This window comes from Danio rerio, chromosome 4, assembly GCF_049306965.1.
Source record: "Danio rerio strain Tuebingen ecotype United States chromosome 4, GRCz12tu, whole genome shotgun sequence".
NCBI lineage: Eukaryota > Metazoa > Chordata > Actinopteri > Cypriniformes > Danionidae > Danio > Danio rerio.
In genome coordinates this window covers 35,102,974-35,174,636 of record NC_133179.1, presented here as the reverse complement: position 1 = coordinate 35,174,636, position 71,663 = coordinate 35,102,974, and the positions used below count along the sequence as shown (strand labels likewise).

Sequence of the window (71,663 nt, the reverse complement as noted above, 5' to 3'; positions counted from 1 at the left end):
AGAGTCCCTTGCTGTCTTCAAGAAACGACTAAAAACTCAACTATTTAGTCTCCACTTCCTAATCTGCAATTGTCTCTCTGGCTATACCACTAACTGTACTCAAAAAAAAAAAAAAAACTTACATTGCTAATACTCTCGTTCTTAGACCTTACACACCTGACACTTGCCTACAGCACTTATTCATTGTTGCTCTTATAGTTGTGTAAATTGCTTCATTTTCCTCATTTGTAAGTCGCTTTGGATAAAAGCGTCTGCTAAATGACTAAATGTAAATGTAATACTTAATAATTAGATACTAGTAACAAATTAATAGATACTAGCACTTAAGTATTAGGTACTAGTACTAAATCGCTAGATACTAGTATCTATTTAATGCACTAGTACTTATTTATTAGATACTAGTTCATCTGGTTGTTCCTGCTTGTTTCTCTGCCTTGTTATTTAGGAAGGACGACATTGGCTTACAGTAGCTTACTACATTATTTCTATTTTGGACCTGATGTTGGTTCCTCAACTACATTGGACGTTCATATAATGACAGAAAAAAACACTTGCCATATTGTCCTTTGTGGCAGTAGCCAGTTTTGTTGTTAACAAGTTTTACAAGTTTACATTAAGCTAATCTGATGTGTGTTGGTCTGCCTGACCTCTCTTTGTTTGGAATAATTTTAAGTTACTCTGCCTTATTTATACACTTTATTGACTCATTGACTTCTGTGATCGGAAGTGATCGGCAATTGGCAGATCATGATTTTGGCGATCGGTCCCAAAAATGCTGATCAGAGCAGATCTAATTTTGCTAAACACGACTGAATGTATAGTAACCTTATGTGTGTGTATTTTCTCCTCATATAGCGTCCTTAAAAAATCTGTAAAGCTGTTTCCCACTGGAACTTGGTAAATTGAGTTTAACGTTTGACATTCATTGGACATTCAGTTTCAAACCAATTAAATTTTTTGCTCCTGTTATAGTTTGATCCAAAACATATGTCAGATAAACATAAATATACCCTTTAAGTTGCACAAGGCTTAAATTCTCAATTTAAAAAATTATAAATAATCATACAAATTAATTTACTAATTTTACCATATGAAATTACACAATAAAACCAGGACCAAAATGTTCAGAGGATCCTGGTTATTACACAAGACTGTTTTTGGAATTAGAACTTTATTTATTTTTGTAATAATTTAAAAATAACTTTTAATGTAAAAATGGTAAAAGTCAAACTCCACTGGTACTATTTGTGATATATTATGCAATCAACTCTAAATTGTCTATTTATTATTCTCTATAATGCACAAGCTTTGTTTTTTACAGTTATGCCAGATTATATCAGATACACTGAAAACACTTAAACTAATTAAACTCTGACACCATTTCAGATAAAATATTCTAAAATTGTCTGAATATTATCCTCTATGATGCACAAGTTTTGTTTTTAAAGTTATGCCTTTGTTGATTTCAGGGGCATCGCAGACATTTTAAAAGTGGGAGGACAGCTAAATAAGTTCCAAAAGTTTACGTTCATATAATTATTAATCACTTGTTTCTTTATACTCTAAATGTGATGCCCCTGTTTGATTTTATATACAGTACTAAATAGGGTTGTGACAGTGAGGAAATTTCCCCACCGGTTAATCGACATTTGACAACACCGGTAATACCGGTATCACCATGGGAGTGGGCATTTCTTATTTTCCTCTTTTTTCTGCTTTTAAATAGCTTATAAATGCATGCGTATAATACTTTCACTTTCAGTTAAGCGGGAATCACCAATTTGGCGTCAATTGTTTGAATGGCTTTTGAAATTGTTTGAAAAGGAAACTAAAAAACATTCATAACTATATGATCTTGCTTTTTGGTTATATTGATAAAAGCTTTGATGTCTCTTACAAGTGGCAGTTACAGGCGCTGCATAAGGGCGTCTTACACTGTCAGTGGCGGAATACACACAGCACCGGCAAGACGTTTTATTTTTAGTTTTATTTGTTGCAGATTTGCGTGTTGTTCCTTTTTAAAAATACTTTTTATTTTTAAACTCTCTCAAGTTAATGTTGTCTATCGAGTAACATAATCTCCCTCAGATGGAGTTCGGTGCGCAGTAAGACTATTGACCAACACCGCCCTGTAAGTTTACACACTGTAACTGTAGGTCCACAGTTCTGGTGTGGTATGAATTGCATGTTTTAAATGACAGCTAGACATACTGCGTTTAGTTTTTATTGTAAAATATACATTATAACCCAGTACACAGTGAAATAATGTTTTGAATGGCTTGTCTATTAGCGTCGTATATAACCATTAAATTTAAATAGGCTAAGCATATTATCATTAATATTAAAACACATTAATACAAACTAGCCACACTTTGATTTTTTATTTGTTTACATATATTTTTATCAAATGAAAAATGCAAAGAATTGTTTATTTTGGTTTTCATTTTATTAGAATTAATATAATTAATAGCCTACACAACTCCTCCATAACATTGGCTCCAATTGCATTTTTACAGATATCCTACAAATAGACTTTTTTTTTTGGCTCAAAGACATTTATGCCTGTTAATTTCAGTGCTGTATTTTGACATTTCGCAAAGGCTTCAGCTATTCTACCTGTCAGCTGCACCTGCCTAAGTTTTGCAACTTGACTTGTGTGGCGTCTCGATGTATGAGAGAGAGAGAGAGAAAGAGAGAGAGATAAGATCAGACCTCAGATTCGATGTGTGGCCGCACGTCTCAGTTACTTTATTGCAATGTTTAATATTGGCTCATCTAAATGAACTTTTCATTCAATTAAAAGCCGAAATATTGCCAGACAGACGAAGCAACTTTCGGTTTTTGAAGAGAGCGGCCTCAGTAATAAAAGATGCGCGCACACACAGGATGCACTCTTGTCGGCCTATTCACTATTGATTTGTTTAACATTAAATGCAAAATCAAGTGTAAAAAAGAAGAGCTGAACTTCGGAAAAAGTGCTCACTGCGGTTGTTGTTTCTCTGCAGTTGGCTTATTAATGGCGCGGCATTGCTAAATCACTCGTTTGAATAAAAAAATAAGATATTTATTATTAAACACTGTTAGATGATGGTCACGTGATTTTTAAAGTGAGAGTATACGTTGCGTATTTATGGCCATTGATCTATCCGCGATGACCCATAGTTAAACATAAATGTGCGTTGAAGGTGCGTAAATAAATTTGTTACTTTTCCTCTAGATGCTGCCACCTTTGTCAGGCAAAGTTTGCAGTTTGCCTCATTAACATCTTCAAGTTCTCTTTTTGCATTTGGTTTGAACCCAAAACATTGCCAAACAGGTGCTTTTGCATTGCGTTTTGACACAAAATCGTCCGCCATCCTCTTTCTGTGAATTCTACTCCTCTTTTCTCCTCACATGATAAATGAAATATGACGCATTGTAGCTATGTTCAGATTTTAAGATCTTAAGTCAATTAATCTTAATCTTAATCTTGATCTTAAGTCAATTAAGTCAATTAATTACTATTATATTTTTAATTTAATTTAAATAAATGTTTCATAAAAATAATTTAAAAAAAAAAACCGAATACTTAAAAAAAAAAACATGTGTGGACGGTGTCACGGTGAAAAAAATGATGTCACCGGTGTTGCGTCTTAAAACCGGTATCACCATCAACACCATCTATCGTGGCAAGCCAAACACACGCTCTTTACAACATTAATCTTAGCTCCAGCCCCTTTACAATACCTCTTTAAAACCCCCACTGCCTTTGTTACACTTTGGATGTCTTCAACCAACAAAGTTGTGTCATCTGCATACTGGTAAATTGGCTCAAGTTCGGTTCTTTCTTCTATTTGTATTCCTTTTATTCCATTGACTGCTTTTATTGCTAGTCCCAATGGTTCAGCTACTAATGTGTACAGTAGTGCAGATAGTGAACATCCTTGTCCTATAGACCTTGTTGGTTGAAAACATTCCAATAAAAAAACATTGCACTTAATACGTCAAAATATTATAATAAAAAATGTTGATCCATTTCCTAAAACTCTCCTCAAATCCAAAGTTTTTAATCACTTCAAACAAATAGTCATGTTCCACTCTATAAGCTTTCTCTAAATCCAAACTAATTAAATATCCATTCATATTTTTCTCCTTCATATGCAATATTGTATCTCTTATACTTTGAACTGTGTCTATTATGTCCCTCCCCTCTACTCCATATGCCTGTGTAGTGCTTATAATTTTTTGTAATATTTTCCTTAGTCTGTTTGCTAAAACTTTAAAATCTGTATTTAACATTGTTAAAGGCCTATAATTCTTCAGATCTAAATGACTTCCTCTTCTTTTGTATATAATTTCAATCATTCCTGTCTTCATTCTTTCACTTAATTCTTCTTTGTTAAAAACCTCATCATATACTTCTTTTAAAACAGGTACTATAATTTCTCTAAAACTCTTATAAAACTCATTGGTTAAACCATCTATGCCTGGACTCCTCTCTGTAGTTACAGTTTTTCTCATTTGCTAAGATACACTCAGTGAAACTGTGATTCACTTGATCTTCATCATCAAGTTCTTAGCACAGGAGAAGTCTTCTCTTTCAAATGCCTAAACACTTTTTCATTTGTTTCACACATTTTTCACACCCTTTGTCAAAACAGTAACCACAGATCTTATTGAAAGATCCCAAACTCCATTGGATTCACTGTGTTGAACAAACGGAAAACATCTATTAACAGCTGATAGAAAGTACTTGCATAATTATGAATTTCCAATGCACCTGTGTTAAACTTGTTTGCACAACTCTTCAATAAGCAATCAATCCTCATCCTTCAACAAAAGATGCCACCTCTGTATTGCTATTTGCAAGCATGGATCAAAGAGGCCACAGGCATGGAAGGAGAGTAAGAGGCCATGGCAGAGGGGCCTGAGGAAGAGGAGTTTGTATACATGGTGGAGGATCTGCAGCAGCAAGAGGACAAAATCGAGCTCAAGTTCCAAATTAAATTCGGGCAACAATTATTGACTGTGGCATCTATTGTCAGGCTTTTTAGGAATGAGAACAGGAAATTCACTGTGTTACTGTAATGTATAACACTGTTTTTTTTTTTCAGCTTTACTGCATTGTCCTGTTAGCAGAACAAACTGTCTACAGTAATGCAGATATTTTATCCATCCCATTTATGTGACTAATGCTTTTTGCTTTTACTTTATAGAATCCACACATTACCACACACTGGTGGCAGAGGAAAGATATTTAGTATTGAACAGGAGTCTGCCCTTGTAGATATGGTAGTGGCAAACAATACAATCAGACTGTGTGAAATCCAGGCAGCAGTACTTGCAGATCAGGAAGTATTTAGAAATATAAACAGTGTTAGTTTGGCAACTATAGAACGAGTCCTTAAACGGAACCAGGTGAGAATGAAGCAGCTGTACAGAGTTCCATTTCAAAGAAACTGACATTGTAAAGGAGGCACGATTCCAATATGTGCGGGTAAATTTTTTTTATTGTAATGCCGACTGGAATAATTTGCTTCATGAATTTTGCTCCTTCCTTTATGTATATATATATATATATATATATATATATATATATATATATATATATATATATATATATATATATATATATATATATAATTTTTTTTAAGTATCCATTTGAGTTTGTAAAGTAATATTGCATCCTGATTGCTGTATTTTGCCATCCATTGTGTAATGATTGATTGAAGAATAAATTAATTTGACCAAGTTGTGGTGTTTGATGGAAATATTTGCTTATGTAGCATGTTTTTAATGTTTTGTGAGTGTTAGAGCATTTTGCTAACAAAATTATTAATTTTGGCCATTGAGCTTCAGTTTTATCCTGTGTGTTAACTGTTTTGAAAATGTGATGTCAGAGTGGGCAAATGTGTTTAAACAATCGAGAAAAACTGTAATATGTATTTATATGTGTTTGTGTGTGCGTGTTCCCATGTATATTTATAACAACATCAGTATTACACAAATTTTACGAGGAGATAGTGAATTATGTGGACATTATGTAAAAATTCAATCGCACTAAATATGTTTGTTATTTTCAGAAAAGTAAAACTACACATAATTTCCTGCAAGGGTTGGGTTTAGAGTTTGGATTTGGGGTTAGAGCAATCGATAGTATAGAGTATAAAAACAATTGTAGCCTATGTAATGTCCCCACAATTCACAAAAATGTGTGTGTGTGTGAGAGAGAAAGATAGAGAGAACTGTGTGTGTGTGAGTGTATGAATCAAGTGTGCCGCAAGCCTGCGTTTGAGTGAAGGTCTCAGCCGTTAGATCGCCCCCTGGGGGCTGGCTGCAGTACAAGTCATAAAGCCCGCCTCCTCCGTGTTAATGAAGGAGACTTGAGCCTAATTAAAAAAATTAATTACACTTGCATTAAAATGTCCCGAAAGATGGTTCTGGTCGATTAAGGCACTGGTTATTGTGCTGAAATAGGTGCAGATCTTCATTTTTGTAAAAAGTTTGTTTTTAGCAGTAATTTAATGCTGGGCGTGTCATCTTGATTGACAGCTGTGATTGACAGTTTCTCAAAGCTTCGGCAGGAGACTGAAGTGTTATTATTCGATTTCTGTGTTATTTTACCATGACAAAATGAGTTCAGCAGTAAACTATAGTTTCTGACATACATGATCCTGGTGAAACACTGTTTATTCGCTAAGGTCAGGGCTTTTTTCGGGCTTTATTAGTTTGCCGATACACACCTAGCCACCCAGATAGCAAAATACACTCGGGCCAGTTCCGGCTAGATTCTCGCCTGCCGGAGACTTACCCCTCAGACTGACTACCTCTGCTGGACATACTCCGGATGCCTGGACTCACTGCCCGATTCCAGCCCGAGTCAATCGAACCAGATGCAGCGGCCGAGCGAGCTGGCGCTGCCGCATGCGAGCCGGAATCACCCCGCGACACCGCGAGTAGGTTATGCACTGCGGCCCGGAGCTGGCGCGATTGAATCTTCATTATATAAAACCCTCACATTTGTTAACGTTATTACATCCATTTGTGTTGATATGACAGCAAACGCAGGCTATATGTAAACGCAAAGTGTAGCACTGAGTTTAACCTTTGAATAAAAATGCAAACAGCATACATCGCAAGTATTCAAATAAAGGACAAAGTAAATAACAATAAACCTGAATTGATTGCACAAGTATTAAATAATAATAAAATTTAATACATTTTGTAGTGCACAAGAATTAAGAAATATAAAAATCACAATAAAACTGCACAATAAAATAAACTAATTTAAGTATGGGGAAAATACAGGTGATCGTTAGCATTAATTTTATGTGTCTAAAATAATAATCTCCACGTTGATCTCCTGTAAGGTTATTTGAACTTGCTTTGCAGGACGTCTCTGCATTTTAAGTTTCGGCATGTTATTAAGTAATCTACTGAATTTGCTGTTATAAAACATTATTGAAACCGAATCTTATATAACCTAATAGAGCTGTAAATGTTAGATATTATTTATTTACATCATTTACTGTTGGCGTTTTATTTGAAAACTCAAACTAAACATTAAAATGAAAGTAAATTTCTCGTTGCCAGATAAAATGAAGGCATCGAATAAACCAAATGAAAACGGAGACAAAAAAATTTAAATAAATAAACAATTCAAGCGAAAATCAATAAACAATATATTAGCGATGTTGCAGCAGATGGACATTGTATTAATACTGCACAGTTTTTTTTGCACAAATTGCAGGGTTGGAATGTGTTAATATCCTGTTGATATTTAGTAATCTTCTGTATTTATCTTCTAAACGCACGATTGTTCCCGCCTGGTAAATTGGTGTGTAGGCTATATTTTGGGTTGTTCATATTTTACAAGTGTTATTTCCACCCCTATGAAGATAACAAATACCAACAACCCTGTTATAAGAGAATATATTATTTGTGCTCATGTTCAAGCTAGTGTATAAAAGATCGTTTATTTCTGCAGTCCAGCATGTATTGCTTTTATTAAAGTTTAACAGCTTACATCACAGCGTTTTTAAACCGCATATTATTCTGTGTTTTTAAATGTAAGTGCTTCTATTTACATCAGCTAGCCTTTGTTATTGTGCAGTTACCGGCAGTCAAATGACTGTTATAGTGCAGTTACCGGCAGTCAAATGAGCAGTTCGGGGGGCGTGGTTGATTTTACATAAAGCGTTTGGTTGGAAGCTCGATTCCGCTCATTTTCGCGGCTCCTCCTCTGGCTCCATCATGCTGTGTTCACACCAGACAAGGAACGCGCGGATAAATCGCGCATAAATAGCCGCGTGAACATTTGAGGTTACTTGCTTCATTCGCGTGTCAAATTCACTTCAGAACAGACACAGATTCGTGTGAAGGGCAGGGCTTCTGTCTGCCCCGTGACTCTAGCTTCATATCTAAAGGGCTAACATGGATTTTATGAAGAAAATAACAGTGTTTATGTGCTTAATGAAGGATGATAAACAGCATCAATACGTTTAGTGCTGTGTCTGAGTCCACTACATCCTTTCAGAGGTGCATCTAGCTCTTTAAGCTCATAGACTCCTCCAGAAAATTAACCTGGCTGATGGAGGTTTTCAGCGGTGCTTCTGACTGAGCCCAGCCCAGTTTGATGAACTTCTTGTCGGTGTCTGCTGGGGGATTTCCCCTGGGACACCGACAACAGGTGATACGTTACAATCACGCCCCCACAAGAGCAAGCTCCTGATTGGTTAACGCGGCGCGAATGCCCGCTGAAGTTCAGATTTTCGAACTCGAGTGATTCACGTCAAACGCTCAAAACACTCAATTCGTGCCACGCCATTCGCGGCATGCAATTCTCATCATTCGCGCCGTGACATTCACGCGTATCGTGCCGCAGGATGTGTATTCGCGGGTATGCATTGACTTAACATGTAAATCACTCGCGTTTTACGCGTGTTCCGCGTCTGGTGTGAACGCAGCATCAGACAGTCCTTCTGTGCATGTCCACGCTCCTATTTCAGCAGTCTTTTGCGACAGTTTGTGCCCGTCAAACAGGCGTTTTGCCTTCAAGGCGTTCAATGGGAAAAGGGGCTGTCGCGTCGTCCATATTTTTTACAGTCATTGAATCATGGCCTCCCAATCATCCCCTTCCACCAAATTGGCTCTATCACTGTCTCTCCACTCCACCAATAGCTGGTGTGTGGTGAGCTCACTGGCGCCGTTGTCCTGTGGCTGCTGTCGCATCATCCAAGTGGATGCTGCACACTGGTGGTGGTGTGGAGAGACCCCCCCTCATGATTGTGAAGCGCTTTGGGTGTGTGGCCATACACAATAAATGCGCTATATAAATACACATTACATTACATTACATATTTAGTAACTAATTCTTTAAGTTGTATATTTAGATTATTCATGTAATTCAGTTTATTTTCCTTGATCCCCACATTATGTTTACCTCGCATAACAGCTTTAGCTGCGTCCTATAGGATACTAGGTGACCCCTCTCCATTATCATTGTTTTAAATATTCTAATAGCTCTTTTTTAACATATTCTACACATGTTAAATCATCCAAATGATAAGGGTTAAATCGCCAAAATGTCTTTTTGGCTTTATTGTCCAGGTACACTGTTAAATAAGCTCCTGCTTGGTCTGAGATGTCCTTTGTTCCTATTTTACAGTCTTTTATTTTATGTTGATCAGACCTAAAGTAAAAAGATAAATTCTAGAATGATACATGTGGGCGGTAGAAAAGAAAGTACATTATTTTTTAAGAGGGTAAATGTCTCTCCAAACATCTATTAAGCCTAATTCTTTCATCAGATATTTTATTTGTTTAGTTTTCTGACTAATTTGCTTATTAGAGGACGAGTCCAATTTAGGCTGAAGTTGTACATTCCAGTCTCCCCCACAGATCAACATACCTGACACCTCCTTAGCTATAATACTTTTTTTTTTCTTTTGAGAAATGCTTTGTCTTTTTCAGGAGGTCTAAATATATTAACTAACGCAACTTTTTGGTCGATAGTTCCTTCATCCTTTTTTATCAGTAATTTCAGAAATTAACTGAAATTAGATTTTATTTAAGATTAATGTCATTACTCCTTATTTACGACCATTATTATATGAGAAAGATAATAAAATAAAAAGAAAACCTTAAATCCCATTTTTTTCCAATTTCTTATGTTCTGTATCAGAAAGATGTTTCTCTTGCCAGAAGATTATCTGTTGCTTTTCTCTTTTTATTTTAGCCTTGAGTTTGCTTCTTTTAATCGGATTTACTAACCCATTAATATTGAAAGTAATTACTCTATATTTCTGTTTTTGCATATACTATAATCAGATGTTATTGCGAAGATCACTGTGACCGGAACATGAAAAACACAAACAAGAAAATCTTTAACACATACAAAAAATAACGAAAACGGTCTTCAACCCTTAAAGTCTTAAATAACTTCTTAACGTGAGGGGAAAGTCTTCCTTCTCTAAAGGGCCTCTCCTTGCTGTGCCTATTGCACAAAAAATGTTAACGAATATATTCAGCTCCCATGTCTGGGAATATTCTTGTATTTCTGGCTAGGTTTTCAAATTTAATATTTATACTAATTATAGCAAGGGATTTTAAGTGTATAAATTTGAATCCTTTTATGTCTTCCTACCAGTATGTTACTCAATGGCTTGAGTCTTGGTGTGCTTTAATTGTTCATCTTGTGTCGTTGGTCAGTCTGTTTAAATACCATTCTTCCTTTAAACTATTTAAATGTCCATTACAAGGTTATTATAGTTAACGAAAACGAAAAATTAAAACTAAAATGTAAAATAATTGTCGTTAACTGTAATAAAATTAAAAACTAGTTCTTTTAAAAACTAGAACTAACTGAAACTGTGTTGTGTAGATACAAAACTAACTGAAACAAACTAAAATGATAGCAAAAACCTCGTTTTCGTGTTTGTAAATGTATTTAATACATAATCTTACTGTAAGCCTTTTAGAAGTAAATATATTCCGCGCTGCAGGTGTTTGTGTTTGATCCTTCCGCACCTCAGTGTCTCCTGCTGCCATTGGCCGGATCGAGCCGGCTCTCCTCCAGTCATCCTCGCTGTTGCTCCCGCGACAAAAGCAATGAGTGGACATGACAGCATCACGGCGACAGCATTAAATAAAGATACTTAAAAGTATTACTTTAACACGTTTATGCCCAATAATGGGTTTTATTTCTGTATCGCGATCGCGAACAAATCTTTTTAACCGGATCTTCTAACTGAACCAGTTGAACTAGTTCACTAAATCGAACTAAATCATTTGAAACGATTCGCGTCTCCAGTAAGAACTTATCCACCAACTACTTACTTTATAACAAGTCTACTACCCCTCTGACTCTAAATAAGCCAATATATACTCTCATTCAGTTATTAGAACAGCAACTTTACATTGAGAAGCGGTGAACCGTTAATACTGCGCATGCGTGATTCAGTGAACCAAACAAAAACAGTACAGCCCTCAGCCTGCTGTGTGACTGATCTGAACCACTGAACTGAACTGGAAGAACTGAAGCACGGGTAAACTAAGGCTTAAATGAGAGGATCTGGTGAAAAAACGCAAGTTTATTTCATAGCAGACAATCATAATGGAATTTAAATGAGTGAATCATGATTCAGTTGGGTTGCAAAACTTTACTGAAAGACTTTTCTGATCATTTTAATTGACTTAAATTACTATTGCTGACTACATAATGTTGAGTCCTAACATCCACGTTAAAAATCTGAATTACCCATCAGCAGGCCCGGATTAATAATTCAGAGCCCATTGGGCACAATGTCTTGAAGGCTCACTATAGCCGCACCCTATAGTTGAATTAAAAAATAAGATTAATATAATATTTGATAAAAAAATTATCTATAATGTATTGCCCACATTTTTTAAATAATTGATATACAGTACATATATTTCTATTCTACAAAGATTTAACCTATTTTTAAAGCATTTAATTTGAAAGAAAAAAATACTAATACAACTAGGGGAAATTAATGGATTTTAATGTACTTGTTCAAGTTCACTGAAGCAGTATTAAAATGTATATTTAGGGTATTTTAATGTATAACTTCTACAAACTTATACTGCACATGATTTGGATAACACCTCTCCAATCCAGTTCTAGGAGTCGGAGTCCTCCATAATACACACACTTATCAATAATTCCCACTTGTCTTTCTGGTGATGAAAAGTAGGCAAAATCTAAGTGCGGACGGGCCCCTGGGCCTGTGCCCATAATGCCTATAGTTTTATCCGGCCCTGTCCATCACTACTGGGTGTCTAACTTGAGGATGGGTAGATGGTTGTGGTGGATGATAGTGTTCATATTCTTTGAATACATGTTTCAAAAAATGTGTGGTTGAGTTTTTATTATACAATATTTATATTGTTGATTTAGAATTTTGCATCTAACAAATATCCACATTTAAAAAAACTGAAACTAATACTGAAACTAATAAAAAGACATTTTTAAAATATAGAAACTAATAAAAACTAAGAAATCTGCCTCTAAAACTAATTAAAACTAACTGAATTTGAAAATAAAAAGTCAAAACGAAATAGAAACTAAAACTAATGAAAAATCCAAAACTATTATAACCTTGGTCCATTATCGGTGAATCAAGTCAAGAAGTTTTACCAGTCTCTCAGAGTTCTTTGTTAGGATCTGTCAGGTTTTACCCTTCTTCCAAACAAAGCTAGTGTTGTCCCTTTGAAATTCACATAGTTTTTCCCGGATCTTCGTTTGATGTTTTTCCTTACTTTTCTTCCATGTCACTCCAACCTTTTGCCAAGGTCTTTGTTTCTCTTTCCCAGGGATTCCTATAATAGTTTCTTCTTCGCTGTTTATCAGTCCTTTTTCTTTCAGACTTTCTCTTGATGCCTCCGTCATCAAATTGTACATGACTGCCCTGTTTTCCAGAAAGATTCGGTGTTTGGAACTTAATCCCCTTTTCATTCAGAATTTTTCTTATCGGAGCAAAAGCCCGTCTTTTCTGTTGGATCTCAGGTGGGTAGTCTTGGTCAAAGAAAATTCTTTTTTTATTTCAGTGTATTACTTTTTTTCTCCATGCAAAGCGGAGGACCAGGTCCTTTGTTTTCCAAAAAGATTTTAAGTCTTGCCGGCGGTGGTGTTTAGAACTTAATTCCCTTTTCATTCAGAATGCTTTCTTCCGGGATTCCAAAAATCTGATTATTATTTCTACGGGAGCGTTTTTCTATATCTCACAGTTTCTCTTTTAAATTTTCTTGTACTTGAATGGATTGATTGAGCATTTCTTTCATCTCTGCAATGTTCTCCTCCAAAATTCTCCAACTCGCTGCTCCACTTCGTTGACCTTTTCTGTCGTTGCATTTAGGTCCGTGATAAGGTCATCCAGTTGTTGATTGACTTCTTGTTTACAGTTACTTAATTCCATTTTCACATCTTTTGCGAGAGAATCTTGGAAGGCGGTTAAATCAGATTTAATATTCTTCTGGAAAGCTTTGATGTCTGTAAATATTGCTGAAATGATAGGTGACAGGCTATCAGCTATTCCGTCTGTCTTGGATTTTTCATCTGTTGATTTCTCATTTTTTTCAGGATTAACTGGTTGTTTTGTCCTAGCCTTTTTGTTTTTGTCCCTCCTCCATGTCATTTAAATATGGTTTAGGTTATTATATATGATGTAAAAAGGAGGATTAATACCAGTGTGTATGGAAGCGCTCTTTCTATGCTGCTACATGTGTCGGCGCCTTACCAGAAACCATCCCATGTGTTTCTTAAGCTGCCCTGATTAAGTGAAACTTTGTACACACTGATCACGTCTACAGTTTCTCTCCAGTGTGAATTCTCTCATGTGTTTTCAGGGTTCCTGAGCGAGCAAACCTCTTACTGCACTGTGAACACTTGTACGTTTTTTCTCCAGTGTGAACCCTCTGGTGGCGTTTCAATTCTGCAGCTGTAATAAAAGTCTTCTCACACTTCAAGCACATAAACTCTTTCTCTCCAGTGTGGATCATCATGTGTCGATTAAGGGATGTTGATTGGCTAAAACTCTTCTCACACTGAGTGCATGTGAATGGTTTCTCTCCACTGTGATTCCTCATGTGTATATTAAGGTTTGATGATTGGCTGAAACTCTTCCCACATTGAGTACATGTGAATGGTTTCTCTCCAGTGTGGATCCTCATGTGATGATTAAGGTATGGTGATTGGCTGAAACTCTTCCCACACTGAGGGCATGTGAATGGTTTCTCTCCAGTGTGGATCCTCATGTGTATATTAAGGTATGATGATTGGCTGAAACTCTTCCCACACTGACTGCATGTGAATGGTTTCTCTCCAGTGTGAATCCTCATGTGTTGATTAAGGTTTGCTGAGTTGCTGAAACTCTTCCCACACTGGGTGCATGTGAATAGTTTCTCCCCAGTGTGGATCCTCATGTGTTGATTAAGGGATGTTGATTGGCTAAAACTCTTCCCACACTGAAGGCATGTGAATGGTTTCTCTCCAGTGTGGTTCCTCATGTGTATATTAAGGATTGATGATTTGTTGAAACTCTTACCACACTGAGTACATGTGAATGGTTTCTCTCCAGTGTGTATCCTTATGTGTAGATTAAGGGATGATGATTGGCTGAAACTCTTCCCACACTGACTGCATGTGAATGGTTTCTCTCCAGTGTGGATCCTCATGTGCTGATTAAGGTATTGTGATTGGCTGAAACTCTTCCCACACTGAGGGCATGTGAATGGTTTCTCTCCAGTGTGGATCCTCATGTGTATATTAAGGTATGATGATTGGCTGAAACTCTTCCCACACTGAGTGCATGTGAATGGTTTCTCTCCAGTGTGAATCCTCATGTGTTGATTAAGGTTTGCTGAGTTGCTGAAACTCTTCCCACACTGGGTGCATGTGAATGGTTTCTCTCCAGTGTGAATCCTCATGTGTTGATTAAGGTGTGATGATTGGTTGAAATTCTTCCCACACTGAGTGCATGTGAATAGTTTCTCTCTATTGTGGATCCTCATGTGGATCTTTAGTTTGCTTTTGTTTGCCAAACTCTTCCCACACTGATTGCAGGTAAAACAACGCTTGTCTCTCATTTTTAAAATATCATCAGTCTCTAAATGAGTTTTGTCTTCAATTTTGACATGATGTTCCTCCTCTTTACTCCTCTCATACTCTTTAACTAGGTCTGAAATAATAAAAAAAAGTTCAGCTTTTAGTAAATCATTAAAACTCTCAGTGAAAAGGAAGTAAAAACTTTAATTTTGATGCACATTAAATGTAAAAACAGCAGATCATATTTAGATTGATCTTGTCATATTAACCTCCTAGTGTCCATTACACACAAACACATTTAAGCGAATACTTATATGATTAATCCCAGAGCATTTTGGTCATATTGATGAGACATAAATTTGAAAACTGTAAATGGCCAGTTTCTATTTGTATATATTCGTAATCACACAAAACAACATGTTTTTGAAAAACTTGTAAAGCAGATAGGGAATGCTTTTTCATTCTGTGCCTGACTGGTAAACCTGTCAGAAAAAAAAAGCAGCTGAATCTCTGAGAATATTTGCCCCACAGACATGAGACATATCTGCATAACATCTGCATAAAGCCTTAAACCTGCACCTTTAGATGACAAATGTTCTCTGGTTTAGTAATCTGCATGTAACGAATGCAATGCAGAATACTAACACTTAACGGTTTCAGATCATCAAACAAATGTAAATATTAGACAAAGATAACATAACTAAATGCATTGTGCAGTTTTTAAATGAAGAATTTTATTCTTAAAAGGAAGACAAAACACTGAACTACACAGACTTGTGTGAAAATGTTTTTCCCCATTAAACATAACTTTATTTATCACACCGGGTTCAAGTTCTCTAGCCACACCCAGACCTGATAACTACCACACGTTCTCAATCAAGAAATTACCTAAATAGGACCTGTCTGAAGTAGACCAAAAGAGCCTCAAAAGCTAGACATCATGCCAAAATCTAAAGACATGTAAACACAAATGAAAAAGAAAATTCTTGTGTCATAAGTAAAAAAAAAACAAAAAACAAAAAAAACTGAATCAAATGCAGAAAAACAACAAGGGTTTATTAAGGAGTGAGAACCGGAAAAAGCAAAAATCAAAGTAAACACCCAGTCGGGTGAGCGCTGATAAAGTTTCATGGGAAAAAACAACCAGACACTCACTCACTAGCGGTCCTGGACACAAATACAGGGTGAGTAACAAAATAATATGCACACAAATGATCGATAACATACTGACAAACATGAAGGGAATGATGTGGTATAAACAGGAAAAAAGGGAAACGAGAGCTTCTGTGACTGCAAATAAAAGCAGATGACATGAGATAATCTGTAACCCAGAACAGGAGAAGAGAGCAAAAGCGTGAGGTACGGTGACAGTACCCCCTCTCTCAAGAACGGCCCCTGGCATTCCCTTAAGACTCACTATGGAACTAATGAAACTGATCAATGAGAGAGCGGTCCAGAATATCCAGAGCAGGAATCCAACATCTTTCCTGTGGACCATAACCTTTCCAGTCTACCCGATACTGATAACCTCTCTACCTCTTCTCCTCACATGCAGGGGCCAGTGCACCGTGTATGTGAGTGCACCCTCAACCAGTCTGGGAGGCAGAGGAGCAGAGGTTATGGGGTGCAGTGGGGAGAAAAGCATGGGTTTGATCTTAGACACCTTAAAAAAAAGACTGGATGAATGTTTTTAAACTTAGACTTAATTTGAGTTGAACCAACACTAGACTGAGCACCTTGATAATGGGAAATGGTCCAATGAAGTTGGGTCCCAATTTATGTGAGGGAAGTCTGAGAGGAATGTCTTTAGAAGACATGGCTAAAGCCATAAAGAATCAGATTCCATGGACCGAAGAATTTGAGAAGGCTTTCATAGATACAGTACATGTCCCTGTCGAAGGTCTGTAATGTTAAGCTAATTATTCATTAAAGGCCAAGCCATTCGCATACGTGACGTACTGTTCTTTGTGAGACTGAAATGTTGGTAATAGCTGTGTTTCCATCCAAAAATGAGAACTTAATTTATTTGCAAAACTGGAATATTGTATGAAAAATACACAAATAAATCAGCGTTTCCATTCAATGAATCAAAAAGAACAAAATCGACACTTCCTGATTAACTGGTTCCAGGTATCAACAGTAAAAACAGAATTTATTACGGTAGAAATAGTTAAAAATCTTTTGCTTATTTAATAAATGACTTTCCCCTCAGAGGACAATGAACATGTGGTGGCGTTTGAAGCCATGAGATGCAGAGAACAGACACTCTTGACACACTCCAGACGCTCTGGAGATCATTAATAATATAATAACATGAATACTGAAATGGTTCAGGTGTTTTAGAATGACCAAAACAACATTTTAGACGTTCTGCAGTGTGCTCAGCCTGCTGGTTTGTGCATTCACACACATTTTCATCATCATAGAATCTCTTATAGCCAACCTTTTTTAATGCACAAACTGGAATTTGTTCAGTAAAGGTGCTGGCGTACTTTACGTAAGTTTATCTTTTAGTTCCTGCCTGACTGCTTGAGTCCATAAAGTGATTGTTTTCAATTTACACACCGGTTTCTCTTTTCTTTCAGATTTTACCTCATAACTAGGGCCAAACAGAATCTTGACCTTTTTTGCTATTTCTTCTGAGAATTTAGTATAAAAAATAAATAAATAAATAAAAACTGCGGATTTATGTGGTTTTATTTTGGGAGTATCTTAATTAAAAGCTTTTTACAAAGCAAATCTATCTAGATCCACTTGTTTGGTAAACAAAGCAAATCTCTTCTATAATATCTCTACTAAAAGACAGAAAATATTACTTTACACACTGTATTGTAGATAAATTAAATAAACATTTTCATATTAGTTAATAATATTACTGAAATTAATTAAAAAAACTGAAAAAATAAATAAATGTACACACATTTATACAAGTAAATAAATAGACTCAATGATGGGCTAAAATTCTGCGGATTTCTGTGCACACAGATTTTATGTGGGCTTACTCATAACCTTCTGGCGTTTTTAAAACAAAAATGAAAAAACGGCTCATTTTTCTTTTTCGTGGTGAAAAACGAAAAACCAAAATTCAAAAATGATTAGATTTTTTATTTTGAATAGCAAAAAATAAAATCACCAGAAAACAAAAACGGTCAGTGTATGGTCCTCGTACGTTTTGTTCATTTGTTTTCCATTTTCAAACGGAATAAAGGAAATGGAGAAAACGGCCGTTTTCCCATTTTCTTTTGCTCACGAGAAAACGAAATTATGGCTGGATTTTCGTTTTTTTGGTTTAGGGTAGGAAAACGGATAAACGACTTTAAAATTCATTTTACACATGTAGACGGTGCTGAAACGCCCATTTTCACGTTCGCCCTCAAAATAAAAGCCTTACACGCAGGCTTTTATTTATTATTAATTAGCCTATATATAAACTAAGTTTACATATTCTATCATTTGAACCACACACAGTTGGCAGGCTTACATTCATTGCGTATGTATAAACTAAATAAAAACATAAATTAGCAGTATTCTTAGACGTTTGTCATTAAAATAAGGTCATAGTTCACTGCCAAGCTTCTTGCTGCTGTGGACCTGTTGCTGAGCAAAGATAGCCATTTCCGAGCAGCAACTGGTTTACATGATTGTTTCAGGGCTTTTGTAGGCCTAAATAATACTCTGTATAAAATAATAGTTTATTATTATTATTTTTATTATTATTATAATATTATCATTATTAATATTTTTATTTACTTAGTTATTTACTTAAATGATTTAACTTAAACTTTAAACTTCAAATTTACAGAATATGGCAAATTAGTATTTATTAAATGGAGGTCAGGTGTTTATCTTAAATATAATTACTAAATTATTAAATATTATGACATTATAATTCAGTGGTGTATTGAAGAGTATGCAGGCAACCCGTGAAAACGCTCTTTAAGATTTTAATGCAACACCAAAGTAGGTCTGTCTTATTTTTTTGGTATTTGTTGCTGTTATTATAGTGGCATTATTTATATATATATATATATATATATATATATATATATATATATATATATATATACACACACACAAACACACACACACATACACACACATATACATATATATACAGGCTGCGGAATATTTTAAATAAGTGGTTTATCTTAAATAAAATACAATAGGATCGGTGGATGTGCAATGAATAGTTTGAAAAGCCCTGGTTCAGACTAACAGACGAGCTAGCTGTCTGTGTGCTGCGCTAATAACTTGACATTTGTTCTTTTCGGTGCTGCCAGATGCATTTACTGCATAAAATAATAAAAAAGGTAATTCGGTAAAGCGCGCAGAAATAAGCACACTATATGCCTATGCCGAATTAAGTTCTCTTTATTTCTTTCATCAAGACTTTTCCATGCGAGGAATTACAGTTATTAATAGCCTAGTCCTTATAAACGATCAGTTTATAAAATACACAATTTACGGATCAAGCCTAATGAAGAATAAGAAGAATATGCAACGCATTATGATCCTTGAATGATCAAAGCGCATTTATATAAACTATATATTTTATATAATCCATAAATATTAAAAACATTATACATTTAAACTAATGGAACATTATATGTTATAAAATCTAAACTATTATTTAGGCTACAAGCTAAATAGAAGCGCCTTTTCGGAGCTGTTCATATTAATATTTTATTAAACTAAAAAACAGTTTGTGTTTTGGCGCTGCATGCAGCGTATTGTGAATATTATTTTGAAGCACTTCAAATGTTATTCTTCCATTTTATTTTTATTGTATTTTTAATATTTTTAATTATACCAAACAAAATTGTTTCTAAACAGATACATTTTCCTATAGGCTACGATGAAGTGTATATTTTTGTTCACACTGGTCCTATACAAAACTGTGTGTATGGATGATTTGTTTCTCCGTGAAAATCACTCATTTAATAAGCAAAACAGGCCAAAATGTTGTTTAGCTTGCGTCAAACTGGATGGACAATTTACAAATATTAAATACAAAGGCTGATTATTTTATGCAATGAGGGACAATAGGCCTATTACAAATTAAAGAAAATTATTTGCATATTAAAACGAAAATATATAAGCTTTACAACCTGTGAGAAATGACTTTAGATAATGTAAACAAGCATCAAGTTTTGTTTGAGATTGTGTCCTCTAATTCATTAGTGTAGCCATAAAAGAGACTGTGCATCAGAAATACTGGGTGCCTTATTTATTGTCAAAATAATGTGCAAAAAAATAAATAAAAAAAATTACTTATCACCAACCTTATATGTGAAATAAGCAGGGCCCGCTGTAGCACTTTCTCAAGAAGAGCAATGTCAAATTATTAGCGCAACGCACATGCAGCGAGCTCATCTGTTTATCGGAATTACTAGGCACTATTTTTTATCAACTACAATGTGTTTAATTAGTTAATTTGAAATTTATTTCATTATTTCAGCAATAATTGTTGAGTGAAAGAATGTGCTAGAAATATGCATTGTGGCTCACTTTATTGTACAGGCTTTTTGCACTTAAACTTTTTTAGGTTCGGCTCTCGAATAAGTAAGGTTACAAGTAAATGTTATTTAAAATATTTCGCATAGCCTGCCATGTAGCCTACAATAACAATTACAGCAAATTACAAAAAATAATAAGACAAGCCTACTTTGGCTTTGCAATAAAATAGTATTAATTATCAAGTAAATAATTTCAATATATAATTAAAATATTAAGAGATAAAATAAAAACAAATGGTACCCTTTGTTTTTATAGCAGGGCCCAATGTGTTCTTATTCTGGTTCTGCTAACAACTATTAAAAAGAAAAACTAAACAATAAAAACACTAGTAAGTGATAATAATAATAATAATCATTATTATTATTATTGTTATTATTATTATTATTATTATAAAGTCCTTGCTCTGAAACAATCATACAAACCAGTTGCTGCTTGGAAATGGCTATCTTTGCTTAGCATCAGGTGCACAGCAGCAAGAAGCTTGGCAGTAAACTATGACCTTATTTTAATGACAAATGTCTAAGAATACTGCTAATTTACGTTTTTATTTAATTTATACATACGCAATGAATGTAAGCCTGCTAACTGTGTGTGGTTCAAATAATAGAATATGTAAACTTAGTTTATATATAATTAAATAATAATAAATAAAAGCCTGCGTGTAAGGCTTTTATTTTGATGGGGCGACGTCACAAGCTCAGATTTGGGTGACCAATTAGAGGAAAGTGGGCGTTTCAGCACCGCCTACATGTGTAAAAGGAATTTTAAAGTCGTTTATCCGTTTTCCTACCTTAAACCAAAAAACGAAAATCCAGCCAAAATCTCGTTTTTTCGTTTTCTCGTAAGCAAAAGAAAAACGGCCATTTTTTTCCTTTCCTTTATTCCGTTTAAAAATGGAAAACAAATGAACAAAACGTACACAGTCCATACCGCTGTGACGACCCCCAATTAATAAAGGGACTAAGCCAAAAAGAAAATGAATGAATGAATCAGCGTTTCCATTTAATGAATCAAAAAGAACAAAATTGTCACTTCTTGATTAACTGGCACCAAATCTCAACAGTAAAAACAGAATTTACTGCGGTAAGAAAAACTACATAAATCTTTTCTGTGTTTAATAAATGACTTTCACCTCAGAGGACAATGTCAGCACACAATGAACATGTGGTGAAGATTTAGCGCATGTTTTTTCATGCCTATATTTCAAAAGTTATGTGCATCATGATGTTTCCATCAACTGTTTTTTTTTTTACGCTCATAGCCTATCCAATATGCACATAAAAATAGGTGGCTGAATATGTAAGGCTAAGTGAGAAATACTGCTTCATTTTTTAAAAAAAGAAAAGGAGACCGACAGAAACTCAAAACAGAGTTAAGAGAATAAAACCTGCTGACCAGGTTAGGTTCACAGAGTATGTTACCAAGTTACCTCTCTTTCAGAAACAGGCTTGACTTACCCTGCTTTCTCGAATTTCACAAACTTGCCATTTTGATACGCAAATACCAGAGTTTCTCTCATTTCAGGGTTAAAATGCTCTGAGTTTTCACTCAACCTCCTTTCTGAAATGGGGCCCTGATCTCATATGCTATTGTTTTAAAGCTTCAGTTGCCTATTGGAGAAATGACTAGTGACTATTTGACTAATGACTAATAAACGGCTACTTTCTCCACAAACAAATGTGTTCATGTCTATACATACAAAGAAAAATAATTAAATTAGAAAATATGACTTTGCAACAGGGGCGAAGCAGAGGCACAGTAGATAGTGCTGTAGCCTCACCACAAGAAGGTCGCTGGTTTGAGCCTCGGCTCAGTTAGCGTTTCTGTGTGGAGTTTGCATGTTCTCCCTGCCTTCCCATGGGTTTCCTTCGGGTGCTCCGGTTTCCCCCACAGTCCAAAAACATGCGGTACAGGTGAATTGGGTAGGCTAAATTGTCCGTAGTATATGAGTGTGTGTATGATTGAGTGTGTGGATGTTTCCCAGGGATGGGTTGTGGCTGGAAGGGCATCCGCTGCATAAAAACTTGCTGGATAAGTTGGCAGTTCATTTCGCTGTGGCGACCCCCGATTAATAAAGGGACTAAGCTGACAAGAAAATGAATGAATGATTGACTTTGCAACATCAAGCAGCATTAAGCATGGACCATGTGATGGCCAGTGTGGTGTATGTTTTGTTAATTTAGTTTTGTTTTGAGTTTAAGGTACCGTGCTACAGTGTCGACGAGGAACGGAGTTTCTGGATGTAGTCCAACAAACTAAAGGGCAGACGTGCCGCCAAGTGGCATCTATTGGTTCCGCCAGCCGATACCATTGGCTTAATGGCTTGGAGGGAGAGCTGATCTTTAGTTTAATTTCATTAATGATTTGCAGTGTTTGTTCAGATTTATTTTTAGTTTTGCGTCATTTAGAATTTATTTAACTAATATTTAGATTTGTATTTAGATATTTGACTTTGTTTATTGTTGTTGTCTGTTTTTGTCTCCCCCTTCTTGTTTACTGTGGACTAGTCCCTCTGGTATAATTGTGGTCAGTCTTGTGATTTCAAGGAGTTCTGTTTTTGTTTTATTCATGATTAGTTTGGTTTGAACTCAGTTTTGTTTTCTTTGTTTAGTTTATTGATTTTTCAATTGATTTAATTGTTTCATTTATTTTTTTTTTGAGTTTTTGAGAAATTTTTTTACTTTATTAAAATATATATTTTTTTAAAAATCTACTTTTTGTATGCCCCTTACTATATGTGCTGGCTCAGTCCGTCACAGACCAGTATAAGATTCTGACGATGTGATAAACTTGACTAAAAATATCATGATTTCTCAGTACTGTGATTACCATTTATAAATATATTCTTTTTAAATGTCTGGTTAAAAAACCTAAACTTTTTTTTCCCCTTTGAACACAACATATTTTCACTTGAGAAACTTTGAAAGTATTTTGGAGCAGTAAACATGTCAGGCTAAATAATTCAAATTAATTTTTTTTACTATTTAAAACAGCATCTTTGGATATATTTTCTGCTGGAGACACTGTTGTCCTGAAAATCTTCAAACAAAATGTAAAAAAAAACGTATGGATGGTACAGCAGAAATAATGGTTTTAAAACTTTTTTTAAACCGCGGTATACCTTGAAAACTGTCATTGTCCCATGCCTAATACCGTCCTATGGCGGCGCCTGCTGGTACGTGAAGAATTTGGTCAATACTGACAAACTTTACACTAAAATGTTTGCATATCATCAGCATGCTGTAATCCATTTTCTTAAACAGCAAAAGTCATTTTAGACTAGTTTGTTGGCCAGTTGTAGTCAGTGCAATGCTAAATGTTATTGTTCCACTATAAATTGTTAGCTTTGCTTCATGTCGTCCCTCAACAACATCATATAGTTTAGAATACTGTACAATGTTTTATAACAGTTAATTATTTTAGTGTCCATTTCATTCAGCATATTTAATATTGGGCGCATCCAAGCTTTCTGACATAAAGAAATTTTTCAAATGGCCCAAATGGAAAAGATTTTAATTTGCCCTTTTAAAATATATATATTTTTATTTAATAATACAATAATAAATGAATAATGAAAAAAAACAATATTTTCGATATTTCTTAACAAAAGCTCTAGTTGTATTGTTTTGTAATTGTTTTTCAAAATAACCTTTAAAAAATTATTTAAAAAAAATTTACAAATATTTTGAAAAGTTTTAAAAACTATAATAAAATAAATCTATGCAAGTCGATATCCTCAGCAGGAAATACATGGAGCTTATTTAAACAAAAGTTATTGTGAGAAAAAATAATTAAACTATTATGATAAATAGAGTTTAAACTTTTTATTTAAAAAGGTAATTTTAAGTTTTATTGAGATGGATTGTTGGTGATTTTGGACAGGCTGAGTAGCAAAACATGAATAGAGGAAAATGTAGACTTGTTAAAAAAATTAAGACCCACAACACAATACTTTAGTAAATGTAAGACTTTTTAAGGCCTAAAATTTTTATTAGCCCTGGTAATTAGGTATTATAATAATGATGTAATTCTAACAGTTTAACCGCATAAAGAAGTTGATGAAAAAAGGGAATTGTGATCAACGTGACATATACCAATGGAAAGTACTATACCAACACTATCACTGTAATAGCAGATATCTTCTATGATATACTACTATACTGTAGGTCAAATATCGACAGCTCAGTTATAGTCATTCATTTTCTTGTCAGCTTAGTCCCTTTAATATTCCGGATGCCCTTCCAGCCGCAACCTATCTCTGGGAAACATCCACACACACATTCACACACACACACACTACGGACAATTTAGCCTACCCAGTTCACCTGTACCACATGTCTTTGGACTGTGGGGGAAAACGGAGCACCCGGAGGAAACCCGCGCGAAGGCAGGGAGAACATGCAAACTCCACACAGAAACGCCAGCTGAGCTGAGGTTCGAAACAGCGACCTTCTTGCTGTGAGGCGACAGCACTATCTACTGCGCCACTGCCTCGCCCTCATCTCAGTTAAACTTTTTAAATTTATTGTTTTTATTTATTTATTTTATATATTGCCAGTGCTCAAGGACGCTTTACTAACAGTAGAAGAACAAGGAAAGCAATAACCTTAAGAAGGTAGAGAAAATGGGAGACTAATAATACATAAAATAATGACAAAAAACATGAGAACAAGTAATGAATGAAACTCATTCCTGTTTATCAATGAGTGCTTATGTGCATTTAGGAGAACTAGGCAGCACACTCAGGGCTGCAAGATGGATTTAATTATAGAGGTAAAGTTGGCTTTATATTCGCACATTCAGACTTTCCCATTAATAATATAATTTCATAAAATAATTTTTGCAAACTCTAAATAGTGAAATCAAATTAGCAGTCAATGGCTATCAAAGTACAACATTGTTCACAGTCAAATGCTGTGATTTCAAGTTATACTTTCATGCTATAAACAATATAGAGACTCCTAAATGAACGAATGTGTAAAACCAACTTTACCTCTATATGACTGAGTTGGTCTTTGAGAATGAAAACTAACCTGTTTGTTCCTGCAGATCTTCCTGTTTGACTGAGAATGTCTCTTCGATCTTCACATCTTCACTCTCCTCTTTAATAAACGCCATCTTTATAACAGTGTGGAGATCAGTCGCTTCAGCAGGAGTTTTTCTCTGTTTGGACACTTTATCCTGTTTAAAACGAATAAAACAATAAAAAATGCCCTGTTTAAAAATAGAGGTAAAGTTGGTTTTATATTTACACATTCAGACTTCCCCCTTAATAATATAATTTCAGAAAAGTATTATTTGCAAAATCTAAATAGTGAAATAATATAAGCAGCCAATGACTATCAAAGTACAGCATTGTTCACAGTCAAATAAACAGTGTTAATGTTGTTTTCAAGTCATACTGGCATGCTAATTCCACTCGAATATTCAAAGTAACATGGTAAACAATATAGAGACTTCTAAATGAACGAATGTGTGAATATAAAACCAACTTTACCTCTATTGTTTAAAATAGATAAAACAATGAACAGAAACAAAATAACTTCTCTTCAACACTTGCTTCAACGGTTTCTTTATATGAGAGTTATAAACAAAACGTTTCTTTAGAACACTTATTACACACTTTTCTGTTACTTTATTCAAACAATAGCCCTCGGTTACTGAGAATAAAATAATACTACGTTGAATAAAGGATTAAAATATTTCCAACAGCAGGAACATAATTTAGCATCGTATAACAAACTAAAACCTTCGAACTTTAACTTTAAATCTATTTATATATGTGTAAACATTTTAAAACAAACCTTTCTCCAGTTGAATCACAGCGCTGAAGCGGCGCCGCCTGATGACGTCACACGCCAAAATAAAAGTCTTTTCTTGTTTAGCTTTCTTGCCACTTACTTTTGCAGTCATGACTTTTTGATATATTTCTCCCATGGTTTTTACTTTACACTATATCTGCTTTCTCTCACTCAAACCTTAAATCTAAACATTTTCTTAACTTTTTTAATCCACTTATGATGACTTGTATGTCTGCAACACATTACTTCCTATTAATATCTGAGTTTTCCCAGAGATGGGTTACGGCTGGAAGGGCATCCGCTGTGTAAAAACTTGCTGGATAAGTTGGCGGTTCATTCCGCTGTGGCGACCCCAGAATAATAAAGGAACTAAGCTGACAAGAAAATGAATAAATAATATCTGAATCCAAATCTCATCCTTATAATTATAACCTCTTCTTTTCTATTTCTACAACATCATAGGTCTATATAGAGTTTCCTTTTTTCCACATGAATTGTCGTCTCTTGTTATCTGTGTTCCACGTTTCCTGCCATTCTTTAGCAATATCTTCAGTAATAATATTTAATTTACCTTTACTTACAGAAGCATTAAAGGGGCAGTTCACATAAAAATCACAATTATGTCATTTACTCATCCTTTACTTGAACCAAACCTGTTTGAGCCTCTTCTGCTGAATGCAAATGAAGAGAATACGGAGGCAAAAACAGACATGGTTCAGCTGTTCTCATTTTGGACCTGGCTGCTTCCCACCAAGCAAAGTTACGTCCAAAAGACGTCTTTTCTACGTCTCTGTCAGACGTTGAAATTACGTCCTCTGAAGAGCCAGAATGAAAGTTTTTATGACGTCTTTTATTGACGTCTTTTCAACGTCTTTTTTCGACGTCTTTTCGACGTCTTTTCAGCGTCTTTTTGACGTCCTTTTACAGTATTTTTGACGTCTTTTTTAAATATCATATTAGCCTTTACAATTGTATTCAATATAAATATGTCCAATAATGAAATCAAGTACAAAATACTTAATCATTATAACATTTATTTATAATACTGCATAACGAACATACATTAAACACTTAATGAAATGTTTCAAAAACACATACGTTAACAAATATAACAAAATAAATATAAAATACATATAAAATACATACAAATATAATATAACAAGATACATACAACAGTTACATTTTACAGTAGTTTTATAAGTAATGTTAATGGTTTAAATATGAACTAATATGAACAATACCTGTACAGCATAATTTATGTACAGCATTTACTAATGCATTAATAAAATCAGTCATGCTTGTTAACATTAGTTAATACATTGAGTTAACATGAATAAACAATTAACAACTTTTTACCATTTACCAACATTAGCAAAGATGAATAAATACTGTAATAAATGTATTGTTTATTATGTTAGTAAATACATTAACTAATACATACAACCTTATTGTAAAGTGGTAGCCATTCAACAATGAGTTTTCTATAATAAAGACAAACTTTGAGACTTCTCATTATAAAAATAAACTATTAAAAAAAATTGTATTGTTTATATTTTAACATTATTATAATTATTTATTATAATATTATATTAAATTATAACATTCTTATGACATTTAACATTATTATAAATAACATAAGAATAAATTACATTGCGAATAAATATTAACATATTACAATAAATCTAAACGTGCATTATTATTACAAAATCAAACTGTAAAACATCTGGAGGTTATTAATAACTACACTGGGGCAGCACAGTGGCTCAGACTGTCACCTCACAGCAAAAAGGTCGCTGGTATGAGTCCCGGCTGGGTCCACTGGCATTTCTGTGTGGAGTTTGCATGTTCTCCCTGTTTTGGTGTGGGTTTCCACCACAGTCCAAACACTTGTGCTATAGGTGAATTTGAACATAGTGTAGAAGTGTCTGTGAATACGAGAGTGTATGGGTGTTTCACAGTGCTGGGTTGCAGCTGGAAGGCTATGTAAAACATATGCCAAAGAAATATCCAGTTCCTTACGCTGTGGCGACCCCTGATATTAAGCTGAAGGAAAATGCAGGTTCTTTTGTCTGCCCCCTCATGATTAGCAGATCCTAATAAAAATGTCTTTGAGGCTCCCTTCCGCTGTCTCTCTTGTAGCAGGCTTCTTTCTTATCCTGAAATAACAGAATCATCAGTCATTATTTTTGTCCATCATCATTAACTAGGTCATTATGGACATTAATGTTTGTATTTTTTATTGTCTTTTTATTGGACATCAAGACTGCATTGATCGATAACATTAATTTACAGTTTAAAAGTAACACTGAAATATTTTTACAGTTTAAAATAATGATTTTTAATTTCAATACATTGTAAATGGTCCATTTGAGTATTAATAGACTGTCTGCTTAATATCTGTTGATTCTGCTCCTTCAACAGACATTAACTGACCCTAACCCTTAATTTACCAAGTACATGTCAACTTACACCAACCCTAACCGCAACCCTAACAGTCTACTTATAATCTAATGAGAATTAGATGGCATGTAGATGCAATGCAGCTTAAATTCAACAAACAGACCATCAAAATAAATGTGACCATATATTTTATTAATGTGAGGTCAAAGCTGATTTGTTAGCATCATTACTTTAGTGTCAGATGATCCTTCAGAAATCATTCTAATAGGCTAATTTGTTTGATGCAGTTGATATTAATATTAACATTAATAAAAGTAATCATTGGGAACCCTTTTAAGTGACACTATAATATTACTTACCTTGAATGAAGTCTGGCAAGGAAAAACAAAGTGGTAGAGTGAGTAGAGGACGATCCAAAATCTAGAAAGAAGTAATAAAAAATATATATATTACTAACACATTTTAAGAAATGGATACTTGTATTAAACAAGGGTGTATAAAACTGATCAGAGTTAAGATTTCTGATTCAAATACTTTTCAATTTAAACTTTCTATTCAACAATGAATCCTGAAATAACAAAACATGATAAAAATAAGAAATCTTGCTTGATCAGCAGCAAATTATGAATACAATATTACATTTTGGACTGGAGCACTGACGCTGTAAATTCAGCTTTGAGAAAAGCAATGTAAAAAATTGTTTAAAACCACTCACTTATGTTTGGATGTCAAAACTAAAATAACTGCAATCAAGACATGTATCGGATGCAAGATAATGTAGGGATTTCTTATAAAAATGCACATGAATCTATTTAACAGTTAATTATAGTCTTACCTGTGTTTCCTCCAGCTCTGTGATTAGCTCCCTTCATCTTGGCTCTTCTCTTCTGTTGTAGGGGTAATTTTGTCACTCCTGAAACCACACAGCACTTTTTAAAATTAATATTAGTTTACATTACTGTGAAATATCAAAGTAACACATTTGTACTAACTTTAACATTTTAATTCGCTCTTGTCGACAGTACAGTGCTTATTTTAGGCTAAATAAAGTAGACTACCTCCAATAAAACATTGTCAAACCTCTCATCTACACATAAAATGTAATTAAAAGCCAACACTTTTATAAACAATAGCTAGCCTAATGCTAACGTTACCTCTGCTAAAACTCTAACGGACTTTTTCCAAAGACACAACAGTCTCTATAAAAAACATGTTCAACAGAAATATGTCAATTACCAGTAAGAAAAGTGTCAGAAACAGTTATATGTAACATTTGCGTGATTTTAGCGACTAAACTTACCTGAAATTAGTGAAAACTGCCGCATGAGAGAAGTGCTGTTGACGGTCAGGTGTCGTGTCGTTGCTCCGTTTCCATGACAACGCTCTCTGCTGCAGTGCTTGAATGGGGCTCGGTAATGGACACTTAAAGTCACGCAGCATTTACATAAACATTTAAACAATTCATAAACATATTAAATAATGACATTTAATATTAAATCTTGATTTTTAAACTTAATTTTGTTTTGTTTAAAAAAAACCTGTTATATTTAAAACCTCTTGTAGTTTTATTTACTAAACTTTGCTTTTATTAATAACTATATTTTTATTTAGTGCCACATTTGTTTAAAATGTAAAAAGTGTTAAACAAAAGTACTTATATCAGGTACAGAACAGCCAACAACATTAAAAACATCACCGGGTGGGCCATCGGTTAGCCACTGGTGTCCAGACGGCGGTCCACCCACGGTAATCCGCTGGTGGCATGCCACCCAAAAAAACGCCGGTGGGCCGACATAACTTTTAGAATGGGCGGCTTGCCGCTGGTAAGCCGACGGCGGTCCGCCCATATCAAGCCGCTGAATTTGTGCCGACCAAAAAACGCAGACGGTCCGCCAACTCGATTGTTTGCTGGGTATGTATGTTTGTGATTCTTTTAAATGACAAACACCCATAGGACAAATAAACAGACAGTGCATATTAAATTGAAACATATTTATTTAACGAACAAACAAACAGTCCAATTCACAATAAGACCAGAAACATGCATTAAATGGACAGTTCAGCCAAAAATGAATATTTAATAAACACTCAAAACAAAAAAAAATCTTATATATATATATATATATATATATATATATATATATATATATATATATATATATATATATAAGATTTTTTTTTTCCTCAACAAAATGTATTCTGCGCTAGACCTTGTGCTATACGTCCAAAATAGGTCAGATTTGAACGTTGAATTCACGTCCAAAAGTGGTCATAGTCCGACGTCAATATGTCAACCAGATTTGCACGTTGAACTGACGTGCAGATATGGTCACGGACGGACCGACGCAAAATATACGTGATCTGCACGTCCGCACAACGTCTAGTGTTTGGTGGGTTTTTTCAACATTTTCTTGCACACAAAATGTTCTTGGAACTTGATTACAATTGAACCACTAAAGTCATATGTCACATGTTTTAAAAATGTTTTTGGTTCCTTTTCTGGACTTTTAGCATCTCGGCACTCTTGCTGTCTATGACAGATGAAGGAGCTCTCTGACTTCATCTAAAGTGTCTTCATTTGCGTTCTGAAGATGAGCAAAGTTCTCAGGGGATTAAACAACAGGTAGAGGGACAATCGTTCTTGAGTGCTTAGTGTACACTGTAAAACACGCCTCCCATCATTGCTGATATACAGCCTACAGCCACATTACACTGCTTCTTTTTAAAATGTATTTATTCATTTTTAATTGCAATAACAACTGGCCATTACAACAAATAGAAATACAAAAACTGATAGAAGGCTACATCGCACTGCTACTCAGGTGATATTACTCATGTATTCATCTATTTTTATTATTTTTATCAATCAGGAGTCAGAGCGAATGATCTTCAAGCTGCTACCCATTACTGGGAAACATGCATACACACTCATTCACACTGCATGCATACCGCATGTCTATGGACTTTGGGGAAACCAGAGCATCCGGAGGAAACTCACACGAACACGGGAAGAACATGCAAACTCCACACAGAAATGCCAACTGGCCCAGCTGAGGCTTGAATCAGCGACCTTCTTGCTGTGAGGCGATCGACCTACCCACTGCACCACTGCACTCACATGTGTAATTATTTGAGGTAAACTGGTATTAGTGAAGAACTTTGCTTACAAATGGTTGTTATTTGTAAAACAGGTCAAATTGCATCATTCAGATGTAGCGATCTGGAGAATCAAGCATGTATTGTTATAGACACTATGCTTATTTGTCTTAAGAGATGTAAGGCAGGTCCTGTTCATGTAATATGTTCATGTAATAGTCTATCAAGTTGTTATTGGCATGAACAGCTATACATGTTAACGGGTTTCTTATATGTAAAACGATCCTATTCAGTTAATGATCAGGCAACTATTACTAAAGATGATTGCACACAATGATGAGCCATTTATTTAAATGAATATGTGACACAGATATTTAAATTTCATTGTTACAAACAAGTTAAAGGAGTAAGTGCAGTTGTTGTTTTATGTCATGTTCACTACTGTAATAAACACCATGGGGAAAAAAAGAAGTCTGAGAAATGCTGTAGTTGGTGTAGGTGGAGCAGGTTAATCACATTAACAGTTCTGCATTTTGTAGTTATAAAAGTGAACTCTTGTCATTGAATTATTCTGTATAAACTGCCTATACAATAATTTAACTTGTGATGTAATTATTTTCTGATTATAAATATTTAGATGCATCACAGTATGTGATAGCTTTACTGTGTTAAAAGGAAAAGGTTTGTCACATGGTATCTTATATATGCTTTTGTGAATGTCTATGCATATTTGTTTGCACAAACACAAGTGATAAATAGAGGGATAAACATCTTTAATACATACCAGGTGAATAAGAGGCAAAAAAGAAAAAAAATTGGCACAGAAACAAGTTACATTTTAATAGTTAAAATCTATAGACATTTTTGTAAGTAAATAATTGATCTGTTAAGAGTGTGTTGACTATTACAAAAGTCAGTAATGAGCTGCATGTGCTTTAAGAGAAATAAAGGACTCTAAACTCAAATAAAGAACAAGTTCAGTGATAAATAAATAACTACAACATTGCTAATAGTTAGCTCATGTCAATATATTGACTGAACCTAACATGAATAAAACTTCACTGTAAAGTTTAGAAATTGTTTCTTTCAACGAATGATAATATATCACAGTTTAATAGTATACATCTTCTATCACTATTATATAAGTGAATGTAGTTGTGTGTATTGAGAAATCGGTATGAATTGAGTCTTCAATGCTCATTTGCATCTTTAAACAAAGACTTCAGCCAAGAGACTGAGAAGCTTCTGCAAAAAAAAAACACAACTCTTGCACTAACTTTTAACCAGGCTTGGGAAAAAATTAAATGAAATGTGTTACATATCATAAGTGTATCAACATTAACTACAAAATGCAGCAGCCAAAATAAAAAAAAAGCTTTCATCAATAGTACTATAAAACAACAGCAGCAAAACAAATAAAGATGGCTAAAGTCAACTTATTTTCCCAATACATCATTATTTCTCTGTAAAACTGATTTGTAAAGCTGCTGAACTTCCCATCCCCCACTGTATGTGTCTTGAGTCTTCACTGCTCCCCATTGCTCATTTGCATCTTTATACCAGCATTAATGGGGGCCAATTGAGTCTTATCCAATCACATTCCAGATCCAGTATCTCAGCAGGGTTGCATCTATATATTCTGGGTTCCTAAAAGAATCTTCATTGGCTTATTTTGCTATAAGAAAACAACTTTGGAGGACAAACTACGATTGTAGATTCCTACATTGGGATTATTACTAACAACAACATACAAAGAAAAACCCACTGATGCCTTTTCTCATCCCACTTCTTCATTGAAGACTGAAAAGGTAAGTTGCACATTCTGAATTTACACTCAAATAATATCTAAATGCTCACTTATAAATTGTAAAATCTAAACAACGTTGCACTGTTCAACGTTGTATTAAGTTCTTCAGTCATTTTAAAAAGCTTCTTTACAACTGTTTTGTTTTTTTGTTTGTTTATTTGGTCATAAATAAGTTTCAACCTATTACATATATAGGTTGGAACCTGGCAGGCAATTTTGGAGAATTTGATGTTTCCCCATTCAAACATACAAAGAGGTGGTAACATCAGTGAATGCAAGTAAATGTGGGTTAAAGCTATGGATGAAGAAATGCAATCGTTTAAAGAAAATGCAACCTCTTACCAACCTACCTGAAGGCAAAGATCTAGTGGGGGTAAATGGGTTTATTCAATTAACATAAATGATGGTCTTACAAGTACAAAACAGAAAGCAGATAAAGTATAAAGTGGAAAACGAGGGAGAAATGTATCAATAAGTCATGATAAAGAATAAATGGGGGGAAAAAAAGACTTTTATTGTGGCATGGTGGTGTGATGTCATAATGCTGCGCCGCTCCCACACTGTGATTCAACTGGAGAAAGGTTTGTTTTTAAAGCTTTTACACAGATGTAAACCGACTGATTAAAATTTCAGGTTGTTCGTTTAATGCTAGATGTACCTGCTGTTGACAATATTATTTTAACCGTTTATACAAAGAAGTATTATTTTACTCACAGTAAGGTCTATTGTTTGAATAAAATAGGATAAACTTTATTTGTTCCCAAGAGGAAATTCTTGTCTTGTGCAAAATAAGTTCTACAGCGTTGCTGTAAGCAGACAATAAAATAAATAAAACAAAGACAATAATTAACAACATTTGTTAAAGTTTGAATAAAGCAACAGTAAAACATGTAATAAGTGTTTTAGTGAAGGTTTAATTCATTAAATAGCATAATGACATTCTATTCGAAGTATACATCACTATATATAAGAAATGGAGTACTAGTCTTAATCGGCTCATTTGTGTCTATTGTTTCTTGCTCAGACTTACCTGATTTCTGTTTGTTAATGACTGTCATATAAGGAAACTGTTGAAGCAAGTGTTGAAGAGAAGTTATTTTGTTTCTGTTCATTGTTTTATTTTTTTTTTAAACAGGACATTTTTTTATTGTGTTGTTCATTTTAAACAGGATAAAGTGTCTAAACACAGAAAAACTCCTGCTGAAGCGACTGATCTCCACACTGTTATAAAGATGGCGTTTAATAAAGAGGAGAGTGAAGATGTGAAGATTGAAGAAACATTCACAGTCAAACAGGAAGATCTACAGGAACAAACAGGTTGATTTTCATTCTCAAACACCAACTCAGTCATTTGATCCTCATTCAGATATATTTTAATAATACTACTAAATTAAATCCATCTTGCAGTCCTGAGTGTGCTGCCTAGTTCTCCTAAATTCACATAAGCACTCATTGAAAAAAAGGAATGAGTTTAATTTGTTACTTGTTCTTGTGTCTTTTGTCATTATTTTATGTATTATTAGTCTCCCATTTTCTCAACCTTCTTAAGGTTATTGATTTTCTTGTTCTCCTACTGTTTGTAAAGTGTCCTTGAGCACTGGCACTATATAAAACAAATAAAAACAATAAATTAAAAAAGTTTAACTGAGCTGACAATATTTGACCTACAGTATTCCCATAGAAGAGATCATCTGCTTTTACAGTGATGGTGTTGGCTTAGTACTTTCCATTTGCATATGTCACGTTGATCACAATTCTCTTTTTTCATCAACTTCTTTATGGGTTTAAACTTGTTTGTAGTAGTTGTTACTAGTTCTCACAGACAGTATCTACAATTACATCATCATTATTATAATAACTAATTATCAGGGCTATTTCCTACTTAATAGCCGCAGGGTCTTAAAATGACTTAAATTCAAAAACCTAAAGGTTTCGGCCTTAAAAAGTCTTAAATTTACTGAAAGATTGTGTTGTAGGTCTTAAATCTTTTTAAATAAGTCTTCATTTTCCTTTTTTCATGTTTTGCTACCTAATCTGGCCGAAACCCATACAATCACCAACAATCCATCTCAATAAAACCTTTAACCTTTCATTCAAAAAGGTCATTTTAACTCTATTTATCATAATGCTTTAATTATTTTCGTGCTTCATTTGTTTAAACATGCTCTATGTTTTTTCTGCTGAGGACATCGACCTGGACAGATTGTCGTGCATAGATTTAGTTTATTATAGTTTAGTATAGTTAGTAAAACATTTGTGAATTTGTTTTTTATTTTAAAGAAAGTTTATTTTGGAAAAAAAAGTGTGGATCCAAGTAGAGCTCTCTTGTTTTTACACAATATTTAAGATCTTTTGCTAAGAAATATGTAAAATATTTTATTGTTATTATTATTATTATTATTATTGATTTATTATTGTATTATTAAATATTTTATATTATATTTTTTGATAGGACAAATAAAAATCTTTTTCATCTGGGGCATTTGAAAAATTCCTTAATCTAAAATTTCATTCATAATGGTCTTAAAAAATGTCTTAAGTCTTAAATTTAACTTGGTGACACCTGTAGAAACCCTGATTTAAAGTATGTCAGAAAATGTGGATGCCCCTAATTTGAAATATGCTGAATGAAATGGACACTGAATTAATTAATTATTATAAAATATTGTATTCTAAACTATATTTTGTTGTTGTGGGACGACGTGAGACAAAACAATAAAATCATAGTGGAACAATAACGTTTAGCATTGTACTGACTACAACTGGCCAACAAACTAGTCTAAAATGACTTTTGTTGCTTAAGAAATGGATTACAGCATGCTGATGATATGCAAACATCTGAGTGTAAAGTTCATCAGAATATTGACCATATTCTTCAAGTACCAGCAGACATTGAAATTGGAATCTTTTTGCTTGAGACTTTTTTTTTTAAAGAATACATTTTTAGATCCTAAAAACAGTGTTGTGCTGCTGAGGTGTAGGACAATAACTGTTTTCAAGGTATAACGCAGTTTGAAAAAAGTCAAGGTTTTAAAACCGCCAATATTTTCTGCTGTACCGTTCATCTGTATATGTAAGTTTTTTTTTTTTTTTTTACATTTTGTTTTAAGGACAACAGTATCTCCAGCAGAAAAGATATCCAAAGATGCTGTTTCAAACTGTAAAGAAATATGTGTTTTTGAAACCAAAGAAGACAGCAGAAGTCAAGGATTTATTTGTATGATTTAGCCATACATGTTTACTGCTCCAAATTATTTAAAAAGTTTCTCAAAAGAAAATGTTTTGTGTTCAAAGAGGAAAAAGTGTCTGTTTACCCAGACATTTAAAAAATATGAGAAATGCTGTTTTGGTCATTCTAAAACACCTCAACCGTTTAAGTATTAATGTTATTATATTATTAATGACCTCCAGAGTGTCTGGAGCGAGTCAAGAGCGTCTGTTCTCCACATCTCATTGCTTCAAACACCACCACATGTTCATTGTGTGTCGGCATTATCCTCTGATGTGAAAGTCTTTTATTAAATAAAGAAAAGATTCATGTAGCTTCTCCTACTGCAGTAAATTCTGTTTTTACTGTTGATATTTCATGCTAGTTAATCAGGAAGTGACGATTTTGTTTTCTTTGATTCATTGGATGGAAACGCTAATTTATTTGAATATTTTTTGTGATCTTCCAGTTTTGCAAATAAATTTAATTTGCATTTTTGGATGGAAACATAGCTATTGCCTACATTTCAGTCACTCAAAGAACAAAGTCACGTATGAGAATGGCTTGTCCTTCTTTAATGAATAAATAGTTTAAATTCACAGATCTTCAACAGGAACATGTACTATAACTAGATTAATGGGATTATTACTTGTTCAAAAAACTATTTAGTACTGCTTACATTCTTATTATGCAAATATTTTTATTGATTTTTCAAAAGTCTTTGATTTTTCCACAACAAACAAATTAAAGAACAAATTAACATGGTACATACCTACAGACATACTCATACCCCATAAAGAAAAAGGGAAAAAGAGAAAAATAAAAATAGGTAAAAACAAATCAGGAAATTAGGGATAAACTCTCACTTAGGATATAATAACCCCTGAGCGTTCAGTGTAGGATAGGAAAGGCTGCCAAACCTCATAAAACTTTTTTTGTAGAGCCTCGGATGTTGTACTTAAGGTGCTCGAGTTAAAGATGTGATAACACTTCTAATATCCAATGATTGTGGGATGGCAGGTTCGTCTTTTTCCACCTGAGAAGAATCAGGTGTCTGGTCAGTAAAGAAGAAAAGGCAATGATTTCGACGTGATTAGCTGACAGGTACATTTCTTCTGCCACTGTACCAAAAATTGAGATCAAAGGATTAGGATCCATATCTTTATTACATGTAGATGAAAATTATCTAAAAATATTGGTCAAAAATGATGTAATCTAGGGCATCCCCGGAACATATGACTTTGAACTACTGGCTCCAAACCACATCTGGGACAAGATGAATCTGACCCTGAATACATTTTTGCCAGCTTGCTCCTAGATAGGTGAAGCCTATGAAGCACCTTAAACTGAAGAAGACCATGTCTAATACATACAGAAGATGAGTGTACCAGTTCTATGGCATATTGCCAGGCTGTATCTGATATTTCTAGTCCCAGTTGGTCTTCCCAGTTTTGCTTTATACGATTTAGGGAAGTAGAGGCAGTTCTTTGGATCACTTCATATAACATGGACATTACACCATTTTGATATGGGTTCATGTTTACCAATTCATCTATACAGCATGCTTTTGGTTGGTTCAGTGAAGGAGAGAAGTTTTTTTAACGAAACCAAAGACCTGAAGGTACCTAAAAAAATAGAGTGTGGAATCTCAATGTCTGTTCTTAACTGTTGAAATGAGAAAAATATGGCATCTTTTAACAGGTTCTTATCACAGTTAACTCCCTTCCTAGACCATCATTGGAACGCTGAATCTATAAGAGAGGGGGGGAACAATGGATTTAACAAAATTGGAGCAGAAATTTGGCATTGGCAATCCACTCTCTTCCTTCTTTTTTCCAAGAGTTCCTTTCTTATGCAAGGAATTTTCTTATCCTAGAGAAATGTAAAAATACAATTACCATATTTTCTGGACTATAGAGCGCACCTGTATATAAGCCACATGCGCGCTATTTAAGAAAAAAAGAAAAAAGTTATACAAACCGCACCGGGCTATAAGCCGCAGATATCTATGTTGAAAAATTTTTAATTTACTGCATGTACAGAACGATTTTGTACTGAAACTGTACATGTATGTATGTACCTGAACAGATTCTTTCTGAACATTGCCTTTTAACACGGCAGCAACTTTGCTGATAAAAACAGAACATAAAAAAACGGTATTTATTCGCCTTTATTTCTCTTGTGTTTGAAACCACAAGTCACTTTAATCATCTTTGCTGAAACCCATGAATTCATCTTCTTCAGTGTCGGAGTTGAACAGCCTCAGAAGCGCTTCGTCACATTTGTCTCCATCAGTCTCGATCTCTGTGTTGCTTTCATCCTCTAGTAAATTTAGCTCTGAAAGTGCACCGCTCTCTTCGCGTAGCAGTCCAGCCTTTCGGATCCCAATGGTAATGGTGGATTCTTTGACAGCACTCCACGCTGTTTGGATCCACTGACAGACATCAGAAAAGGATGTTTTTAGCATGCGGCCAGTTTTTGTGAAAGACTTTTTACCACTTGTCATCCAAGTCTTCCACTCAACCTGGAGTGCACCTTTTAAATGCCCAATTCACACTGATGTCAAGTGGCTGTAAATACGTTGTTGTACCTCCAGGAATCACAGCTGGAATGGAGTTTGTTTCCTTGATTGCTGCTTTCACAGAATCTGTGATGTGGGCCCTCATGCTATCCAAAACAAGCAGCGGTTTTTTCTGGTGAAAAAATCGGCTTACCGTAGCACTTCGTTAACCATTCCTTCATTAGGCCTTCCACCATCCAACCTTTGGCGTTAACTTTGACCACTATACCTTTCGGGAGTTGTTCTTTGGGGCGTAGTTATGTGCTTAAAAATCACCATCGGTGGAATTTTTTGTCCGGATGCCGTGCATGTCAGAACGCAGGTAAAGTGCGTTCTCTCATGGCCAGTTGTTTTCAACAACACGGATGATGCACCTGTCTTGGTAACAGTCCTGGTCAGAGGCAGATCAAACATCAAAGGTACTTCATCCATATTATTGATGTTGTCTGGTCCGGAAATTCTCTTGTATCTTTGTTTCAACGAATTTATGGAAGTTTTCAACTTTTTCCTGATAGTCAGGAGGGAGTTGCTAACAGAGTGGTCCGTGCTCTATTGGACAGGTTTTTACGTCTCATAAATCTGAAACACCATGACGGCCCTGCTTTGAAACCTTCAATGTTCATTTTGAAGCCGATTGTTTTGGCTTTCAGTCTGATCTGTACAGTGAACACACCTCGGCCATATGCTCTCTGTGTGTTCACCAAGTCTTCCAGGACATTTTCAAGTTCAGGCCAACTGCTTTTATGTCTTCTGAAAGCTTTTCTTGACTTTTGGCATTGCATGAGCTCTTCCCGCTGCCGCCTCCAACGCCTCACCATAGATTCGTTGACGCTAAGCTTGCGTGCAGCAGCGCAGTTTCCTTCCTGGGTAGCAAGCCCGATGGCCTTCAACTTAACTTGCATTATATGAACTTCTTTGTGTGGTTTCCATGATGAAGGGGCAAGGATTTGAATATAATTTTCAGTTAGTAATTTGTCATGTGTGTTCTATCTGCTAAAGAAAAAGTAGCGCAGTCTATTTTTCTTTGCATTGATCTTATTTTTTATTCTACCAGTAATTCCGATCAGAGCGTCCCTAGCGGTGGAAGAAAAATCCACAGAATAGCTGCTTCTTTATATAAGCCTCATGGTCAAAACCTAGGGAAAAAATTTAATCTTATAGTCCAGAAAATATGTAAATCAACTTCTTAAAAAATGACTTGACAATAAAAAACAGGCAGTCTAAAAATAGAAACAGAAATTTTGGTAGTATTGCCACTTTAATGGAATTGATCTTCCCATCCAAAGATAAAGTGAGGATTGACCACCATGCCATGCCTCGTTTGGCTTTGTCTAAGGTTGTTTTAAAATAATTATTGAACAAATCCTTATATTTGCGTGTCACACTCACACCCAGATATACAAATTTATCAGGACTTGCTGAAAATGGAAAGGATTGGAAGGACATTTGCTGTGCTCTATCATTGATAGGGAAAAGGAGACACTTGGCTAGATTGACTATGTATCCAGAAACATTTGCCAGTTCTGAAATTATTGTAAGAGCTTTTGAAATACATGTATCTGGATTTGACATAAAAAGAAGATCATCAGCATATAGCAGGAACTTATGTTCTTGTCCCTCTCTGAAAACTCTTTGCAAGCTATCTGAGTTCTTTACGATTGCAAGAGGTTAAAGGGCAATGTCAAAAAGCAGAGGGGACAGAGGGTAGCCCTGTCTCGTTCCCCTAGAGCAGGCATGTCCAAACTCAGTCATGGAGGTCCGGTGTCCTGCAAAGTTTAGTTCCGACGCCAATCAGACACACCTTGGCTTGACAAACAAGCTCTTACTAGGTTTTCTAGAAACACCCCAGGATAGTATAATCACAGCAGATTAAGTTGATCGGACGATAAGATTCACATTTAAATAAATCATTTTACCTTTTAAGAAGTACTGTTATAGCAGCCGATGTCATAAAGAGGATGAGTGATTCTGAGACAAGAGCTTCAGCAAATACCTTGCACAACAGGGGTGTAAGCGTGACAGTAAACTTCTTATAAAACTCAGCTGGGAAGCCACCAGGGCCAGATTGAGTTTTCAATTTTCTGATGTTCATTTTTTGGATTGCATTTTCAATTTCAGAAGGTGTTATTTTCCTTCTGATGCCAACTGATCTGAATCACAGATGGTAATTCCAAATAATTAAAGAAAAAACCCTCATTACTTTCAATTTTGTTTACCTCAGATCTGCAAATATAAAACCAACTGCTGAGGATCATTTCAGTTGGTAACACAATAACCTGCCAGCTGGTTCATAACGCCTTTTCACTTGTCAAGGAGTCATATTCCACTTGCAGAAGAAGTCTTTTTTTTATGGAGCTATTCAGAAGGTGATGTTGAGTGTAGCTGATCCATTGTATTTTATTCATAATCTCTGTAAGCCGTTTTGACATTGTTTTATTTGCACTACGTTGATCTGAAATAATCTGTCCTCTTATAAATGCTTTCAGAGTATCCAATAGGATGCTTTAACTTATCTCTGGGGATTCGTTTGTCTCAAAGTAGAAATCTATTTGAGCATCAATAAATTTTACAAAATCGTCATCTGCCAATCGTCTTGAGTTAAACCGCCATGTACATTGGGGGATTACATTGCCTGGAAAACATAGTTTTATTGAGACTGGACAATGGTCCAAAATAACAATACCACCATACTCTACTTCTGACATTAAAGGGTCACGAAACAACAAAACACATTTTTTGAGTTGTTGACAGTCGTATATGTGTCCCACACTGCTAAAAACACTATTAGGACACACATATTTCACTAAAAAGTGAAAATTGGTTGTTTTTGCGTTATTTTGAGCAAATTCGTACTTCCGGTTTAAAATGAATTTTTAAGCTCCGTCACGGCCATGAGATCTTAGCATGTATTCCAGCGTGCAGACTGAACATCTACCTGGAAGTACCTTATGACGTCTCTGAGTGTGCTGCATTCATTCATGAGTAAGACTTGGTTGAAACCAATCAACGCGCTCTATTGTGTATGCGGTGCAACCTAATTAATGTGCATGATATCTTCGAAGACTGTTTGTACCTGTACAGTGTTCAGACGGCAGAGAGACGCCACGTTGTGTTGCCAAGTGGGAGAACAAGAAATATTTGGAGATTCGGGTCGTCAGTGTTGCGTTTTATACTTTGCTGCAGTGAAGGTTTTGTTTTTATTTTCCCTCTATGATAGCGTAGCTGGACTCGCGTGTGGATTATGCTGCACGTGACGCGTGACAGAAACGTGTGTCTAAGGAACATTTTTTACCCGAGAGCTTTTCTCATCTGAAAATGGTGAAATCCAGATTTGCTGCTCGTCTCCTTTAATAAAAGACAGAGCTCCAGTATGTGTTAAGTGAGCGACCAGTGGTTTTTGTTTGTTTATTCAGAGGCAATGTTAGTTCGTCAGCAGTACTCTTTCAGTGTTTAAAGACAGACCTTAGTCAAATGGTTTCTAAGTTAATAAAGTTTACCGTACGATAAATGATGCTGCTCTCCAAATGTAAACATGATAGCACCACAATTAAACTTACACCCACATTTTGTGACAGGAATAACATACATGGCTTTCTGACACTACCTACCAAGTGCATCTAAGTTACAGAGAAATGTGAAGGATTTTTTTTTTTGCAACAAACATTGCATGAAAGATACACGATTCCAGCAATTCCTCGAATCAAATATCTCGTTTGTCACCGGGCACGAATGAAATTCCTGAATGAAAGAGCCAAACTGCAATTAAAATCTACCATTTAATAATTTGGCAAATAATTCGATTACTGATGTCCATGTAAACACAGTCACTGACTTTCTCCTCTGCGTCTGTGTGTTTGTTTTGCCTCTGTGAAAATCAGCACGTGCCCAAAACTGACACTCCCTTTTTTATGCTAATTTTTACGGACCTTCCCCTCCTCTGACTCTCCCCCTACACGCACAGGCTATCCTGATTAGCTATGAGTTTTGATTGATTTATTTATGTGAAAAATTTATGTGTATTTATGTGAGAGTGAAGTCTGACAACAATAAATATTCTCATCAGGAATAAAACCACCTGTTTTTATACCTGTGCTGACTCTGCCGAGCTGTAGCTATAAAGTTAGGTCTGCTACTGTTATTTTATACTGGGAAGGCTACATCATTTATTTTATTATAACAATAATTTGCTAATAGTTCCTATGCAATGTTTTTATGGGTTGCTGAGAATACATTTCAGGTGGTCAATACATTGCATGTCAGTTTCGAAAATAAAAGTAGATGCTGGAAAAAGTGCCTAAAAGTCTTTGATTTTCATTAGGCTGTGTCTGTATGAACCCTGTATGAAATCAGTGTAAAATTTTCAATCTTGAGGTGATGGTAAATTTAGTGATGGTCAATTGTCAGCTCCCTTTGTCGTCAGGTTGTGTGATGTATGTTGCTGAACTGTATTCAAATGTTATAAATATTAAAAAAAACACATTTCGAAATATAACTGCAGTATGTCAATTTAGTTTATTTGTGTGTGCTGTGCTCATAGACTTTAGAAAGCGCTCATTTGTTTGATTTCTCTTCGAGAAGCTAAGCAAGCCTCAAAAATTTAAGGTCCTTGTACCCTCTCTGAGTCACTGGGGCCCTAGCTGCAATAAACCGGCTTTGGGGGGGCCCAGCTTGCAAAAGGTTGAGAACCCCTGCTTTTTGCAGATGCTGACAGGCATGTCTCATGTCTGCAAGGCAAAAATTCAGCTGTTTGTTCAGCTGTTACGCAATAACTTTTTTTTCTGGTGTGTTTACCAGTCAGGCACAGAATATACAAGTATTCCCTGTCTGCTTTACACATTTTAGAAAAACATTTTGTTGTAATTGTGAATATATAGGAATAAAAATAGGCCATTTACAGCTTTTAAATCTGTGTCTGATCAATATGACCAAAATGACTTTTATGATCAATTATTTAAGAAACTCTGAAAACTGGATTGACACAGTTTAAATTTACTTTAACTTCTATGTTAAGTGGCTTTGACACAATTTACATTGTAAAAGCACTAGATAAATAAGGATGACTTAAAGGGCACCTATGGTAAAAAATCTACTTTTCAAGCTGTTTGGACAGATCTGTGTGTTGGTATAGTGTATCGACCGTCATACTGGGGTGATATGAACACACCCAGTCCTTTTTTTTCAATTTAACCACCAAAAAATTGTCGGCCAAATGGAGCTGTTTTCAAATCGATCGCACCATTACGTAGGTGTGCGATTCCCCCCGCCCACCGAATTGATTGACAGCTGCGCGCATTAACATGTTCCGGTAGTCACGTGTACATTTCAACAAGACCAGACAGACATACGCAAAGCAACCGGGAATAAAAGGTCTGTTCTGTTCGCCAGGATCAGCAATCATCATCAAATGTGATTAAGAGTAAGTTTCACATGTTTAAAGTGTTTTAAAACAGAATATGTGTGTAATTAATTACAGCGTTTTACTTCAGCTTTACTTCATCAGCACAGCCGCGTGTCAGAACAATTATAAAAGAAGACGCTTCAATCCCGGTTTGTGGAAGTTAAATCAGGTTTATTTTGTACATTAGCATAACAGATATCCACACTTGAGGTTAGCCTTAACTAAGCTAAGTGCGCTCTGTCTGTCTGCCTGCCTGTCTGCGTGTGTATCTGTGTGTGTGTGTGCGCGCGCGCGTTAACTTTGTAACGATATTGTGTGTGACTCATCAAGGCAACTTCACAATACTGATTAGTAAAGGTTAGTTCTTACTGTAGTTTCTCACAAACGCTACGCGAGACCTTCTTCCTTTAAGTCTGTCTGTTGTCTGACGCAGCTGAGGGAGGAGTCATGTAGAAACAGTGGGGGGGCAGAACTTGGCTTAAAGGCACAGTACGACAAAACCACCCCCTGCTGGAAATCAGTATAAAACACCATCTTGTAAAAGGTATAATGGAAAATCTGATGGGTATTTTGATCTGAAACTTTATATACAAATTCTAGAGACGCAAAAGACTTATATTAAATCTGAAAAAAGGGGTAACCTTGGTGCCCTTTAAGATTTAATGAAAACTAATGTTTTATTTTTTTTACTATTTTAGAAATAATTGAAGAAAACAAGGGGAGTATAGAGGAGGAACATCATGTCAAAATTGAGGAAAAAACTTTTTTACAGACTGATGGTATTTTGAAAAGGAGAGACAAGAATTGTTTCACCTGCACTCAGTGTGGAAAGAGTTTTGGAAGAAAAGACATTCTTAAGATTCACATGATGATCCACACTGGAGAGAAACCATTCACATGCACCCAGTGTGGGAAGAGTTTCAGCTTATTGTGGTCCCGTAATCTACACATGAGGATCCACTCTGGAGAGAAACCATTCACATGCACCCAGTGTGGGAAGAGTTTCAGCTTATCGTGGTCCCGTAATCTACACATGAGGATCCACTCTGGAGAGAAACCATTCACATGCACTCAGTGTTGGAAGAGTTTCAGCAGCTCATCACACTTTAATTACCACATGAGGGTCCACACTGGAGAGAAACCATTCACATGCACTCAGTGTGGGAAGAGTTTCAGCTGCTCATCATCCCTTTATAAACACATGAGGATCCACACTGGAGAAAAACCATTCACATGCACTCAGTGTGGGAAGAGTTTCAGCCAATCATCACACCTTAATCACCACATGAGGATCCACACTGGAGAGAAACCATTCACATGCACTCAGTGTGGGAAGAGTTTCAGCCGCTCATCACACCTTAATCAACACATGAGGATCCACACTGGAAAGAAACCATTCACATGCACTTAAGCTGCAGTCATACTGGACTTTTCTACCCATACACTTCCTTGCGTGTATTCCAGCATGTAGACTGTCTGTCTGTATCTGGGAGTATTTCATGTTGTCTCTGAGTGTACTGCATTCATTCATGAGAAAGACTTTGTTCAAACCAATCAGTGAGCTCTATTGTGTATTTGGGGCAACTTCATTAATATGTATGATAGCTTTAAAGACTGTTTTACCTGATAGAGTGTTCAGACGGCAGAGAGACGACTAGTTGGGTTGCCAAAACAAGTGGGAGAAGAGGAATTGTTTAAAGTCAGTACGTTAATATCAATACAATATTATGGACTGAAGGATCTGCTGTAAATGCTGCTCTCTTGAGTGTAAACATGTAAACGCGTTTTTTGACAGGATAGTCTACACGCGCACATGGCTTTCTGACATACCGAGTGCATCTCAGTTATCGAGAAATGCAGTTTTTTTTCTCTTATACAATGTGCGATATCAAACATTCCACTGTCATTAAACAGTCAGTTACTGATGTCCATGTAAACAGTCACTGTCTTTCTCCCCTGCGTCTGTGTGTTTGTTGTGCCTCTGTGAAAATTTTGTAGAAATGTGTTGCGCTCCTTTACTGTAAACAATGATGGCAACTGAGAGAAGAACAGTTTCATAAACATCTGGCAAACAGCATCTCTGCTGCTTAAAATCTTTTTGCAAGCGATTGTACAGGTGTGGATACATCTGTACTCTACTCTTCAGTGTATTCATGTAGCTAGTGTTGTTTTCGATGATGTTCTTTGTCTGACTCCCTGAATGAGAAACAAATCATCTATTTATTAGTAAAGTTTCTTTACTTTTAGATTCAAAATTATTTCTAGTTTACTACATTTACTGTTTTGAGTAGAATACAAACTTGATGAATATTTGATGATTTTGGCAGAGCGACAAGTATTTAGTTTTACAATATTAATACACTGTGATAATCCCAAGACTCCAGATTGGAATATGTGGTAAATTTTGATTGGATGCCTGCATTACTCATCAATGGGTATATAAAAGTTGCTGTGCTAGCTACCCCTGGACGCTGTGGCTACTCGGGAGTGCTCATGTCAAGACCTGCCATCTCATTGACTCTTTAACTTTATGGTTTTGTTTTGCATTACTTATATCATGTAGTTAAAGTGTTGTTGTGATTTATATCCTAAGTTCTTTATCTTCATTATTATGCCTAGACATTTGTTGGTTGCTTTGATTGATTGTTCTGAGTTACATTTTATAATAAATCATTTGCATTCAGGCTATTTTGTTGTCTCATCTCACTTTTATGGTGCAACTCAAACAAGCAGGTCATAACATTTTGCAAAATGTGTCCGGTTGTTACCGAGATCTTGTCCTTTTAGTCATAACCATAGATGTGAGTAGGAACCTAGATTGAGTGGTAAATTTAGAACATTGCCTTTCATCTCAGCTACTTCACCACAACAGACAATCACATCAAATGCATTACTGCTGCTGCTGCACTGATCCATCTTTTAATCTCACATTCCATTTTTCATGAAAAAAAAAAAAACGCAGATACTTGTACTCCATTTGGGGTAAAGACTCTCCAAACTGGAGATGGCCACCTTTTTATCAGTCAAGCACCATGGTTTCTGACTCAGAGGTGCTGTTTATTTCCCTGCCATGTCACACTCAGCAGCAAACCGTCCCACTGCATGCTGAAAGTCCATGTCCTATGAAGCCAAAAAAACTACGTTATCTGCCAATGGCAGAGACAGTCCTAGCCTGCACCTAAAATTCTGGCAGTAAAATTATTATATTTTTATTAGGTCAGCCTCAAAAATAACACATTTACTAAACAAAATGAATAAATAGATGGATGGATAGACAATGTAAGTAAGTAAGGGAAGTAGGATGGCTTGTTCAACCATATAAGGAGAAGCACTTTAGCAACGAGACCAGCAGCGTGTAAGTACATTTAGACTTGTTTTCAGTTGTTTGTGTGTAGTGCTAGAAATATTACTCACTGTTTCATTGGTTACTGTAAGAGCTTGTGTGTGGATCACGGTCGGTTTTGCACCCCTCGCCTCAGTTTCTGTTGTTGTATTGTTGGAACTCTTGAGGCATGTCAAGCTGAATTCTATCAGCAAGCGCTCAGGGGTGTATATAAGCAGCTAGTCTCACTGCGTGTGAAGACCGACGAGTGTAAAGACCATTGACTCTACCTGTGCGACTCCACCGAGCAAAGACACTGACAAAGCACCTGAGTACTTTATTTATTTATTTTACTTAATCTTTGCACTTATTATTGTTTTCATTGCACTTTTATTATGTGTTAACTAATTCCTGTTGTTACTAACACTCGCAAAGCACGGGAGGTAAGCTGCAGGCATAATTATCACAACCTTCGTTCAATACATGCATCTGCTATTTCACAACTCTCTCCGTGGGCCTCTGAAATTGTCAATCTGCTGTTCACAAGGCAGATTTTATTACCTCCATAGCTACACATTCTGACTATAATCTCATGGCTCTAACTGAGACCTGGTTGAGACCGGAGGACACTGCTACACATGCTACTCTTTCTGCTAATTTCTCTTTCTCCCACACTCCTCGTCAGACAGGGTGGAACTGGACTACTGATTTCCAAAGAATGGAAATTTACTCAAAGATAGTCACTGGCAAAGATCAGCTCCTTTGAATTCCATGCAGCCACCATTATCCACTCCTTCTACATAAATGTGGTTGTCATCTACCGCCCACCAGGTACATTAGGTCACTTCTTAGATGAACTGGATGTTCTTCTCTCATCTTTTTCTGTTTATGACACTCCCTTGTTGGTGCTAGGTGACTTCAACATCCACATTGAAAAACCTCAAGCTACTGACTTCCAGACTCTGCTTGCCTCTTTTGACCTCAAAAGAGCACCTACTTCTGCTACTGATCTTATTTACACGCGACATTGCTTCACTGATTAAACACTAGTAACTCCACTACACACATCGGAATATTTCCTTTTGTCTCTCAACATCCACAGGACTCCTGAGCCACCATACACTCCAAAACAAGTTGCCTTTCGCAGAAACCTACGATCTCTCTCACCCAATAGACTATCCACCATTGTTTCAGACTCACTTCCTCCATCTTACAAATTCTCTGCACTTGATTTCTGACTATCTGCTGCTTCTGATGCCATGTGAAAACTTCAGATTTTAGTGGCTTGTTTTTCTAGGGGTATGATTCACGCTTTTGGTGCGAGAGGTCCTGGGTTCAAAATTATGGCTTTTATAAAAAAGATTCAAAGATTTCCAGTTTGTCAGCAGATAGTGTCACCACATAAAAAATTTCTTGCAAAGTGGCTTGCTGGTCTTGGAGTATGATTCTCGTTCATGCCATGACAAATCCCAGGTTCAAATTTCGGTTGAGCCCCTACAGTTGTCTGCTGTTTTGTAAGGGCGTTGTGGCTTTGCCAGTTTGTCGGCAGATAGTGTCACCATGTAAAGTTGCTGTTTTGCAGTGGCTCGGTGGTCTAGGGGTATGATTCTCGCTTAGGGTGCCCTTGATTTGTTAGAGAAAAATTTCTGACTATCTGATACTTCTGACGCCATGTAAAATGTGAACACTTTAGTGGCTCGTTGGTCTAGGGCAGGGGTGTCCAAACTCGGTCCTCGAGGGCCGGTGTCCGGCATATTTTAGTTTCAACACCAATTAAACACACCTAAACCAGCTAATCAAGCTCTTCTAAATATACTAGAAAGCTCCATGGAGTTGAAGTGTGTTGAAGGAAGGTGGAGCTAAACTATGCAGGACACCGGCCCTCCAGGACTGAGTTTGGACACCCCCGGGTATGATTCTTGTTTCTTGTGCAAGAGGTCCGGGGTTTTAAATCCCAGACAAGCCCTTGCAGGTGTCCTGCGTTTTACAGGGCATTATGTCTTTCATAAAAACGTCTTTCGAAGAATTCCAGTTTGTCAGCAGGGGTCCGTTCTTCGTAAGTGGATTACTCAGCTGTATTTAGATATTGACGATTTAACACGATCCAGGATCGTTTCGTTCTTCAAAGTTGATCTAAGAGTTGTTGTCATAGCAACAGTTCTGCTAGGTCAAACCTGATCGGAAGCAGGTTAAATTCATATAAATAGGATTAGATCGGCTCAGTTCAAGCAAAGATAATACAGAAAGTAAGTACCGAATTCTAATATTTTCTTACAGTAGTAGATATATACTTGGGAAAATGGTAAATATTTTTAATCCTTAAAGACCGAGACAACCGCCCGCGGCTAAAAATCACTATTGTTATTTAATGTTCAATAACTTTTGATCCGCACATGCAATCTTTACCATTTAAAAACTGGCGTGAAGCAGGGATTCTAAGCTTTACGGTGATGTAAAGCAAGTCCTTTGGACTTACGGAAGCTCCATGGTAAGTGTGGATACGTCATCAAATTTTGACAACACTGATTTGTCAAAAGGGTTTGACTCGGTTTGTGTCTCTTGGCAAATCGGACGTGGTTGCTAACGCGTTGTCCCTCCTCCATGCAAAGATTGGTTCAAACTGTTCTCTACTCAACCAATAAACATAGACTTTTGTCTTGCAAAGCACCAATCAACTATTTGAACAGTGACATTATAGGGTATATGCACGAACAAAAAACAAATAACAACAGAAAAAAAAACGATTTGCATAATATAATTTTCATATAAGAGAAATCAATGTTGATAGAACTGACAAAAACTGACAGAAATGACAGAACAAAGGTACAGCAAAGACGAGGTACTGGAGTTGCTGTTCTCAAATGACTCTCATGACAGTGATCCAGCAGTGTCAGATTCTGAATCTGGCGCAGACACCTGGTGCAGTGAGGAGAATTATTGCCAGGGGATCGATCCATTCGAGGACAACATGTGAGTAATATCGTTGTGTACAATGTGTGTGATATGTGTATATAGGTGTAATAGTATAGTATGCTTTTCTGTGGCTCAAATGGTAGTGCGATGCGCTATAAGTCACAGGTGTTTAGTTTCGAATCTCATGTAAAGCACTAATTCTGAAAATTATTATTTTTTTGTGTGTGTATGTTTTTTTGTTGTTGTTGATGACAAAAACATCTCCCAAAACGTGGAAATAAATATTATACATGAATATATACTACAGCAGAATTAGAATAGGCTTTATGTTGAAAACACATAACACACATTTGTCTAGTCATGATTTTCTGATACAAAAGACAGACATTTATATATTTTATAATGACAAAATATCTACTTTCCTAAAAATACTTGATCTCCTGCTATGTACCTGTGTGTTATACTCCCCTGTGGCGTTTTGTGTGTGTTGTATGTGTAGTGAGGGGGGAAAAACTATAACAATGAAATTAGTTCTTGTTTTATGTATTATTTATTATTCACATGTATATTCACAATCTTCATTTTTTTATTTTAGTCAGGAGGATGAGAGACAAAATGCACTACCCAGTGGCAGCAGGATTTCTGAGGCTGAAGGGGATGCCCAGATGGGCCAAAGTATCCAGGTGAGGCCCACACCATATTCGTCCTCCAGACCATCTCCTCTGAAAGAGACAGGACGAGAAGCAGAAAGGGAACCAGTATACGGTAGAGGGAGAGAACGAGACCGAGAAAGAGGAAGAATGAGAGGGAGAGGAAGAGAAGGAGAAAGAGGAAGAGAAAGATGGAGAGGAAGAGGGAGAGGAAGAGAAGGAGAAAGAGGAAGAGAAAGATGGAGAGGAAGAGGGAGAGGGAGAGGAAGAGAAGGAGAAAGAGGAATAGAAAGAGAAAGATGGAGAGGAAGAGGTAGAGGAAGAGGGGAAAGAAGAGAAAGTGGAGTTGAAAGGCAACTTGCAAACATGCATGTTTTAGGAGACCATGGGTCTGGATGGAATGGACCCGAGGTGGCAGACACTGCGCATCAGCTTCCACACTTTTTCCCGAAAAGAGCTCCTGGATTGCAAGGCTTTGTGGGTATTGCATACTCACCTGCTCAAATTTTCAGCCATTTTTTTAGTGATGCAGCAGTAAAAAAAAATTATGTTGTAACACCAATAAAAATGCTGAAAAGGAGCAGTCCAAAGGAAAAAAGTTCATCTGGGAGGAGCTGACATCAGATGAATTTCTGAAATATATAGGTCTTTTGATTTTCATGGCACTGCTGAAACTGCCAAAAGTATGAGATTATTGGAGGAGGGACTCACACCTTAGCATACACTTCCCTGCTTCTGTCATGACCAGAGACAGATTCATGGCAATAAGCAGAACTGTCCACATGAGCAACCCTGAGGACGACATCCAAAATGACAGAAAAAAAGGCACTCCAGAATATGACCCCCTCCATCGTCTCAAGCCTCTTTACATTACCATGAAAGAGGCCTGCAAGTCAATGTGGCAGCCAAAGAAGCATGTTTCCATCGATGAAAGAATGGTGGCCACGAAAGCCAAAATTGCACTTAGGCAATACATGAAGGCAAAGCCAATAAAGTGGGGTGTGAAGCTGTTTGTGCTTGCTGACTCCAGCAATGGGTACACCAGTGACTTCAACATCTACACTGGGAAAAGTCGCTTCATGTCAGGTCAAGGTCTCTCGTATGATGTAGTAAGCAGCCTCATGGATCCATCATACTTAGGGAGGGGCTATCACTTGTATGTGGACAACTTCTATACAAGCCCAAAACTTTTTAGGGACTTGTATGCTAGTGGTTTTGTTGCCTGTGGTACTTTCAGGGACTCCCGCAGAAATGTTCCCCAAACAAAGCAGAATGCACTCACCTCCCAGAGCCCCAGGGGTTCAATTCGATGGATCAGACAGCAAGAACTATTGTTTGTAAAATGGATGGACACAAGGGAGGTGTCAGTGTGTTCAACCATCCACAATGCCTTTGATGGTGACACTGTGAGCAGGAATGTGCTCAACAAAGACACTGGGAGATGGCAGGCAAAGAACATCGCGTCACCTCGCTGTGTGGTGGACTACAACAAATATATATGGGGGGGGGGGGGTGTATCTGTCTGACCAGCTCCTCCAGTATTATTCTGTGCACAAGAGGTCCAACAGGTGGTACAGGACACTACTGTACCACTTCATAGATATAGCAACTACCAACAGCTATATACTTCACAAGGAGATGTGCCTGTCATCTCAGAGTGTGCCAATGTCTCATGGGCAGTTCATGGAGGAGTTGTCCAGAGAGCTCTGTGGAGTCCCAAAACACAGTGATGTGGCGTTAAGAGGAGCACAGTTCCTACCTGTATCTTTGGCATTTCTGAATGAAGATGAAGACAGCCAGTGGGAGAGAAGCAGGACACCAGACTCTGCAACAAAGGGGCGGCAGTACTGCAAGCTGTGCAAGAAGCGCACAATCTGGAAGTGTGCACGGTGCGATGTAGCACTATGTCTTGTTGCCCACAGAAACTGTTTTGGTCAGTGGCATAGCAGCAGAGGGTCACAAGCCTGTACATAAAACCTCAGGAAGCTCCAATTTGGTTATATAAATATGTATATAGTTTTTACAGACAATTTGCTTGTTCTTTTTCTTTGAGTCTTATTTTTTATTTGTTTATTGTTGAAGACATTGTTGTTTATAATAACCTGAAAATAAATTTCTTATAAAGAGGTCAAACTAGGTATATACACAAACTATGTTTATGTATATGTCATTACTTGAACCTTTGAGCATCTACTTTGTCAGTAAATAGAATGAGAATAGAAATAGAATTTATCAATGAAAAACGACTTAGAATAACATTCAAATAAATTGATATAACTTGCTCAAGAAGTGTTGGATGTAGACAAAATCTATGTTGTAAGCTTAAAACATCCTAATATACCTTTCTAAAGAAAAAAAAAATCAAACTTCAAGAGGGTTTGTTTGCAATAACTAAACAATAAAAAAGTTTTTTTTTATTCCACAAAAATGTATTTATGTTTGTCTGTTTTTAAAAAAACAAAAAAGAAAATTATAAATGTAAAAGATATTGACTCAAACTTCATGTTCTCCTGTTTAAAATGATGTATGACACTTGATGCTGACTGCTAAAATAAGTAAGAAAAACACAAAAAAAACAGGTCATTTGGGCATCTACTTTGTCAATAAATAGAATGCACCAGTTTTTCAATGAAAAACGCCTTAGAATAACATTCAAATAAATTGCTATAACTTGCTCAGGAAGTGTTGTGTATAGAAAGAATTTATGTTGGAAGCTTAAAACATCCTAATATAACTTTCTAAAAAAAAAAAAAAAAACTTCAGGAGAGTTTGTTTGCAATAACTGATTTTTTAAATTAATATTATTTAGTTTTTCATAAATTTAAAAAAAAATCCATTATGTTTGTCTGTTTTTAGAAAAAAAAAAAACAAATAAGAAACTAAAATGATACAGATTGAAATTTCAGGTTCTCCTGTTTAAAATGATATATGACATTTGAGGCTGACTAGTAAAATTAGAATAAGGCAGCTAAAATAAAAAATAAAAATACAGGCCAGTGACATGCCCACAAAATACCTCTAGGTCTTTAAGGGTTAACTATGTATATATATATATATATATATATATATATATATATATATATATATATATATATATATATATATATATATATATATATATATATATATATATATAGTTTATAGTTACTAATACAATAAATGAAGTTATACATATTAATAAAACTTATGCAATCTACACCCTCGAAATAAAAGTACAAAGACTGCCACCTGGTGGTGCAAAGAGAAAATGTATTGACATGTACTTTTTTAATTACTTTAGTACAAATTGTGTATAATAGAAATGCACAATATGTGACTTTTTTAAAAGCAATAATACATTTATGCAGTCATGAACATGTTTTGACAGTTAATATGCCAGTGATTTGATGCTTCACAAAAGTTGCAGATGCCTTATCAATATTAAAATCCTTTTGTAAACAACCAGTTTTTCTTTACACTGATTAAAAAACCGGCTACTATAATAAAGAAAATCTTCTCTAAATGTAGAACTAAATACACTGATATGCATTAAAATACATGATGAATACTCTTGTCTTGACACATGAAAGTGTAAAGCCAGCAGCTCACAACAAATGTGGAAGGTTATTGCGTTTCAAATTTAACAAACCGTTTACTGCTAGTTTGATGTAATTTTGCTCACATGGATAATTGAATACTAATCAGATGATGTCAATACGCTGATGTGCCATCAGCCAATCATGGCATTGCTGATCATGATTTCGAGGATCGATAGATCTGTCCTTCACAACACATGCAGCGATCTCAGATCAGTTCATCCAGACATTCTAATCTGATTTGCGAACTTGTTTGAAGAACCAAATTAGCAAGAGATCAGTTATCGAGATAAAAAGATCCAGGATCTGCCAAATCATCTTAGATCATTTAAGCGAGGTACGAAGTACGGACCCCAGATAGTGTCACCACATATATCATTCCTTGCATAGTGGCTTGCTGGTCTAGGAGTATGATTCTCAATCATGCCGTGAGAAATCCCAGGTTCAAATTTTGGTTGAGCCCTTACAGTTGTCCGCTGTTTTGTAAAGGCTTTGTGGCTTACACAGAGGCCTTTTTCTGAGAATGCTGGTTTGTCAGCAGATAGTTTTGCCATGTACGGTGGCTATCTTGCAGTGGCTTGTTGGTCTAGGGATATGATTCTCGCTTAAGGTGCGAGAGCTCCTGGGTTCAAATCCTGGATGAACCCTTGCAGAAGTCCAGAGTCCAAATGAAGCAAAAGCCCTGCTTCAATGCTTCAGCTTTTTAAGGTATATTCTGACTCAATTGTTAAATGAGGATTTCTGACTTGTTACCTTGCATGGCAAATCCAGTCTCGAAAAACATCAACTGCTATAGCTTGGAGAAGGGGTATACGTGTGTGTGGATTTCGGTCATACACTTCACATCTCCAGGGAGAAAAAAAATCCTCAATAGGTTTGAGGAATGGAGAATATAGAGAGGGAGATGAACAACTAAAAAAAATGAGTTGGCAGAGAACCAGTTATGAACCAGATGAGCTCTGATTTCTGAATTGTAATTCTATGTGACAGGTGTTTACTCATGTGATGAGTTAGTATGCAAAGTAGGACAACTGACTTTAGAATTGTGAATGACAGTGTGTTCCTTGTGAAAACAATAGATTTTCTGCATGAAAACTGTGCAAAATGCAGAGAATTGTCTGTAGTGTTTTAAAAAAAGGGTGTTTTAAACCTGCAATTTGAATGTAAAGCAGGAATTGTGCTTGTAGTTTAGCAGAGTTGGTTCATGGGGTTTGTTGCATCAGTTATACGTTGTAGTTATTGTGTCTGAAGTACAAGTAATTGTGTGTAAACAATTGGAATAGACTGTACTACAGACAGTAGGCCTACAGAAGTGCTTTGTAAAATATTTCAGAATATTGTTTTTATACAAAACAAACAAATATATTTAACTGTATTTTCCCCATAAATATAGTGTACACAGTGTACATTACAACCAACACAAAGTTGCAGATAACATGGTCTACATCCTCTTTTCTGTTTTGGTCTGGTCTGGCCAGGCAGCGGGGGAAATGTCACTTTGCATGGCGAATCCAGTCACGAAAAGCATCATCTGCTATAGCTTGGAGAAGGGGTATACTTTTTAAGAAACAGACTGCTAAACAGCTCGCTACGTAAACACTTGTAACTCTTAAGAAGAAGCAATTCTGGCACCTGTACATTTGGCACTACATGAACCCAGGATGTCTTGTTTACTAAACAGGCACTTTGACCAACTAAGCGGCAGCGCTAACGCTGAAAAGGGAAAGATGATTTTGCACAAAGAAACTAAAAAAAGACAGCAAGTCTTAAAATGGCAACCAAAAGAGGTTGTTTAACTGTAAGAGACATTTGCCCGATAACAAAAATCGATGAAGAAAAAACAATAAAACACAAAAACCAGCATGTCAGGATGCAGAAAATGCTGACAAGATGGAAAGAAAATGGAAATCTGGACAAACATATGCTATCGGCCATTGAAAGATTTTCAGATCAGAAAGCCACTCTCCCATAATCTGAAGGAAAGGTGCATTTTGGATTTGAACCTAGCACCTGCTGTTCCCAAGACAGGTGCTCTGGCCAACTTAGTCTTAACACTAAAAGAAAAAACCAAAATGCAGTTTCATCTAAGACAGTGGGGGGAGCAAAATTTACTGTGCTTTCTACTCAGTTACTTTGCACATGCATAAAGAGGGTTTTGTACGACAAACCCAAAAGGCGTGATCTCAACAATAGGTGGCAGTCACTTTTCCCCAAAACCACAGGTTGCCTTCGAGCCTTTTTTTAAGCCAGCAATCTCTTATTTTGTTTTTTGATAACAGAGGTGTCACTGTAATGCCTAGTTCAGACTGCGTGATTTTAGCCCTGATTTTGGCTCGCCGACAGGTTTTGAGAAATCGCCGACAAATGCCTGAAATCACAGGCAAATCGCCGCTCGTGCACGTGAGTGACAATCACACAGTATGAACTATCAAAGACGCGATCTGAGAGAATCGCCGATGAGTCGCCGATGCCTGCGAGATATTTGGCATGCTAAATATCTGGAGCTGTCAGCGATTCAAATCATGCCGTTTGAATTGAGTTTTGACTGAAAATAACATCAGCGTTCGCCTACAGCCAATGAGAGAGCAGCTTTCACTTGTGTGTGCGTGTGTGTACCTGCTGCAGGCCAGCGGGAGGCTGGGGGAGAAGTTAAAAGCGCTCTTTTTCGGTTTATTTGGACCCACGAAATGGAGGAAAAACTAGTGGAGGTTTGACAGGACTCAGGAGCAACCTTGTCTGTTTGACATTTCATACAGAAAGAAATTAGTTTATTATCAACGTTAAGGAGAAATGGCTAATTCCCTTTAAACCCAGGTGAGCAAACACGTACATGCTCTACCCCATTAAAAGCTTCTTTCTCATTATGTAGTTAATAACAAAAGATATACTACGTGTTTTTGGCTGAGACGTAGTTTGGACGAAGTTGTCAGCGATTCTTCCTATAGTAAAGTCATGCAATGTGAATGTCCCAGTCGCCGATCAATCTTGCAGTGTAAACAAAGCAGCAACGAAACGCTAGCCCAGATAGTCATGCAGTGTGAAAACATCTGTGACACAATCACTTTGAAAATCATGCAGTCTGAACTCGGCATAAGAATGCACAGATCAATAGGCTAATGAAAGCATTCGATTAGTTTAGTAACTGTTTGTGCTCATTTAAGAAAAAAAAATGTTGTGTTTTTAAAAATAATACAAGCAGTACAAACATGTTTACATATTATTAAATGTATGTGTCTGTTTAAACACACATAAATCCCCAAAGTATGCTAAACTTTCGCTCATCTTTAAATTGCGTGTACAGAAGCGGATCTGGGAACAGTATATCATACAGAGCACGTCCAGTAGTCAGACTGCATGCATACACTGATTCAGGGGTTGCGTCGATCGACGCACAGCTTTAACGGGAAAAAAGTGAATGCAGACATTTTTATTAACATTCTTTCAAGCCAAAATAAAGCGAAAGTACAATTCTCTTGCACAGCTCTTGCAATGTATATCACATTTGAGATCGGCTCTGTTTTGACAGTACTTTCACTATTCATAGAAAGTTTAAACATACAGGGCAACTACGGGGAAATACTTAAACTTGATGATAGCTGGGAAAACCGGAGAGTTGACAAGTATGTGTCTAGCTAATTAATGGCGTCATCGATCACGGATACAGTAAAATAATCATCTTTGTTGTAACATTACCTCTGTCTTTGTTGCGTTATTCCTCCTCTTCTTGTGTTTTTTTTTTTTTGCCTCCCCTGCGCACTAGACTGTTTGAGAGGGTTTGGGACGTTTTGACATATTGAGCATGTTGACCCATCAAAAAAAAAAAATGAACACCGTAGCAGGTACAGTCTAATTATTCAGAGGGGGCGTCTTAGGCGAGTAGGTTTTATTATTATTATACTACTACTACTTAGTAGGCTATGCACTATGCAGTTATATTAATGTGGGCTTATTCTTTTCTGAATTCATACCAACTTGTTTTAGGCATAGTGGAAGTTACTTTTTTTTCTTCTCCCATTTCTGGCGCCCCCCTGGCCGTACTGCGCCCGTAGCAATTGCCTATACTGCCTATGCCACGGGTCGACCCTGCTGTGATTGATAATGTGACATTAGAATTTAACAACTCATTCTTAAAGCCAAATTGCTTAATTTGTGAACTTTTTGTACTTGGGGTTTAGTTGCACTGAAACATGATCTTATGTCTATTTTCTCTGTCATTTTATCCAATACATGAAACTGCCAGGCAAGTTTCTTTATACTGTAGCACATTTTATACACAATGGTAATTCAAAGTGCTTTACATAAAGAATGCAAAACTATTATTAAAATAATCACAAAAATAATCACAAAGAATTAAAAAATGTTTACATTTTTTCACATTTTAATTTTAAATTAATTGAGTCACTTAACAACAGAAAAGAAATTGATTATACAAAAATACAGTGGGGTTAGTTTGGACGTAGCACAGTGCTCATTAAGCAAATACACCGCTAGACAAAATGCTTATTGTGGTCCTTAATGTAAAGTTAACATTATGACAAGTCTTCACAAATGAAACAACACATGGGAAACGGCTTTAGCTTAAGTAGCTAATACTTAATTATACCTAATACTTAATAACTAAGTAACTAATGCAGCAGATTTACGCCTGTTCTTCTAATATGATTTTGCTATTTAGAGTTTGCAAATAACACTTTTTATGAAATTATGTTATTAAGGGGAAAGTCCGAATGTGCGAATATAAAACCAAATTTACTTCTATAAAAACATGGGAGAAATGTATCAATAATTCATGATGACTGCAACAGTAAGTGGAAAAAAATGTAAAGAAAAAAAACTTTTGCTAAATTATGTTCCTGCTTTTGGAAATATTATTTTTACTCTTTATACAACATAGTACTATTTTATTCTCAGTAACCAAGGGTTATTGTTTAAATAAAGTAACAGAAAAGTGTGTAATAAGTGTTTTAATGAAACGTTTTACTCAATTTCTTTTTGTTAATTAAAAGCTGCGCACAATTTTGCCCTAGCCTATGTCAGTGAAGTGAACTTATTAGACTTTATTTAGCTTGTAGACTGTTAAAATCCCATGTTCCATGTCCCATGCATGTCTGTTTTGTCTGTCCCTCGGTCTCGCTGCAAATCAAAAGGTGATAGAGCTTTCTGTGATAGAGGTAAAGTTTTATATTCACACATTCGTTCATTTAGAAGTCTCTGTTTTGTTTACCATGTTACTATGACTATTAGATTGGAATGAGCATGCAAGTGTGGCTTGAAAACAACATTGACACTGTTTATTTGATTGTGAACAATGTTGTACTTTGATAGTCATTTGCTGCTAATATGATTTTACTATTTAGAGTTTGCAAATAATACTTTTATAAAAAAATAATAGGGGAAAGTCAGAATGTGCGATTATAAAACCAACTTTACCTCTATGGCTCTGGAACAGTCTCCCTCTGAACATCGGGGTTGCTACATCATTGGATGCTTTTAAATCTAACTTAAAGACTTATTTTTACTCTCTTTCCTTTGAGTGACAAATGCATGTTATTTTTTATTTGTATTTTAGTATTACTTTTAAACATACATTTTTTTTGTATTTTTAATACTAGTTTTTTAGTTTTATTGTGTAGTTTATTTTATTGTAAAGTACTTTGGATCAACCACGGTTGTGTAAAATTGTGCTCTATAAATAAAGTTTGCCCTGCCTAGAGTGGCAAAAAAGCTAAACAAAAGACTTTTATTTTGGCGTGACGTGACGTCATCAAGCGGCGCCGCTACAGCGCGGTGATTCAACTGGAAAAAGGTTTGCTTAAAAAGTTTTACAAATATAACCCGATTTAAAGTTAAAGTTCTAAAGTTTTAGGGTTTTTATACGATGCTAAATTATGTTAATGCTGTTGGAAATATTATTTTAACCCTTTATACAACGTAGTACTATTTTATTCTCAGTAATGGAGGGCTATTGTTTGACTAAAGTAACAGAAAAGTGTGTAATAAGAGTTTTAATGAAACGTTTTACCTGATTTATTTTTGTTAATTACTCTGATTAAAATAAACTGTTGAAGCAAGTGTTGAAGAGAATTTATTTTATTTCTGTTCATTGTTTTATAAATTTTCAACAGGACATTTTTATTGTTTTGTTCATTTTAAACAGGATAAAGTGTCCAAACACAGAGAAAAACTCCTGCTGAAGCGACTGATCTCCACACTGTTATAAAGATGGCGTTTATTAAAGACGAGAGTGAAGATGTGAAGATTGAAGAAACATTCACAGTCAAACAGGAAGATCTGCAGGAACAAACAGGTTGGTTTTCATTCTCAAAGAAAAACTCAGTCATTTGATCCTCATTCAGATATATTTTAATAATAAGAATACTAAATTAATCCATTTTGCAACCCTGAGTGTGCTGCCTAGTTCTCCTAAATGCACATAAGCACTCATTGAAAGACAGAAATGAGTTTCTTTCATTACTTGTTCTCGTGTCTTTTGTCATTATTTTATGTATTATTAGTCTCCCATTTTCTGTACCTTCTTAAGGTTATTGCTTTTCTTGTTCTCCTGCTGTTTGTGAAGCGTCCTTGAGCACCGGCGCTTTATAAAATAAATTAAAAAAGTTAAACTGAGCTGATTATATTTGACCCTACAGTATTCTCAGTGATAGTGTTGGCTTAGTACTTTCCATTTGCATACGTCACGTTGATCACAATTCCCCTATTTTCATCAACTTCTTTATGAGTTTAAACTTGTTTCTAGTAGTTGTTACTAGTTCTCACAGATAATATCTGAGTTAGAAGTACATCATTACTACAATAACTAATTACTAGGGCTATTGTGTTTAAACAGGGTTTCCGCTGCGTCATAAAATGTCTTAAGATCCAAAATCAAACAAAAAATTTAAAATCTTTAGCTAGAAATATCTAAAATACATATAAAAAATTATTTATTTATTTATTATTGTGTTTATATATATATATATATATATATATATATATATATATATATATATATATATATATATATATATATATATATATATTTTTTTTTTTTTTTTTTAATGGGGCAAATAAAAATCTTTTCCATCTAGACCATTGGAAAAATTCTTTAGCTTTATCCCTTTATGGGTTTAAAATTTCGTTCATAATGGTCTTAAAAATGTCATAAAAAGAAACCTGCAGAAACCCTGGTTTACAGTTTGTCAAATGATGTGGATGCCCCCAATATTAAATATGCTGAATGAAATGGACTCTACAATAATTGTTATAAAACATTGTACAGTATTCTAAGCTATAAGATGTTGCTGTGGGATGACGTGAGACAAAACAAACTAAATATAGTGGAACAATAACATTTAGCATTGCACTGACTAGTGTGAAGTTTGTCAGTATTGACCAAATTCTTCATGTACCAGCAGGCGTCGCCATTGGAATCTTTTTGCTTGAGACTTTTTTTTTAAAGAATTTATTTTTAGATCCTTAAAACAGGGTTATTCTGCTTAGGTATGGAACGATAACTGTTTTCAAGGTATACCACAGTACGACAGTATATAAAAGGTTTTTTTTTACATTTTGTTATAAGTTTTTCAGGACAACAGTATCTCCAGCAAAAAATATATCCAAAGATGCCATTTTAAATTGTAAAGAAATCTGTGTTTTTGAAACGAATGATTCATTTGAATGATTCAGCCTGATATGTTTACTGCCCCATAATACTTTCTCCCCCGGTTTCACAAACAAGGTTTAAGGCTAGTCAAGATTAAATTGCATGTTTGAGTGGTCTCAACTCAAAATAACTTTCCGTGAGATAAAATACATCAGTGTATTTTTTTCTCCAGGTGCACACCAGTAATATATTTTACTAAGGCCATTTTTATAAATTTGGCTTAAATAGCCTAATTTAACTAAGGACTAGTCCCAGCTTAATCTAAGCCCTGTTTGTGAAACTGAGCCTCAAAGATTCTTAAAAGAAAATATATTGTGTTCAAAGGAAAAAAGTTCTTGTTTTTCTACCCAGAGATTAAAAAGAATAAATTTTAGAGCAGTAATCACAATACAGTGAAACTGTGATATTTATATCCAAGCTTATCATACCGTCAGAATCTAATACTGGCCCATGCCTAATGCTGCTTGATGTTGCAAAGTCGTATTTTCTCATTTTATTATTTTTCTTTGTATGAATAGTCATGAACACATTTGTTTGTAGAGCAAGTAGCCATTTATTACTCCAGGTCATTTCTCCAATAGGCAACTAAATTGGAGGTTCTAAAACAATAGCATATGAGATCAGGTCACTACTATGGCCCCATTTACACTAATGCGTTCGCATTCATCAAATTTGCTTAAACCATGTGTTCTTAAGTATGGCTGTATTTCACAAGGATTCTGACAAAGCAACGTGAAGCAGGCGCTGTACAAAATTTGCACTTAAGGAGGAAACACATCAAACTTAATAAATCATTTGAGCGCACATGGAATCATCTTAAAGGCAGACGAATGCAGATGTCTTGGACAGCTCGAGGCATTATCTGGCACTTTCACTGAGTACATTTATACGGACACCAATACTCCCATTTTAATATGATTAATACTCTTATTAAGAGTCTACCATGTAAACAGTTGTTTTTTTTTTTTTTATTACCTTAAAGGAACACCGAGTCACGAAATGCGGAGGTTTTTCTTTCCGTTCGGTATGGGGTATAAATTTCTATTACAGCAAAAGTCTAAAGATTAAAAATGAAACGTACTAAATTAGATGTAATGCTGGAAAGCCTGGTAATGCAGCATTCATTTTTTTCATTAATTATTTTATACTGAAACGTTCCTTCTAAAAGTGCTTCCTTGGTCTTATGCATATTTCTTTGCATGACTACAACAGGAAGTATAACAGCAACTGCATGCATTTTTTAAAAACATTTTATATATATATCAAATTAATTGCATGAGTTAACGCTCTAATTTTGACAGCACTTTAAATAAACAAATGTTTTCAAAGGGCAACAAATGTTTTTAAATAGAAAGCAGCAATTTGCAGCAGTTTCAAGAGCAAATAACACATCCCACTGCTTGTGTGTGCACGGCTCTTTGTAGCCATTATTTTAAACTTATTGTGCTGACGTTAAGTACATTTTGAATGTTACAGTAAACCTCCAATGCATTAAGACTTTTCCTTGCAAGCTACAATTTGCAGTGAGCGTGTATTCTCTCTCTTGCGCACAAGCAAATATTTATATGTATTGTGACAAATATTTAACTTAACGTTAATAGGCCTAAATAATGACCTATATTTTAAAATCTGCAGTTTCCTGTCAGCCCTCTTTCTTGCTTTGTTTCAAGCCGTACTTTTTGATTGTTTAAATTATTATATATTTGAACTTATATTTGAATCAAATGCTATGCCCTCGCTGTGAACATTGTGGTGTCTTGTTTCAGAGCTCTTTCATTCATCGTAGTTGCCAAGGTAGCATACAACATAATCATAATGATGCATCTGTTCTCGACCTTCAGGGTTTCATGACAGTTACGTGCATGAGTAGTTATCTAGATTATTTCAGCTGAACTCAGATTAGTTACATCAAATGATCTTCAACTTGCTGTTATGGAACCAATTAAAGTGTGGACATTTAGTTTGGCTCACTAAACCACTTTTATGAAACAGCCCCTAGGGGTTATAAAATAATCCTGGGTGTTCATTAACAGACGTTTAACATTGGTAAACATCGGGGTAACGCTTTTATTTGTATATTTACATTGTCACTGTTCCCTATTAGACAAACAGCAGGTAATCTTTTTAAATGGCATTTCTGCATCTTGTCGAGTATATAAAATGTCACCATATAGGTCTTCAGCTAAGCCTCCGGACATGCACAAAGGCAAGAAAACTGAGACAAAAGTACAAATGAATGAAAACAAGTAGCAAAGTATGTCATCTTGCCATATTCTCATCACTACAGTTTAAAGCAAATGTGGCATTAAGCATTTGCATAAGTTCATTCATTCATTCTCCTTTAGCTCAGTCTCTTTATTCATTAGGGGTCACCACAGCGGAATGAACCACCAACTTATCCAGCATATGTTTTAAACAGCGGATGCCCTTCCAGCTGCAACCCAGTAGAGGGAAACATTTGCATAAGTTATATACAATAATGCAAACTCACAAATATAAGCTGAATTATCCGTAATTGCTATGAACATGCAGGATTTGTCTCAACCAGGTCTTCCAAGCAAGTTAAAAATGTTGAGTGGAAGATACACATGAGGGAACACAACAGGAGTAATCTAGAGCGAGTGCATTGGATCATTTGCATTTAAAGCCACAGGCACAAAAAGAGCTTGGTTTTCCTCTGACCCCCAAAATGAAATATTCTGCAAGGTATATGATCTGATTTTGCGCTGAAACCCCAGACCCATTCTGGAAACATTAAAGACTTACTTTACATCCTGTAAAAAAGGTTCATAATAGGAACCCTTTAAAGGGATAGTTAACGCAGAAATGAAAATAGCCTCACCATTTACTCTTCCTCGTGTGGCTTTAAATCTTTGAGTTTCTTGATTCTGCCGAACACAAAAGAAGATATTGTGAAAAAATGATGGCTTACTTTGTGTTCCAGAAGAAAGGAAATATTTAAAACCACATGACGCAGAGTAAATGTTAAGGTCATTTTAATTTTTGGGTGAAACATCCATTTCATGCTTGTCGCTTTGTGCCTTCATACTAAAGTTCTTTTTTTTTTTTTTTTTTTAAGACCTGATAGTGCTGAAGGAAGAGACTCAACAATGGAATAAAATGGAAGAGCAACACCAAGAAATAACAGCTGATGAAAAACCCACACTGACTGTAAAGACTTCATCACTCGGAAGACCTCGGAAATCCAAAACTGAGTGTAATTTCAGCAGTAAACAGTGTAAAAAGAGTTTCATTCAAAAGCTTAACCTTGGTGATCACATGAGAGTTCACATTAGGGAGAAACCTTACACTTGCGAACAGTGTGGAAAGAGTTTTGGTAAAAAGAGAAGCTTCAAGACCCACATGAGAATTCACACTGGAGAGAGGCCGTACACATGCCAACAGTGTGGAAAGAGTTTTAAGCAAAGTGGCACCCTTAAAGGCCACATGAGAATACACACCGGAGAGAGGCCGTACACATGCCAACAATGTGGAAAGAGTTTTAAGCAAAGTGCCACACTTAAAGGCCACATGAGAAGTCACACTGGAGAGAGGCCGTACACATGCCAACAGTGTGGACAAAGCTTCTATTATGCAGGAAACTTTGCAGCGCACAAGAGAATTCACACTGGAGAAAAGCCCTACACATGTCAACAGTGTGGAAAGAGTTTTAAGCAAAGTGGCACCCTTAAAGGCCACATTAGAACTCACAATGGAGGAAAAACACTGTGTGGTAAAAGTTTTGCTCAAAAACAAAAGCTTGACACCGACATGATGATCCACACTGGAGAGAAACCTTACACATGCACAGAGTGTGGTAAAAGTTTCACATGTAAAAGCTCACTCATTAACCACATGAAAACTCATACCAGAGAGAAGCTGTTTGCATGTAATCAGTGTGAAAAGAGCTTCACATGTAAAGCTAACCTCATGAACCACATGGATGGTCACTCTGGAATCATAGTGTTCATATGTGATCAGTGTGGAAAGAGTCTCACACGCAAAGACTACATTAAGCAACACATGAAGACTCACTCAAGAGAGGATCGTTATAGATGCAGTGAGTGTGGAAAGAGCTTTAAACAAAAAATAAACCTCAGCGCTCACATGAAGCTTCACAATGCAGAGCAAAGTCCTCAACATTGAGACCTTCTCCACACAAACACGAGTATATTGAAAACGGCAGCTTTTTCATGTAGTTTGGCTGTTCATTGACATGAAGTTTATTTATAAACTACTTTCGAGAGGATCACATGCTTATTATTGTTCACGACTGGTCCAGCATTAGCTAAAACATGATTCACCAATCAGATGATTCCTGACTCCCTATAAATGACAAGAGATTCTTACCTCTTTTATCTTCATCGTTATCTTTTAGACTCCCTAAAGCCCTGTTCAGACTACACAATGCCATTTGTCAGTTACGACAGATGAGATTTGTGTCAGATTATGAGATTTTGACTTGATCAAATCTTGATGTGCTGTGGATAACAAATGAAGACTTTGGTTTCAAAACACTACACATATATTTTGATGGACTAATCTCAGAAAAGAAACAAGTTTTCTTCATGAAGACAATTAAACTTAAAAGAAGAAATTAAACTTTCAATAGACAACTGCTTGCCTTTAAATATACGTTCATGTGAAACTCCAACATTACTACAAATAAATCATTGTATGGGAAACCCAGTGTCTCTATTGTGAATGAGAACATGAGTGATTTGTTAGCTTACATGCTAATTTCAGTACTCAAATGCAAATCTAAATGTATTTACGTGCATTTCTTTTTGTTTTTTAAGGGATAAAACAAAAAAAAATTCATCTTATTAAAAAAATATCAGGCCGAATATTCCCATTATTCTGATAAGTAGCCCAAACTGTGAACAAATGTAGATTTGAACTACTGCGCACATGTCCACGCAGACCCACTGATGAGCGTTTACACAAGCCACGGTCAAAACAAATGCAGAATCAAAACTTTTACAAATCCTGAATCAAGGAGCAGAGCTGATGTAGACTGGGTTGTTATGAATGGGTTATATGCACAGAAGTGTTGTTCAGCCACAGAAATCTTCTGACGAACAAGTTATGTGACTATTTACAGTTTCATAAGGGACCTTTTACAGCATCGATAATTCATTCATTCATTTTCTTGTCGGCTTATTCCCTTTATTAATCCGGGGTCGCCACAGCGGAATGAACAGCCAACTTATCCAGCAAGTTTTTACGCAGCAGATGCCCTTGCAGCCACAACCCATCTCCGGGAAACATCCACACACACATTCACACACACACTCATACACTACGGACAATTTGGCTCACCCAATTCACCTTTACCACATGTCTTTGGACTGTGGAAGAAACCGGAGCACAGGAAACCCACGCAAAGGCAGGGAGAACATGCAAACTCCACACAGAAACGCCAACTGAGCCGAGGTTCGAACCAGCGACCTTCTTGCTATGAGGCAACAGCACTACATACTGCTCCACTGTCTCACTTCCTATCATTTAAAAAAATGTTTGCTCCCTTCTGTACTCCTTTCTCTTTTCTGCTCTGATCTCGATTTCCTAAAACAGGTATATGTTTTATTATCCAACATTATTGAAACATTTAATAGATCAGTGAGTTATAAAACAGCTTCATTACTTGAAATGTTGTGTAAAGCTGTTGTGCTGCACTATATTTTGAGTGTGTTTTAGGATTATTTATTTATTTAATAAAACATTGAGTTGATAACCCATTTGAATGTCTTTATTTTAGAGGTACATTTTACCTTCTCTGAAACAGTAATTGTTATTAAGTAAATTATATGAATAAACTATGATTTAAAAAGATATTTTTTACCGAATAAGTAGCTGTTAAATTTAAATGTGAGGTATTTTTTACCCAATTAATATACGTATTTAATAACTTTTTACTTCAGGTAGTTAATACTCAAAATATGGGATTAAATCTACCCAACCAAAGTCTGTGAAAATTGTTACCTCAGATTTATTGGGTAAATTCTATAGATTAGTTTTTACAGTGAGGGTTGACACAATTTGAGGTTTGTTTCCTGTTTTTCTGCTTGCAGATTATTTGTAAAAAGTGCAGGCCCTTAAAAAAATAGCCTACAGGAATCCTGCAGAATTTTTTTTTCTTTGTTTTTCTGCAGGAACCTGCTGGTATCTGGTAGGAATTATAAAATCCTGCAGGACAAATTGACAATATGTGCAGACAATTCCTACAGGTTTTAGAATCATGCAGTACTTTTTACAGGAATCCTGAATGATATTTTTTTCCCTACAGGAAAGCGGCTGTCCTGCAGGAATTATAAAGTCCTGTAGGACACATTGACGATATGTGCAGGAATTTCTTACAGGCTTTACAATGGTTCCAAGCAAGTGACAAATCCTGCAGAATTTTATAATTCCTGCAGGACTTGCATTAGTTATTTGTTGTGATTGGAATGACAGAAAGAAATTCTGTCACTTGTTGTTGATAGCAATACAATATGAGTTCTAACAGATAAGCAATACAACAAACAAGCAAAAAATAAGAAAATAAATGCATAAATAAATTAAAGTATACGAATAGATTATAGGCAATTATAAAAATCAACCATTACATTAAACCATTCAAGTTATGCAAACAAACAAGCTGTACACTTTTACATTTCATTTCTATAGGTTTTTTTTTTTCATTTATTAAAAATGTCAATCTCTCATCTTTTTGGTTGGATGCAAAAAAAAAAAAAACCTGCAAGAGCTGAGGTAGACACATGTTAAACGATGTTTATGTAACTCATGTTATGAGTTCAACAGAATGTCTCCCTCTTTCTTTTAAAATGTTTGTTGCTGTTATCCCTGATTCTCTGTCTTTTTGACCTGAGCAACCTATTTTATTATGTGTCCATTGACACAGCTGGAACTGGTGCCTCTTAAACTCTATAGTTCATTTTTATCCTTTAAAAAGAAGTGGGTTGGGATTAGTCTTAGTGTGATGGGTAAACATAATGTGTTTTCTGCAATGTTAGAGTAAATTTAATTAGTAAATTATTATAAACATTTAATAAACATTTAAAAAAATAAGATATAAAAGCAAAATCAGACACTGCTGCCAATATTGTATTGGTCTATGTTATACAAGTATAATAATTACAATATTTTAAGTTAATAATGACTAATATATGTGTGTGGGTGTATTATTTGGCAAAATGCACTTGAGTAGACACATTAAAACAAACATTCTTTATAGACTTTTTTCTATAAGAAAATAAATTCATTGTTTGTGGAATAGTTGTGTTTTAATAAATCAGCTTTACAGGTTCATACAGATAGTTTATCACACTTAAAAAGACGCTTGTTTTTGCCACCTAGTGGCATAACAGTGTGGTTTGCATTATAAATGGTAAAATTAATCATTCAGAAAAAAGATTTGAATCATTGAGAACTGAATCGCTTCACGTTGCCGATTCGAATGCTTGTCAGTCAACTGTCACCAACCGTCTTCTGAAGGTAAAGTACTTTTCTTAAGTTATTTTATTGTTAAAGTGCTCTAATTACTGCTCTGTTTTAACGTTAAATCAGTAAATTGCTTTGTAACATCAAAACAAATGCTTATTTTATTTTTAAAGTCGAGATCATATTAGTAATAACTAGCACATTGCTAACATAATATATCCAGAACCTACCAATTTATACCTGTTAACATTATATTGTTAACTTACTTAACTTACCTTCCAGAAACCCCTGAAGAGATGGAGGAGGAATTAGCTAACCCGTCCAAGCGGATAAGGACAGCAAAAATCCTCAACCAGGATGAAGAATAGGACGAGAAAGGAACTGAAAAAGAAAAAGGAGCTCTGAAAGAGAAAAACGTAACGTATTTATAAAAATCTTATTCTAAACCTCTGAATGTTACACTGTAAAAAATTGCTGTTAAAAAACGGTCAGATTCTACGGTAAATTAATGTTTTTTCACTAAAACATTAATATTCTGTTAAAAACAGTGCTTTCTGGGTAACATTTTTGTTTTCGAGAAAGTAACCAACTGCAGAAAACTGTGAGCTAACAGAGTTCAGATTCGATGTTTTGAAGTCTGTGTTTGAAATCACGCTTTGTGTCCTTGTTCACTATTTCATACACTAGTTAACTAATATAGTTCACCTGACAGTTTTAATGAACACTAATGAGTGAATTCAGACACTGATGAACACCTGCTGTTAATAATTACAATTACTGAAGAAAATAAACAAGAAATACAAACAGTGACTTGAGTTACAACATTAAATAAAATCAAATAAAATAAAACAGCTTCAGTCTCAGCAGAGGATCAATAAACAACTCCACAAACAACAGCAGACACACTTATTACTGACTGATTTGACTTCCATACTATTCTCATTGAGATCCAACAGAAATTAAGGTGTTTTTTGTGTCACCGTAATGGAGTGAGGGGCTGATTTAGTTGGGCTCTTCACCCTTGAACTCATATAAGAAGACTTTCCAACTGCTGTAATACAGAGTTTACAAAACGTGCGTACTATAGCAATAAAGATGGGAAGTCAATAAATAAAGAAATCTGTTTATCTGAAATTAGTTCTTGGTATAAATCTGGAAGAAGGGCCTCATACAATAGAGTTTATGCTTAGTTGCAGGTATTAACTTAATTAATGAGAATTGGAAACAGAAAAGATACCTCCGTAATTACTTAACAGTTAAGAAATAA

General features: G+C 35.6%; 3 protein-coding genes across 7 annotated transcripts; 2 read left to right on the top strand and 1 right to left on the bottom strand.

Moving 5' to 3' along the window:
• Positions 1 to 11,981: 11,981 nt before the first annotated feature.
• On the bottom strand, positions 11,982 to 26,420 carry LOC137491196 (uncharacterized). Of its 2 annotated transcripts, none has more exons than XM_073947571.1 (3): positions 26,058 to 26,420; positions 25,594 to 25,741; positions 11,982 to 15,176 (listed from the first exon to the last, which is right to left on the bottom strand). In XM_073947571.1, exons 2-3 carry the CDS (start codon positions 25,676 to 25,678, stop codon positions 13,804 to 13,806), a joined length of 1,458 nt encoding a protein of 485 aa, XP_073803672.1. In that variant the 5' UTR covers positions 25,679 to 25,741; positions 26,058 to 26,420; the 3' UTR covers positions 11,982 to 13,803. The 2 variants fall into 2 exon arrangements, with proteins under 2 accessions (XP_073803672.1, XP_068076402.1); XM_068220301.2 differs by having other exon boundaries at positions 26,365 to 26,420.
• Positions 26,421 to 33,518: 7,098 nt separating this feature from the next.
• Positions 33,519 to 47,516, top strand: LOC137491269 (uncharacterized). Of its 2 annotated transcripts, none has more exons than XM_073947990.1 (3): positions 33,519 to 33,665; positions 34,834 to 34,981; positions 45,529 to 47,516. In XM_073947990.1, the coding sequence occupies exons 2-3, from the start codon at positions 34,897 to 34,899 to the stop codon at positions 46,239 to 46,241; spliced, it is 798 nt and encodes a 265-aa protein (XP_073804091.1). In that variant the 5' UTR covers positions 33,519 to 33,665; positions 34,834 to 34,896; the 3' UTR covers positions 46,242 to 47,516. The 2 variants fall into 2 exon arrangements, with proteins under 2 accessions (XP_073804091.1, XP_068076539.1); XM_068220438.2 differs by lacking the exon at positions 33,519 to 33,665 and adding an exon at positions 34,213 to 34,245.
• Positions 47,517 to 47,740: 224 nt separating this feature from the next.
• Positions 47,741 to 69,466, top strand: si:ch211-223a21.4. 3 transcript variants are annotated; one of them, XM_073947749.1, is made up of 4 exons: positions 47,741 to 51,122; positions 51,661 to 51,748; positions 61,448 to 61,597; positions 66,033 to 69,466. In XM_073947749.1, the coding sequence occupies exons 3-4, from the start codon at positions 61,513 to 61,515 to the stop codon at positions 67,097 to 67,099; spliced, it is 1,152 nt and encodes a 383-aa protein (XP_073803850.1). In that variant the 5' UTR covers positions 47,741 to 51,122; positions 51,661 to 51,748; positions 61,448 to 61,512; the 3' UTR covers positions 67,100 to 69,466. The 3 variants fall into 3 exon arrangements, with proteins under 3 accessions (XP_073803850.1, XP_009299145.1, XP_073803852.1); XM_009300870.5 differs by lacking the exons at positions 47,741 to 51,122; positions 51,661 to 51,748 and adding an exon at positions 61,009 to 61,096; XM_073947751.1 differs by lacking the exons at positions 47,741 to 51,122; positions 51,661 to 51,748 and having other exon boundaries at positions 61,446 to 61,597.
• Positions 69,467 to 71,663: the final 2,197 nt, after the last annotated feature.

Excerpts from the sequence above, each read along its gene's own strand:
- LOC137491196 (XM_073947571.1), bottom strand. The coding sequence starts at position 25,678 with ATGGCGTTTATTAAAGAGGAGAGTGAAGATGTGAAGATCGAAGAGACA. Across the intron at positions 15,177-25,593 it reads AGATCTGCAGGAACAAACAG|ACCTAGTTAAAGAGTATGAG; the intron begins GTTAGTTTTCAT and ends TTATTATTTCAG.
- LOC137491269 (XM_073947990.1), top strand. The coding sequence starts at position 34,897 with ATGGCGTTTAATAAAGAGGAGAGTGAAGATGTGAAGATTGAAGAAACA. Across the intron at positions 34,982-45,528 it reads AGATCTACAGGAACAAACAG|AAATAATTGAAGAAAACAAG; the intron begins GTTGATTTTCAT and ends TTACTATTTTAG.
- si:ch211-223a21.4 (XM_073947749.1), top strand. The coding sequence starts at position 61,513 with ATGGCGTTTATTAAAGACGAGAGTGAAGATGTGAAGATTGAAGAAACA. Across the intron at positions 61,598-66,032 it reads AGATCTGCAGGAACAAACAG|ACCTGATAGTGCTGAAGGAA; the intron begins GTTGGTTTTCAT and ends TTTTTTTTTAAG.